The following is a 69,763-nucleotide window of genomic DNA, read 5'->3' on the forward strand; positions in this document are numbered from 1 at the left end:
GCATGTGGGATGCTGCCTCAGCGTGGCTCGATGAGCAGTGCCATGTCTGCGCCCAGGATTCGCAAACCGACGAAACACTGGGCCACCTGCAGCGGAGCGCGCGAACTTAACCACTCGGCCACGGGCCGGCCCCTGAAGTCAGGGATTTTAATGCCCCCAGGACATTCTTCCCTCTCTGGGATTTTTTTTTCTCCCTGCGTGTTGGCTTTATTCTTTCTGTCTAGCTTTCTCCTCAGAGAGGGGATCATAGCTTCTGGTAGCTCTTGTGTCTCACGGATCATAACTTTATCTTTAGAGAAGGCGTGGTCTCTTCTCTCAATTCCAATTTCAGAAATCCTGGAGCAGAAGTCTGATTGGTCTGGCTTCCCTCAAGTGTCTGGTCACAGACCAATCAACTGTGATAAGGGGCGGGGTTGGGGGGGTTGTCAAGCGGTGGAGACAAAACCATTCCCAGAGATTGGGAAATTCACTGAGTCAGGCAGCTAACCCACCCATGCAGTTACTTCACCTCTCTGAGCCTCAGTTTTCTCCTGTGTAAAATGGGACTAATAATACCGTCCAATGCCACAACGAGGTATACAACCCTCACATTTTGACACCTTCATCTAGCCTTTAGATTTAGCTAGTACTGGGGGCTAAAAAATAATGAGACAAACCAGAAAAACTTTAATGTATTAGTACAAAGAAATTTGGTGACCTGCAATACCTACTTCCACATACCAAACGTGTGTAAAGCAGTTACTTTTAAACCTAAATTATTTCCTAGGCAAGACTTAAATTCTGGAATTCAGTGTCTAATTAAATAATACCTTTAAAAATGTTAAATGAAACTGTGAATATTAAAAAAAGCAAACTGATCTGAAGGCTATTATTACAGAACTGACAAAAAGACAAAAAACACTAGTGTAGGCATAAAAGAACGTAATTGAATGTGAAACCTTTCTGTTTTATGTAAGCCAGCTTTAAAACCAGCAGAGAGAAAGGTAAAATTTAGAAAATTATAAGGAATAGATTTTTTTATAAATCAGAAATTTAAAACTGTAATAAAAATACGTTAATAATATGTCATTTTGTGCGCAATTTATAACACCAAGAGCATGTGCAATACATCAGTCTTTCTTTTATATTTACTGAAATAACTGAATGACACCCAAAGAGCATGTTCCCTTGTGCTCTGGAGGAAGAAAGCTTTCCTCGTGAGCAGGAGTGATAATAACCTGAGCACCTTCTCCTACATGGCCAAAGGGACAGTTTCTTGATCACAGACCCAGCTGGAATTCACAGGCAGCTGTGAGTGACTAACCCGGTCAAGACAGTTGGGTGCTACGTGGCACTCAGAAAGAGTCGGAGGCTTAAACCAACCCTGCTCAGATTGGCTTCTGAAAAGCAATCAAAACTGGAGGCTCCATCATTTGAGGCCTGGCCAAATGGCCTTTCTGCCTGTCTCCCTCCTTCCTCGTATCTTGCAGTTCCTCCCTGCCTCCTAGGGTTGCGATGATAATGACTCAAGTATCCAGCCCCGTGCCTAAGTAGGTGCCCAATAAACACTGACTCTCTTTCTTTTTCCTGTGGCTCAAAAATCTTTAAAAAAACATGGCCATATAAATAGGTTGGCTGAAGACATTTAATTGTTCTTACAGAACAAGAGCGGGCCACATGGCTCAGATACTGACCTTGGTACCCTCTGATTTGTTTAAAACAGTCCCAGAGGATCCCACAGTGATTTTCAATTTGAAAAATCTCTCCGTATTCTAAATGCTTCCTGGCCAATAAGGAACCAGGCATGCTGGCACAGGTTTGGAAGATTCACATCTAGTCCCCAAAAATACAGAAATTGCTTACGTTTTATCTTGTATTACACAGACGCATGAAAATAATTACAGTGCATGATGTGCCAAAGGCTCAGAATAGCAGGACACTTATTTAAATTGCAGTTTAGATTTTCTCAAATCACTACCTTTTCCTAAGAAGCCCACGTCCTCGTGACCTTGTCAGCCCAATAAGAAAAGCAGGAAACGTAGGTTATCATCTGAATGTGCAATCTCCATCACATAGCAGAACATTTCTAACTAGTCATGTGGCTTTGGGCAAGCAATTTGATCTCTTCAATTTGAAAAACATTTTCATGACTACCACGTGCGAGGCTTTGGGATGGACTTCTGTGGGATGGCTCAGACATGTCTTTAAGGAGAAGGGCATGCTGGGTAGAGGTAAGTAGAGAATCTGCAATAGTTCCAGAAGCATAGGGCATATTTAGGACTAGGGACTAGCAAGTGGCTTAGTTTGGTTGAAGTGCGTGGGACCTGTAGAGGAGAAGGGGGAGCTCAGGTTGTTGGGGAGCTAGTCACTGGATATAGGGGTCATCAGGGCAGCCAGCGTCTCAGATCTGGAGCCTGGGTGACTTGGAGAAGGGGATGTCTCTTCAGCAGTATTAGGGAAAATAGCGGGGAGAGTAGCGTGGGAAAAAGAAAGATAATTACTTAGTGTGAGGAAAAGAATGATGGTTTTGGTTTTAAATATACTAAGTTTATGATCCTAGTTGGATACGCGGCGGGAGCTTCTAATACACAACTGAAATGTAAGATTAGAGCTTGGGAGAATTGTCGGGGCTGGAGATAGAGGTCTGAGAGCAGCCAGAAGTGATAGTTGAATTTGATTGGATCTGTATTGATTAGGATGTAGGTTCAGCTGATATAATAATGACACCCAAATAATGGTAGTTTAAACCACACAGATGTGTATTTCTTTCTTTCTCACACAATAATTCAAGAGTAAGCAGTCTAGGGCTGGTATGGTGGCCCTGAGAGATCAGACTTTGACTCCTATCTTTTTGCTTCACAAACCCATGGACCTTGTTCATAGGGTCCAAGATGACAACACTACCCCGTCTGCACTTCCAGCCACTGGGAAGGGGGGAAAATGGGAAAAAGACATGACCTGAAAGTACCATAGGACCAGAACCCCAGTCTTACCTACACACATGACTGCCCACATTAAAGGTTACATTTCTCATTCTCCCTTGCAGAAAAGCGGCCAATAGGAGGCGAGCAGAAGGCATTGAGCAACTTCTAGGTCCGCTCTATAAACATGTTTTGAATATCAATACATCCTTGCCTACTGAGTCAGAGAGTGCCGTGCTGTGAAAGCTGAATTAAGGAGAGTCTTCTGAAGGAGGGGTTTCACAATGCTACCTACAGGTCAAGGAGGATGAGAGCTGAAGACTGAGGGAGTGGCCCTCTGCCAGGCCGATTTTGTTCCCCCAGGAACTTTTGGCAATCTCTGGAGATATTTTTCACATGTGTGACAACTGGAGGGAGGGGATGCTATTGGCATCCAGTAGGTAGAGGTCAGGGATGCTGCTAAACACCCCACAATGCACAGGAAAACCCCCAACAACAAAGAATGATGGTGGCCCAAGTGTCAGCGGTGCTGAGTTTGAGAAAGCCTGTCTTAGGGGATCAGGGCAATGCTTCCCAAGCTCTGCTACACGTGAGAATCACCTGTGAAGCTTTTAAAAACTGATGCCCAGGTCACACCCCGACCAATTGACTCATAATATCTTGGAGTGAATTTGATTATGTTACCTCTTAAATCCCTTCTAACTCTAAAACTTTATGAGAAATGGGAGTGATTGAATACTGCATTTAAATCCAGATTTCCGAGCAGCTGAGAGAGTGACCCCAATCAATGCTTGTTACATGTGAAGTCCCGTTAGGTCTAAGTCCATGGGGATAAGCAGAATGTGGATTTCCACCTGTGCTCAGTGGCGAGGACGAACAAGCAATGTTTCATCTCTTTTTCAAAAATTTTTGTATAAATTCTACTCACACCAATGTTTGAGATTGGGCTGTGGGAGTTAGGGAAGATCAGAGTCTTTCTGGGTCATGTAACAGCAAATATATGACTAAGAAGAAAAATATCTTTGCCTCACACATCCCCATGTGATGGAGGCCCATCCTCACTTCCCCCTTCCCTCCCTCAGCCAATTTGCAATAAAAGAGGGTAAAATGCTGCCCTGGAACAAACGACCTCCTTTGAAAGGTGAAACCACTTGCTGGTGTTTGTGGGAGGGAGCACTGTTGAGAGGCAGAGGGGATGCTCGTTAGGAATTGTGATCGTTACTGAACCAGGCGGGGGACCCCGGGCCTCTGAACTGTCTCTTTCTGCTGGGCTCTGAAATTGGGAGCTTGGCTCCCTAATTGCCCCCTATGCTGGTTTTATCTGGTGGCTCAGCTGGGTGGAGTGAACTCTAGGAAGAGATGCGTTCATTTTTAGTTACCTCACCAGATTGCTGATTTTCACTCTGGAGGCATAAATCACCATAATCACTGTAATCCCAAAACGGAGAGGCAGCTCTTCTGGCACCAGAGCAGCAGCTGTTGCTGCCACCAAAACTCTCCCACCTGAGGTTCGGGGCCGGGGGAGCTGGGGGAGGGGCCCCACGAGGCTTGCTCTGCCAGGCGCTTCAGATTTGGGATGGAGGGCATGCTGGAATCTCATCCTCCTTCACTTGGGGAAGAAATGGAGTTTCCCGAGGAGCAGTTTCTTTGGAGTTAGTGGCAAGAGTGTGCAGATTAAGGAGACCTTTGGCCCGGGGGAACTGGACAGCTGTTTACATACTTGCAAAAAGAACGTCAGCCCCTCTCTTCTCTGATATCTTCACTTCTTGATTCAGCTTGTTTTTTGCATCTGTCCTAATGCAAAAATTAAAAATTCCTAAAGAATTACCTCAAACAGAAACCAGAAGCTACAAAAATACCCCCCCCCCCAGAGGTGGGGGCTAAATATCACTACAGAAAAAAGAAGCCCAATGTAACTTGTCACTTTGTCACCTACACTTATAATATTGATTTGAAAATACTTCTTTTTAAAGAAAACCAACCTAAGCTAAGTCTAAGAAATACTAGATCCTGAAGCAAGGTCCCTTAAAGGATGATTAACTCGTTAATAAATATGTGAAAATTCCTTACCATCCTACAAAAGGTGAGGAGGTGGAAATGGGAGAATACATTTTCTTAAGTTCATTTCATAAGGGTGTCTGGTTTTTCCCTTTTTCCTGACATTTTTAAGACAGCCCTTAAAGTGAGAGAGAAAGGAGGAAGCTTGACTGTGACAAAAAAGAAGCAGCCTTTTGAGGAGGATCGTTTTTTTTGCCTAATACTAGAAAGCTTTGGAGAATTTAGAGCCCAAAGATTCATTATTGCTGAGGGCGGGTGGATGGCATAAGAAGAGAGGGAATTTTAGGTCAGGGACATTTTGGGCAAAATTGAGGCTGTGCTTGGGGGTTAGAAGATAAGGCAGACAAACAGTGGATCGCAAGCAGAGGAGCGGCCCTGTGGGATGGCCCTGGCCCCGTCTGCCCCCTTGCAGAAATGGTTTCTCAGACGACAGGGAGCAGCCCTGCTTTGTTCTTTGTCTTCCAATCACCTGCCCTCATGTTTAGGCAGCAGAGAGAGCCAAGTTATAAACAAAGCCCTGCCACCACCCACGGCGGCGGCATTTAGAGTATTCCAGTTCTTCCTTGATGGTTTTCCACTTTCAGACCCTTGATGATCCTTTCCAGAACCTACCACAGGGCCTGGCACAAAGTAGATGTTCAATACATGTTTGATGAATTGACTCATATTTGGAGATAAATTTGGGGGAAAAGTTAAGAGTGAAGAATGACTTCACTTTCTCTGGGGTCCCGTCCCTGTCCTCGAAGTCCTCAGATGAAAGGGCTCAGGCCCTTCTCATCAATGTCTTTAGGTTGGTTCACAGGCTCTCGGGTTGCGTCAGGGCCCCAGTAGAGCAGTGAAGAAGGTGCCATTTTTTCTGAAGTCTCCCTGAGTGAATAACAGTAACAGTTGAGTGGCGGTTATGTGCTTAGAAGCAAATAGTCCTGATTTTGCCTTCCAGAGCAGAGGTGTTTCCCCTAAAAGCCCCATATACCCCAGCAGAAAAAGCCAGGCTTTCTTGGTTTCAGTGACATCATTTTGTTTTGGTGACTGTGATTTTTCTCACCAACTTCCCTGAGAATGTCACCTTTCAGTTACACACACAGATGATTGCTGCCCTCCCCCATCCAAGCTAGGGTTGCTAAGAGTTCCAATACTTTCTTCTCTGCTTTCTTTTTTTTTTTAAAGATTTTATTTCTCCTTTTTCTCCCAAAGCCCCCTGGTACATAGTCATGTATTTTTAGTTGTGGGTCCTTCTAGTTGTGGCATGTAGGATGCCACCTCAGAGTGGCTTGATGAGCGGTGCCATGTCTGCCATGTCTGCGGCCAGGATCCAAACCAGCAAAACCCTGGGCCACTGAAGCAGAGCTCGAGAACTTAACCACTTGGCCACGGGCTGGCCCCTCTTCTCTGCTTTCTACCTTCCTCCAACCCCTACGTTCTTAACCAGATGCCACTGTTGGGACAGAGTAGAAATGATGTGGGAATTGTGTTTGGAGATGGACACATATATCAGTCTAGGAATAGGCATAAAAGCAAAGCCTTGTTGCTACACGGAGGGTGGTGAGAAATAATTTTTTATCCATCATGAGTGGTACTATGAGTAGTGACTAAGCATAGGCTATTTGTTTCCTTTTTTTTTTTGAGGAAGATTAGCCCTGAGCTAACTGCTGCCAATCCTCCTCTTTTTGCTAAGGAAGACTGGCCCTGAGCTAACATCTGTGCCCATCTTCCTCTGCTTTACATATGGGACACCACCACAGCATGGCATGCCAGGTGGTGCCATGTCTACACTGGGGATCTGAACCTGTGAACCCTGGGCCACTGAAGCAGAACATGCACACTTAACCACTGCGCCATAGGCCGGCCCCCCAATAGAGCTTTTATTTATTTATTTTTTTTGAGGAAGACTAGCCCTGAGCTAACTACTGCCAGTCCTCCTCTTTTTGCCAAGGAAGCCTGGCCCTGAGCTAACATCCGTGCCCATCTTCCTCTACTTTATATGTGGGACGCCTACCACAGCATGGCGTGCCAAGCAGTGCCATGTCTGCACCCGGGATCTGAACCAGCAATCCCCAGGCCGCTGAGAAGCGGAACGTGCGAACTTAACCGCTGCACCACCGGGCTGGCCCCCCAATAGAGCTTTTAAAACAAAACAAACTTCATGTTTTTTCCCCTCTTCCAGTTAAATATTGGAGGATAGCAGAATGTAAGCACAAAGAAAGGAAGTCAAATGGAATTAGTCCCTTATTTCCTAACTCCAAGCTGGCAAGTTGAGCACGTCTAATCAAGCAAAGGATTTTTCATTCCATTCATGGGGAAAAGTGGGAAGAACTCAGAGGGTACAGTACCAATTCCTCAGGAACCTGGAAACACGTAGCTCTTGGAGGCAGCGAGAACTACTGCCCTGGGATTTTGTCCGTCTGCCATTCTTTGGTCCATAGCGAGATGTTGGAGGAATAGAGTCCAAAGGTGCAGCAGTGTAATATTGCCTGAAGCTAAAAGCAAAAGGGTCTGAGTTCCTCCCTTGTGATCAGTTGGAGGGCCACTCACTGTGGGGGGCCTGGGTATCCTTCTTCATCACACAGAGCAGTGTGGTGTGGGAAAATCCTCACCTCACCATAGGGTTGCCACAAAGGAGACGGGGACCTGGAGTACAAGTTGGGAGACTTGAGCTTATGACCTTGGGTTCACAGCACAGCTGATATTTGGGGGAAGAAATTCTGAGAGGACTTAGGGTATTGTCATAGAGAAAATCGGGGGTTGAGAAATAGTTTTCACAAGAGAGGAACCTGGCGGCTCTCAGATTGAAGGGATCTGTGCTCCACAGACTTTACCGTGACTGTTTGCTGGGCCTTGGGATTATAGTTAACTGCCATTTGTAGTGTGTTTACTAGGTGTCAGGCTTTTTGAACAGTTATCTCATTTAAGTCATCACCTAAACCCAGTTAGAGCCACATTATCCCAGTTTACAGATGAGAAAATTAAGGCCCCAGGGATTAATTTGCTCAAGGTCATTCAGCTAGATAGTGGAAGGGTCAGTTTCCTCATTTGTAAAATGAGCTCATAACAGAACTGGACTCTGCTCGCCTGCTCGTTTGTTACAGAGTCGCTTGAGATAGTCACGAACCACGAAGAGGCAGAGCCCCGGAAGTATACGGATCTGGTGTAAAGCGAGTTTTGCCTCCTCCAGACTTGTATTCGGATTCCCTTCTCTAGGCTCCTAAAGCGCCTGCGCGGGCGCTGGCGGGTCCTGACTCTTCCCCGCGCCCCTAGCGCAGGCCACGCGCGCCCTCTGCCGACGTAGGGTGGGAGCACGCCGAGAGTGAACGCTTCCGGGCCTGAGAGCCGGCCAGGAAGCTCGCTGGCCTGTAGAGGGCGCCTGCCGGTGGGCCGAGTAACCTACTCGGCCGTCCCTTCCTTAAGCACTTCCTGTCTGATCTCTCTGATTCATCCGGTTACGCCACGAGACGCTCCTGGAGATTTCAATTTACCGTAAACAAAAGGGAGGTGCGCCGACCCGGAAGTGGAGACTGGAGCTAGGCCGGAGTTGCTCCGAAGGCTGGCAGTGGGGAGGCGGGGGGAAGCCGTAGCCATGGCGGTGGCTGTGGCCGTGGCCGGAGCCGTGAACGGGACGGATCTGGGCCCCGCGGAAGAACTCGCCAAACTCGAGTACTTGTCTTTAGTGTCGAAGGTTTGCACCGAGCTGGACAATCACTTGGGGATCAACGACAAGGATCTGGGTGAGCCCCGGGAGTTCCCTGCGGCCTCTAGGTTTGGGGCTGAGGGAAGCGGAAGGAGAAATGGGGTTGATGGGCTGAGTGTGTGTCCCTGTCTATGTCCCGGCGACTTGGGCCCAGGGAACCTGTGGCCGTAGCCTCCGCTTGAGAGCCCTCCAGGCCGAGCTGTTAGAAACCATTTCCCGGAGCTGTCAGTGGAACCCGGAGCGGCCATCGCTGCTTGCTTTTTTTTTTTTTTTTTTCTCTCAGCCCCAGATACTTAAACAGCATTAACAACAACGAAAGCAGCAGTCACATGGTGATGATGATAATAATGGCAGACATTTATTGGGTTCTCACTACATGCCAGATATTATGCTCAGTGTTACTTTGATTGTCTTACTTAGTTTTCACACCACCCTGTGAGATAGTATTATCTGTTTCTAGATTAAGAAAACAAGGGTCTGAATTATTAAGTAACACCCTTCAAGATCCCATATCAAATACGAGCCTGGTCTAGAATGCAAGTCTTTGAAGTCTGTGCCTTTAGTTGTGCTCTTAACCATTCATCCTATACTGTCTCTCAAACACCAGTTATTAGACGTTTTGGGGCAAACTGTACACGTGGAGAACCCAAACTGAGGAACTGGAAAAGGCTAGAGTCCTAGAGCTCAGGCCACAGGCAGGTGGAATCCTTATGCAGGCCAAGGGGTGGATGAGATCAAGGGCGTGAGTGGAGGGGCTGACCTTTGATAGGTACAGGGATGCTTCGTCCATTTTAACAGAAAGGAGGACAGAGAATGTGGTTGCAGATGCAAATAGGTTTAGGGGTTGGTGGAAGGAAGATGAGGGAGAGAGGTCCATTTGACTGTTCTGTTTTCTAAATTAAGATGAAGTGAAGTTATCAACTGGAGAGATGGAAGGGAAGGGGCATATGACAAGAGAGGTCAGGGACCTTAGATGTGTGGCCTTGGGTAAGGTACTTAGTTTCTCTGCAGCTGTTTTTCTCATCTGTGGATTGGGGATGATAATGACCCTTCACAGGCTTTCCATGTAACACCTAGGAAGATGCCCTGCACCTTGTATATTTTAGTTCACTTTTCTCTTGCCTCCCAGTCAGGATGTGCCTGTCCTGTATTATCTTTCCTCAGTCTCCTCTTTTAGATGATAATGAGGTGACATTCTTGTCCATTTGCTATTTATCTGGGTAATATGTTCCTTCATTCAGCAAATATTTATTGAACTAGGGGATTAGGAATACAATAAGGAACAAGATAGATTCCTGCTGACATGGAGCTTACATTTCTTTCTCTTTTTGAACTACTAGTGCCTTGACCCCTTTTATTTCATTTTAGTTAGTTATTTTGGTGAGGGAGATTGGTCCTGAGCTAACATCTGTTGCCAATCTTCCTCTTTTATTTTTTTTTTGAGGAAGATTAGCCCTGAACTAACTGCTGCCGCCAATCCTCCTCTTTTTGCTGAGGAAGACTGGCCCTGAGCTAACATCCGTGCCCATCTTCCTCTATTTTATATGTGGGACACCTACCCCAGCATGGCTTGCCAAGCGGTGCCATGTCCACACCCGGGATCCAAACTGATGAACCCCGGGCCACCAAAGTGGAACGTGCGCACTTAACCACTGCGCCACCAGGCTGGCCCCACATCTTTTTTTTTTTTTAAGATTTTATTTTTCCTTCTCCCCAAAGCCCCCCCCATACATATTTGTATGTTTTTAGTTGTGAGTCCTTCTAGTTGTGGCATGTGGGATGCCACCTCAGCGTGGCTTGATGAGCCATGCTAGGTCCATGCCCACGATCTGAACTCGTGAAACCCTGGGCCACCAAAGCAGAGCGTTCAAACTTAACCACTCGGCCACGGGGCCGGCCCCACTTCCTCTGTTTTGTATGTTGGATGCCACCACAGCATGGCTTGAAGAGCAGTGTGTAGGTCTGCTGCCAGGATCTGAACCTGCAAACCCCGGGCTGCCGAAGCAGAGTGTGCAAACTTAACCACTATGGCACCAGGCTGGCCCTTTGACCACTTTTAGAGAAAACCAAAAGATATTGAGACCTTCCAGTGTTAAGTTGTTTTGATGTTAACCTCACTACATACAAAAAATGAGGTATAAACTTCATAATTTTCTAGCTTATATATAATTAAAGACCCTAAAAGACCCTATTTAATTTACAAGTAAACCACAAATATGCTTTTTCTGTTTCCAATTCTGACACGAATTATGATGTGTGTTTTTTCCAATACTACCAAGTAATTCTAGACACCAGCTGGGTGTCCTACAATTGAACTCAATTCTGACACTATCTACTTGGAAATAGCATCATATCCCACAGGTTAAGGGCTCAGGCCCACAAGACTGCCCTGCTCCCAACTTCAGATGCCAGTCGCAAGTCCAAGTTGTTGCCTGTGCTTCTGACCGGGCAGCTCTAGATCAGAGGTTCCAACAGCCCTCCTCCTTGGGTTCAATTAATTTGCTAGAGCGGCTCACAGAACTCAGAGAAACATTTTACTTACTAGATTACTGGTTTATTATAAAAATATATAACTCAGGAACAGCCAGATGGGAGATATAGGGCAATATATATGTGAAGGAGAGAGGAGCTTCCATGCTCTCTGAGTTCCCTACTGTCCCTGAATCGCCACGTGTTCACCAGCCCAGAAGCTCTCCAAGCCCGTCCTTTTTGGTGTTTATGGAGGCTTCGTTACGTAGGCATAATTGATTAAATCACTGGCCATTGGTGGCTGAACTCAATCTCCAGCCCCTCTCCCCTCCCCCAGAGGTCAGGGGTGGGGCTGAAACTTCCAACCTCTAACCACCTGGTTGGCTCCCCTGACAACCAGCCCCCAACCCGGTGTTACCTAGGGGCTTTCCTAAAGTCACCTTATTAACATAACAAAAGACACTTTCCTCACTCTCTACTCTTAGGAAATTCCAAGAGTTTTAGGAGCTCTGTGCCAGGAACTGGGATGAAGACCAATATATATTTCTTATAAATCACAATATCATACTGTTAAACACAGAATTACATAACCAATAACTTTAAAAATACTAACATTGGAAAGATGTGATAGTATTGTTTTGTTGAAACTAAATTCCCAGAGTTGGGTTTGATAACAAAAGGTATATATTTACTTCTTTTATGTTTTATTTGTTGACTTGATTCTTTTGCTTTTGACCTTGATGTACTGTTATTTACGTCAGTGTCATTATTTTTCCTGTTTTCAGTAATGGACTTGTTTTTAACTACCAGTCCATTTTTCATAGTTCGGTTAATTTAATGATGCCCCTGGTAGAATTCTGAAAATTAAAAACCATCCCTGATTCATGGTGGCTGCAGTATGAATATGCTGCTGGCTGCTTTGGGATAGTCTCTTTTGAGCATTGCCTGCCTATCACCGTGTGACTTAGTTCTCTCTCCACGTTTCTCTCAAGAATGTGGGCTCTGAAGTCAGATTGCCTGGGTTCCAGTGCTGGCTGCACCAATTATTACTGGGTAGGTCTCAAACTCTCAGCCCCCTCGTCTGTAAAACAGGGACAATAATGGTACCTACCTACCCGGGTTGTTGTGAGAGTCATGGGGATAACCCGTGTGAAGCACGGAGCATAGTGCCCGGTAGGTAGTAGATGGTCAACAAGTCTTAAACGGGGCCGGCCCGGTGGCGTAATAGTTAACTTCATGCGCTCCACTTCAGCAGCCAGGGGTTTATGGGTTCAGATCCCAGGCGTGGGCCTACACAGGGCTTACCCAACTATGCTGTGACGGCATCCCGTATACAAAATAGAGGAAGATTGGCACGGATGTTAGCTCAGGGCCAATCTTCCTTACAAAAACAAACAGCAAGTCTTAACCATTAGTGTTGTTGTTGTTAACTCGTTATGCCGAAGCTCTCTCCATGTCGTCTGATGGCATTTGGCTTTCACTTAATGTCATCAAAAAGGTAAAGGCAAATTCCACCATGGAAGCGGTATGGACTACTAGTTCATATTCAGTTAGCCACCTTTCCATGTTGTTGTTATTTTTTAGGATTAAAATCCAAATGAAATTGTTAAAGTTTTCGTGTGGGACTTGCAGTATGAGGCTTATTATCTCAGCCTGTCACAAAATGCACTTCTCTCTTGAGTCTCTTAATTAGTAAATAGCTCTAATATTAGAAATTTCAAGAATTAGGCAGGTTTGTAGAGAAAAATTTGGGGGGCAAGTGAGTCTTTCGTTAACTTGGAGATTGTGCCATCTGGCAGCTGCCTGGGCCTCATATGTAGATTGGATCTGTCCTTCTGGAAACTGTAGAGTGAGCTATTTTGTAGTAATATCTTCTTTTCCTTTATAAAAATTAACTAGAACACGCATGGATAATCTCGGTAGTCTGAATTCTCTTTCTTTACCCTTCCTGGATGGTGGTGTTTGGTTGGATAGCCTGATTGGTTTGGTTTTAATGTACTTGAAACTGATTTCTTGCTCAAGTCTTCACTCTTCTTGTTTTAATCTCTTTTCTCATTTGTAGCTGAATTTGTGATCAGTCTTGCTGAGAAAAATACCACCTTTGATACTTTTAAGGCTTCTCTGGTCAAAAATGGTGCAGAATTCACGGTACGTGTATCTGGAGACCCCTCTTTTGCTTTACTGTCACTATCAAATTTAAATTTTGATAGGATTTAGTATGGGATTTTGCTAAAGAAAGGAGATAATGTGTACATATCAATCAAATAAACCATTAAGTGAGTAACGTTTTCATGCCACTAAGCAGTGGTGAGGGAGCCGGATTTCCTGTGACACCTCTCTATGAAAATGGGACAGGATTTCCATTCAGTCTTTATGGGTGTTTACATTCTTGTTCTATGAATCAGGAAGTTAAAAACAAGAGTCTAGGATTTGGAGATAGTTCTAAACTATGGAAAATAAAACAGTTGCAGGGAACTAAATTACTTTTCCCCGCAAAGAGTCCTAAATATCAGCTTTCTCTGAAGCCATTTTACTAGGTTTATGCCATATCAAGTTGACACTCTGCTTCATTTGTTCCAGTTAGCTAAATTCAGGTGTGTGACCACCCTTCTCTAAAGGACATCCCTTTTCTTAGTGTTTTTAAGCATTGATCTAGGCACTGACAATTTTTGTTCTGTTTCTTTTCAAAGGATTCTCTTATTAGTAACTTGCTGCGTCTCATACAAACCATGCGACCTCCAGCGAAGCCTTCTACTAGCAAAGGTGAGCGGAGCTTGTAGATGAGCTCAGCCTCCGGAATGGTTTAGATTGTGAGCATCCTGTAAATTGCCTTGGTTTCCCTTAATGCAGCTACTGAGCAAGTAAATGTTCTAGTAAAAATTTTCAAGTAAAATTTTGACTTAAGACAAAATTAAAATTATAAGATATAATCAATCAAGTTAATACTGGTCCACCCCCCTGCCACATACCCAGATAGTTTGTTGAGGGTTTTGTAATCAGTGTTTTTTAAATAAAATCACGTTTGTAGTAATGTATATGAGTAATATTTAAAAAAATGCCCTGTTGTTAGTTTGTTGCTAATCTAATGTTGAAGTTCTTTTGTTAACCATTAAGAATATTAAATGGATTTTTTTTTTTTTTTTTTTTACCCACTCACGCTCTTCACTGAAACAAGATCCAATTGTTAAACCCAAAACTGAAAAAGAAAAGCTGAAGGAACTCTTCCCAGTGCTTTGCCAACCAGACAACCCTTCCGTTCGGGTACTGATACCATTGTGAGAACGTCTGCTATAACTGCCTTTCCCCTTCTCCCGCCCGCTTGTCTCATTAGTTATTAATTTTAAGTTTGCCTTCGTTGTAACATATTTTTCAAAGTGAAAGTGTTTGATCCCTTCCTGAGCGTATACTAAGAATAGAGTAGTGTTAAAGAGTTCAGAGAACAATGTTCGAGGGAAATGAGGTTGGCAATAGTGGGAAGCAGAGATCAGGGATATGAAATAGGTATGAAATAACTTAAGGTTCTGGAACAGATGCCTAATGTATGACATTAGATTGTTTGCTCCGTTACATGTTAGAAGGGCTAATTTTGGAAGAGTTTTGATTTTTTAATTTCATTTTAGCAAGTATTTATAGAGTACCTACTGTGTACCCAGCACTGTTGTAAGTATCAGGGATACAGCAGTGAGCAAAACAGACTGGAGCATCTGCCCTCTTGGAGATGATGTCCTAGTACTGGGGTGGGGGCAGGAAATAAACATGTAAACTCTAGTGGGGAGGAGACAGCAATAAACAAGTAAATAAGTGTATAATATAGCCGATAGTGATAAGAACTGTGGAAAAAAATAAAGCAGGGGAAGGGAGTGCAGAGGGGGAGTTGCTTTTTAAAAATTTTAACATCTGTTTTCTATTTGTAATCATTACTTGCATGCTTTCACAGGAGGGGTGATATCTTCTGTAGGCTTTATTAAGGACAAAGGGGATTTGCCAAATGTAGAAATAACTTCTGAGAGCCTTCACCCATTCCTTCTGCCTCTATCTCAAATTGTATTGGACATCTCCCCCCCTTTCTGCTTCCTTCACCTAGGTGGTCAGTGATAAGGGGCTGTCAGATCTGTAGATGGACCTGAAGTCCAGATTCTTGAGTGATTTTTTTTCCCCTCTCCTCCTAACTTTGCTGGCCTCTGCCCCTGTAGACCATGCTGGACGAGGATGATGTGAAAGTCGCTGTGGATGTCCTGAAGGAACTGGAGGCCTTAATGCCCAGCGCGGCAGCCCAGGAGAAGCAAAGAGACGTTGAGCACCGGTTTGTCCTTAGTGTCCTTTCCCTTGGAAGTTTAGGATACTGTGATAGGTGAATTTTGTGGGCCAGCCAAGGCAAGTTTTGGGCAAGTTTACACAATCCAGACTGGCCATGTACCATATTGTTGGATCCATTTTCATTGCTCACTGTCGAAAGTTTTTATGCAGCAGATGCTAAGATGTTCAGAGGATGGAAACCTGGGTTGAAAAAGGCTGAATATGTTTGTGACCTCGTTCTTTATTGGCCTGCAGGGATGTCGTAGTTGTTTACACTTATTTAGTTCGACACTTGGTAGGCACCTACCATGTGCATGGCACTGTGCTGGGTGCTTGGGGATGCAGAGGTGAAATTGGGCTGGTTTTTTTTTTCAAACAGGTGCTTTTTGATTTGTTAGGGACAAGACAAAGAAAAAGAAGCGGAGCCGGAGCCGAGAGCGAGACCGCGACCGCGATCGAGATCGAGACAGAGAGCGAGATCGAGACCGAGACCGCGATAGGGACCACAAGCGGAGACACCGGTCCCGCTCTCGGTCACATTCCAGGACCCGGGAGAGGAATAAAGGGAAGTCTAGATATCGGTCCAGGAGCAGAAGTCAGAGTCCCCCCAAAGACCGGAAGGACCGAGACAAGTATGGGGAGAGGAATCTGGACAGATGGCGGGATAAGCATGTGGACCGCCCTCCCCCGGAAGAGCCTGCCATCGGGGACATTTACAATGGCAAAGTTACCAGCATCATGCAGTTTGGATGCTTTGTGCAGCTGGAGGGACTAAGGTAATGGCTGGTGCTCTTTCACACCAGTGATGGGCAGAATTTCTTTCATCACTGGGGATTTTCACATTCTAAAAAGTTACTGTGGTTAATGACACTTTAATCAAATCAGCCATAGGAGATTGTTAGAAATTGACTTTTTATTGGAAATGTAATAGAATTTGACTTTTTCTTGGAAATATCCTTCGTTTGCCTTCAGGAAATCTGCCCTTTTGCTGGTTTTTTTTTTTTTTTTTGAGGAAGATCAGCCCTGAGATAACTACTGCCAATCCTCCTCTTTTTGCTGAGGAAGACTGGCCCTGAGCTAATATCCGTGCCCATCCTCCTCTACTTTATATGTGGGACGCCTGCCACAGCATGGCTTGCCAAGTAGTGCCATGTCCGTGCCCGGGATCCGAACCAGCGAACCCCGGGCCGCCGAGAAGGGGAACGTGTGCACTTAAGTGCTGCGCCACCGGGCCGGCCCCTGCCCTTTTGCTGGTTTAGACAGATGAGAATTTGTGTCAGCCTCCCCCCGCCCACAGTATGTTTTCTTTGGGAGGGTGGTGATACTATTTTATTGTTTGACCACCTGTTTGGTACTTTGTTCTTGAGTTTAAGACCATTTCCTTTTGTTCACTTCTAACAAGGGTGGAAGTTGGTTGGGGAAGAGGTATTCTAGGCATGCCCCAGATATGTCTGCCTCTCCTTCAGGAAGCGGTGGGAAGGCCTGGTGCACATCTCTGAGCTCCGGCGGGAAGGCCGTGTGGCCAATGTGGCTGATGTGGTGAGCAAAGGCCAGAGGGTCAAGGTCAAAGTGCTGTCCTTCACTGGGACCAAGACCAGCCTGAGCATGAAGGTAGGTAAGATAGCCAGCGTGTTTCCACATCTGATGGCCAGGGAAACATAGACGACAGCAGGTGAGCTGACTCCCTTGTTTTTGTAGGATGTAGATCAAGAGACTGGAGAAGATCTAAACCCAAATCGGCGACGAAATCTTGTCGGGGAGACCAATGAGGAGACGTCAATGAGGAATCCGGACAGACCCACTCACCTCTCCCTCGTCAGCGCCCCTGAAGTAGAGGATGACTCGCTGGAGCGCAAGCGCCTCACCCGCATCTCTGACCCAGAGAAGTGGGAGATCAAACAGGTTGGGGCCGTTTGCTTTTATGGCCACATGGGCATTCAGCACGTAGCAAGTGGTTGGGAGTGTGGGCCCCTGAGCACGAAGGCCCAGGCTGACTTCTGGCCACTTACCAGCTGTGTGAGCCTGAGCCAAGTTACTCTATCTCTTTGTGCCTCCGTGCCCTCTTCTGTAAGATAGGGCCGATGGTAGCACTGTGGGCTTCAGTGAGCTAATAGAAGTGAAGCTGTTAGGTTGGCGCCCACATCTGGTGAGTGCTATGTAGTGTTTGTTCTTACTTTCCATCATTCATCGGTGAACATCAGAACCACAGTGTGTCAGGCACCGTGTAGATGCCAGGGCTACAGAGTTCCTACCCTTGAGGAACTCAAAGTCCGGTGGGGGAGACAGATAGAAACAAGTAATTACATGTTAAGGAATGTGCAGAGTGCTGTGGAAACAAGGGAAGGAGCAGATAAATCTTCCTCGGGGTGAGACCCTTGGGCCATGCTGTTGGGCACCATGTAGTTGTGCCTCCTAGGGATGGGATATGTGATGTGTGAGGCCCTGCAGTCCTGAGTCAGAGGAGGAAAAAAACCTTGCTTTCCTGTGTGAAACCTCTGTATTAACTCTCCTACAAAAGAAAAGTTTTGATCCCAGTGTGTTACAAGTGCTGCCTCTGTCCTTTGGCCAGATGATCGCTGCCAATGTCCTTTCCAAAGAGGAGTTTCCAGACTTTGACGAGGAGACCGGCATTCTCCCTAAGGTGGATGATGAAGAAGGTAATTGGCCACTGGACCAAGCAGGGTCGTGGATCAGGAGCCCAGCTGGCAAGTTGAGAGCCACTGGATGAGGTGGTTTGTTTGTAGTTTAACCCCAGTGGTTGAATTCATTTGTTCCTGGGTCTCACCGCTCATCTCTCGAAGAACGAGGGCCCCTCCATGATGGAAGCAAAAAAACTCATTTTTCAGACAAACGTTTACATATTGTTACAGTTGTTGCTTATAATATGTTTCGGGATATAAAAAGTTCGAGTTATATTTTGGGGAGTAAATTTGATCTCATATTCTTACTTAAGTGTTCTGAAAACCCTGGATCCACCTAGATTACCTCTGAGTTGCCCTGGAAACAACTTTTAGCTCCACCCATTAACAATTTTTAAAAATTAAGAAATAACTCCTATATTGGGAGCATATGTAATTTATATAACAATAGTAAATGAACACGTACCTACATCCTGGCTTCCGCGGAACTTTGCCAGCGTTGAAGCCCTTACATGCCCCTCTGAATAGATCTTCTTCCTTCCCTGGATAACCACCATTCTAAATTTTGTGTTAATCATTTCCTTGCTTTTCTGTAGCATTTTACCATCTATATATCTATCCCTAAACATTATATCTTTTTGTTAGTCTGTTTTTGAATTTAATTCTTTTTTTTGGATTCATCATTATTCTTTTGATATTTATCTATGTTGATTTTTATAGTTGTATTTCATTCATTTTCACTGCTTAGAGTGTTTCTGTATATGTTTACTATAAATTATCCATTTTACTTTTTATGGGTATATGGGCTATTTCTGGTTTTTTGTTAACCTTTATGAAAAATACTGCTGTGCAATTCCTGTATTTGTCTCTTAATGCACATATGCAAGACCCTCTCTTTTCCCTAAATATGTAGGAGAATTATGGGTAGTAGGAAGTGTGCATGTTCAACTTTACCAGGCAGTCCAAATTGTTTTCTAGAGTTTTTGTACCAATTTACACTTCTCCCATAAGTGAGTTTCTGTTGCTCCACATTCTTGCCAACATTTGGTATTGTCCTGTCGTCCAACTTAATTTTTTTTTGCCAACCTATTATGGGTTGAGAGTTATTCCATAATGAAATTGGATGGTGAATGCCTTAGTACCAGTTTAGAATGTCAGATAGCATTTTTCCACAGGTTTTACTTCTTTTGAAAGGAGCTCTGATCCATTCTTGGGCTGGAGCACAAATGCCCTGGAAATGGCTGGGGTGGGCAGCAGCCACCTGCATTAGAGTTTCACTTGCATTGCTCTCCTTTTGACCTTCGGAGCTGTCTTTGATAGATTGCTGGGACCTGTGGAAATTAATTGTTTTGCTGAAATTATTGGTCATTTCTCTCTTTTGTTTTTGGCTAATTCTTCTTTTGGGGGGAACTTTTAGATGAGGACCTTGAGATCGAACTGGTTGAAGAAGAGCCTCCATTCCTGAGAGGACACACCAAGCAAAGCATGGACATGAGCCCTATTAAGATCGTTAAGGTGAGAAAAGCTGGGACTCCAACCTGCACGTGTCAAGTGAATTTCTTCAAGTTACAGTTCAGTTTTCAGAGCAGGTTATTAGGTCTGTGTAAGCAGAACTCAGGCGGCAGGAGGTGGTGTTGACTGTTGGTCCAGGTCTAGATTATTTTTGTTTTAAAGGGACATGGACTTGGCTTTGTTGCCTTTGCATTTTTAATGCTTTCGCTCTCAGTGTAGTCTGTTTTGGGAGGAAGCAGAGATAAATATGAGTGCTGGATCTGTCATCACTAGCTTTCCCCAGGCCTTAGGGCTTGAATCATTCATTACCTTCCAGATTCAAAGGCAGTTTTGAAAGATTCTCTTAACCTTGGGCTGGCCCCTAGCAGGAAACTATAGCACTTGGGTGTTGTGGAGGGCAGAGCTGTGAGGGGAAGAATTCATGGAAGAGTTATGATAAAATTTTAGGTTTGGAAAAGGGGATCTTATAAAGGTCTCCCAGTCCAGACACCTACATTGCTTGGAATCCACCCCCGTATCCCTCTGCAGCGTTCCTCCCACGTAGCCTTCTGACGTCTGCTTGACATTGTTGGTGATGGGATTCACCAGCCCTTAAGGAGACCCATTCCATCTTCAGATGGATCTGGTCTTTAGTTCTTCTTTAGGCAGAACTGAAATCTGTCTTACCGAAATGTCTGCATTGGTTTTCATTTTAGTTCTTGGGACCATACAGAGGAATTCTTATCCCTTTCTTATATGTCCTATCTCTCTTGGAGTTCTCATCTTCAAACCAAACATCCCCAGTTCTTTCGATCATTTGTCATTGTCCTCATTTACTTTCTCTGAATATGTTACAATTTGTCTGTTTTTTTCATGTAATCTGTACATTGATAAGAACTTTTTTCCAGGTGGGTCTCATTTTTTCGATTCGTGGCTTAACGTCGACATTTTATTTCCCGGATGTTTAATGCGTGCTGAGATCCCCTTCTGAGATTGCTTTGTCCTCTGTTGCACTAGAACCCTGATGGCTCCCTCTCCCAAGCAGCGATGATGCAGAGCGCTTTGGCCAAAGAAAGGCGGGAACTCAAGCAGGCCCAGCGGGAAGCCGAGATGGATTCTATTCCCATGGGACTCAACAAACACTGGGTTGATCCTCTGCCTGATGGTAGGACCTTGGGAGGCGGGTGTGGACTTTTCAAAAAAAATTCTGAGCCTTTGAGTACACAGGGAGGGGGCATTGCCAGCACATACATTTAGCCTTGGCTGAAACCCACAGCCGTTAGCCATGGCTTTGGTGATTTGGTTTTTCCCTTCGGTTAAAGCATGTTTTTGTTTGTTTTGTTTTTGAAACAAATGTTTATAACCAATGATGTTTTAGTAACCCTGGTCAAATCATTAAACTGGCTGAATTTTTCTTCTGAATGACTTAAAAATTTTTATTCTGAAGATAGTACAGCTTTGAAACTTCCCTTTTCATATAATTCTTTATGCAGTAAATATTAACTAACTACTGGACACAGTCAAGACGAGTACTTGTTAATTTGTATTAGGCAACTGGGAATACAGCTATGAGGTAAATAGACATAATTCCTGCTCTTGTGAGGCTTACCATGTAGTGGGGAAGATGACATTAATCAAATATTTACTAAATAACTAATTAATTAAATCATGACCAGTGCCCTATGAAGTGGTGTCGTGGGCTATGGTGGGTCACTTCCCTGGGAAAATTGAGACCCGAAGGATACATAAGACACAGTCTATGAAAGGGGATGGGGCTTGGGTAGTGTGTTCCAGGCTGAGCAATGGCCTGTACTGGGCCTATGAGCTGGGAAAGACGGCCTGTATGGCTGGAGTACAGAGAGTGGTGGACGAATGGTAGGGGATGAGGTGCGACAGGCCAGGACTTTGTAGATGGCATTAGGAATTGGGACTCAGTTCTAAAGTTCTCTGGGAAATGTTGCAAGGTTCCAAGCAGGGGAGTGGCATGATCAGAGGATTGTTGAGGGTGTCCTGCAGACTGGGTTGGATGCGGCAAGAGTAGACGCATGAGATGAATTAGGAGGCTTACATGATAGTTCAGAGGAGAGAGGATGGTGGCTGGAACACGGAGGTAGCGGAGAGGAGGGATGGACTGGAGAAATGTGATGTGTTGAACGTTGGGGAGGGGGCAGTGAGGTAGCCTGAGGATAATACTAAGCTGCCTGTTTTCCTTTACAGCGGAAGGCAGGCAGATTGCTGCCAACATGAGGGGTATTGGGATGATGCCCAATGACATTCCCGAGTGGAAGAAACATGCATTTGGGGGCAATAAAGCTTCTTATGGAAAAAAGACACAGATGTCAATCATTGAGCAGAGAGAGAGCCTGCCCATCTACAAACTGAAGGAGCAGCTGGTCCAGGTCAGAAGCCCCTTTATGATGTACTGGTGAGGGAGTGGGGATGTTTTCTGGAAGAAGGATGACATGTTTTAATGGAAATTAGCTGGACATCTATGTGCACATTTGAAATGGCTTTTCCAAGGGGATAGGAAAAAAGCAGAACATTTCCAGGTTCTTTTTAAAAATACATATATCAGTCTACACGTTTATTTTTTCCCATGTGGAAGTAAATCTGTTTGAATTGGGGGACCCTAGAGCAGTTCCAGTGGGGAGAGTGTGGTGTTGCACAGACCAACGGCTCCCGTCAATAAGAAAAATGGGGCTGCTTGGCCAGTGATCCCATTATACAAGGAAGTACAAATGTATATGTATACACACAGACATTATATGTTTATGGCTACTGTTTGTGTTTCTAGATGGCAACATATTATATACACTGTTCTGCATCTTGCTTTTTCCCCTTAATGATATAGCTCAGAGATTGTTCCTTATTTTTTTTAGTGCTGTGTTATGTGGATGTGCTCTAGCGTATTTAATTACTCCTGTATTAATGGACATAGAGGTTGATGGCAATCCTTTGCTGTTATAAACAGTATAGAAATAAGATGACTTTTGGGGATAAGATACTGGAGATTTGGGAGTGGCAGTAGAAAGGAACACTTTATATACCTTTTTATTTTTGTGTTTTTGTGGAAGATTAGCCCTGAGCTAACTACTGCCAATCCTTCTCTTTTTGCTGAGGAAGACTGGCCCTGAGCTAACATCCGTACCCATCTTCCTCTACTTTATACGTGGGATGCCTACCACAGCATGGCGTTTGCCAAGTGGTGCCATGTCCACACCTGGGATCCGAACCGGTGAACCCCAGGCGGCTGAGAAGCGGAATGTGCTCACTTAACAGCTGCGCCATCAGGCCGGCCCCTATACCTTTTTTATTTACTGTTGAATTCTTTCATCACGTGCATGTAATACTTAAAATATATATATATTGAAAAATCAGGGATATCTGGGTGATAGTTTGTGCTTTTAGCAGCATCTTTATGTTTTTAGGAATTTAACAAAGCTAATAAATTAAAAAAATAAGTGATTGGGGCCACCCGGTGGCACAGCAGTTAAGTGTGCACGTTCCGCTTTGGCGGCCTGGGGTTTGCCGGTTCGGATCCTGGGTGGACATGGCACCGCGTGGGAAGCCATGCTGTGGTAGGCATCCCATGTATAAAGTAGAGGAAGATGGGCACGGATGTTAGCTCAGGGCCAGGCTTCCTCAGCAAAAGAGGAGGATTGGCAGCAGTTAGCTCAGGGCTAATCTTCCTCAAAAAAATATAAATAAAAAAATAAATGAGTCAATTAAAAAAAGAATACCCATAAAATTTGAAGTTTGTAATTTAAGTTGTACATGCATTTAAAATAAGAAAGAGCATCGGGCTGGCCCCGTGGCCGAGTGGTTAAGTTTGAGTGCTCTGCATCGGTGGCCCGGGGTTTCACTGGTTCAAATCCTGGGTGTGGACATGGCACCGCTCATCAGGCCTTGCTGAGGTGGCATCCCACACGCCACAGCTAGGGGGACCCACAGTTAAAAATACACAACTATGTACCAGGGGGCTTTGGGGAGAAAAAGGAAAAATGAAATCTTTAAAAGAAAAAAGAAAGAGCATCACCCATGGAAAATCAGCATTAATTTTTTTTCTATGCATGATTAAAAGTAATTTAAACCCTGGTTGTAATCTTAACATATATACTGTTTTGTCCCCTTTTTCTTCTTTAGTTGTAGAACGTAAACATTAATTATTTCACTCCAGAGTACTATTTGGTAAACTGTAATGAGCGTATTTATGTTCTGTTGCTTTCAGGCTGTCCATGACAATCAAATCCTGATTGTTATCGGAGAGACAGGATCTGGGAAGACAACGCAGATCACTCAGTACCTGGCGGAGGCGGGCTACACTTCCAGGGGCAAGATCGGATGTACCCAGCCGAGAAGAGTGGCAGCCATGTCAGTGGCCAAGAGAGTGTCAGAGGAATTTGGTTGTTGCTTAGGCCAGGAGGTAAGTGGGTAGTGAAGCTGTTCTGGAAATGTCTGAAGAAAGTGTAAAGGCCCAGATCTCTATCTATAAAATGGGTATGATAATACCTTTTTTCAAGTTTCTCTTGAGGAAGAGAGGGTTCTTGTCATCATTGATCTGTTCAGGATCAAGTCTAAGGCAGATTTTACTGTGAGGAAATTACTGTACCTTTGGTCATATTCTTTTTTTTTTTGCTGAGGAAGATTCATCCTAAGCTAACATCTGTTGCCAATCTTCCTATTTTTGCTTGCGGGAGATTTGCTCTGTGCCAATCTTCCTCTTTTGTATGTGGGTCTCCACCACAGCATGGCCGCTGATGAGTGGTGTAGATGCACGCTCGGGAACTGAACCCCAGCCACCGACTGAAGTGGAGCACGCTGAACTTAACCGCTAGGCCACAGGGCCAGGCCCCTGCTCAAAATTCTTAGCTATTAAGATTATGGATACCAATCTGGGCAGAAATCTTGCCTGGTTAATGGCAAAAAGGAGAAGTTTGTGTCTGAGGTTTTCAGCTTCTTTTCTGCTTTAGGTGGGCTACACCATTCGATTTGAGGACTGCACCAGCCCGGAAACAGTCATCAAGTACATGACAGATGGGATGTTGCTCCGAGAGTGCCTGATTGACCCCGATCTCACTCAGTACGCGATCATCATGTTGGATGAGGCGCATGAGAGAACAATTCACACTGACGTGCTCTTTGGGTTGTTGAAAAAGGTACCTAGGTATTCTTTGGTGACCCTTCGCCTGTTGGGAACTGAATGCGGAGATTTGGCTTTGAGTCCTTGTGCCGCTTGGGTAGTCCTTTAGTAAGCCACGTCACATTTCCCTTTAGACCGTTCAGAAACGGCAGGACATGAAGCTGATTGTCACCTCAGCCACCTTGGATGCAGTGAAGTTTTCTCAGTACTTCTACGAGGCTCCCATCTTCACCATCCCAGGTCGAACATATCCGGTGGAAATCTTGTACACAAAGGAGCCTGAGACAGACTATCTGGACGCCAGCTTGATCACGGTCATGCAGATCCATTTAACAGAACCGCCAGGTATTTTTCCCTCTTAGGCCGGAAGTCCTAACGTTGGTTTCTTTTTTGTTCCTCTTCTTAAAAATGCCATTTAAATGTTGATCTTTTTATAAGTCTCAAGTTTGCATGATTGAAATGGTGGTAAAAATGTAAACTGATGTGTGCGTTTAAATGCCTCTTTTAAACATAGGCATGAATTACAAATAAATAAAACAAACATTTTTTAAAACAATAAACATGGACAGATGAAAACCTCTTGATTTATTGGAGGTCAGAATTTGAGTGTGTTTTCTGTCATTTGGAGTTTGGTTAATGTCACCGTGGCCTTTGTATAGAACACACACAGAAAGTAAATTAATGCTCCTCTTCTCTTCTCAGGTGATATCCTGGTCTTCCTGACTGGGCAGGAAGAGATCGATACTGCTTGTGAGATCTTGTATGAAAGAATGAAATCCCTGGGACCTGATGTTCCTGAGCTGATTATCCTCCCAGTGTACTCTGCTCTTCCCAGTGAGATGCAGACCCGAATCTTTGACCCAGCCCCACCTGGCAGCAGAAAGGTAACACTGGGCAGAAATGAAGCTCCCTTGTGTTCTGAAACCATGTTGTGGATGCAGCGGGCCCTAATGGGGTTTGCTTAAGGTGCATGCACGTCTTGTTGATTATGTTTTAGAGAATAGTCCAACCAGTTTAACGAATGAGGGTCCTGTATGTGACCCTGCTCCTCTTCCTCTCCTTTCCGCCGTTCGACAAATATATTTTGAGCATATCCTTTGGGGTTGATGCCAGGGCTGCGGTCTGAGGACAGGCCTCCACCTGCTGTGGGGCATCCACTGGCAGACAGGCCGTTAACATGTAGTGTGAGAGTGCTGCTGGTGCTCTGGATCCCCGGGAGGAGGACACCCAACCCAGGACGCCTAAAGAAAGCAAGGATCTGAGGTAGTCCTCAGGAACACATGGAAGTTCATCTAGGCGAGTAGGGCAGGAGGGCACGTGTTCTGAGTAGGCGGGACAGCCTGTGGTAGCCTACAGGCAGGAGAGTGTGGCCGGTTCAGCGAGCTGCGCAGTTATAGTAGCTGGAACTGAGTTTCTGAGTATGTGTATGAGACAATGGGAAGGGAGACAGGTGAATTTTTTAAAATAACACCTTTATTAAGATATAATGTAGATACCATATAATCCACCCTTTTAAAGTGTATAGTTCATTGGTTGTTTAGTATATTCACAGAATTGTGCAACCATTAATTATCATGATTAATGGTGATTAATCCATTAAACACCACAATTAATTTTAGAACGATTTCATTACCCTCCAAAAAAACTGTACCGTTTAGCAGTCACCCTCCCATTCACCCCTCTGCTCGGCCCCTGGAAACCACTAATCGACTTTCTATCTCTATGACTTTGCCTAATCTGGACATTTCATATAAATAGAATCATATCATATGTGGTCCTAGGTGACGAGCTTCTTTCACTTAGCATGTTTTCAAGGTTCATCCATGTTGTAGCATGTATAAATACTTTATTTCTTTTTATTGCTGAATAATATTCTATTGTAGAATATCATTCTATATCCAAAACGTGGATGTACCACATTTTGTTTATCCATTCATCCGTTGATGGACATTTGGGTTGTTTCTGCATTTTAACTCTTATGAATAATGCTGCTATGGATATTTGTTTACAAGTTTTAATGTGGACATGTTTTTATTTCTTTAGAGTATATACTTAGGAGTGGAAGACAGATGAATTTGAATAACATTAAAGAGTTAGAACGGACAAGACATAGTGGGTGCCCAGAGGTGGAGGGGAGAAGTCAGGAATGACTCCCAGGTTTCTGGCTTGGGCAGCTGGATGGGAGATGGCGCTGAGGAGGGAAACATGGAGGAGAAGCAGGCATTGGGGGAAAGATGGTGATTCCTCCTCTGTTCTGCTCCTGATAATTGGACTGCTTTCTAAGCAGGGCTTCTGCAGCTCTGTGGCACATAGAAGCCTTCCAGGGCCAGTAAGATGCTGGCATGATGCGAGATGTTCTGGTGTCTCCTAGCAATGATTTTTCCAAGCAATTGTATTTTATTAGCTGAGCCTCTGGGTGGGAGAACAGTGGCAGTGCCAAACTGAGACCAATAATCTTCTAGACCACATATACCACTGCATACACACAAACCACGAAAATTCCTCTGCTGCCTCGTGGTTCATTTTATGATCAGAAAAAAAAAAAAATCTCCGTCTTATTCCACCTACGCAAACAGCCCATTTTGTAGTCCAGATGTCCCTGTGGGGGAAGAAGAATCTCATTTTGCACCGGCATATGTGATGCCAGGAAATCTCTGCTTTCCCAGCATGCTGGAAAATTAAAATTGTAGTAATCAACATTGGATCTAGAGAATGAGATATGTGGCTATTTGCGCCAAATGACATTGGGTTTGATTGGCCTTCGCTTTTTCCTATTCCACTTCTCTGTTTAGGTACCACCCCCTCCCAAACCTAACCTTTAAGATGAAGGCACCTCCCCTTCCACACATTTGAGGCCAGAATGAGATTAAGTGCTCTCTAACTGTCTAGGGAGGGAGATACCTGCACACTCGTTTGGAAGATACCTGAGTTCAGAAGTCCCGTTGCACAGCTGGGAGCTGAGCCTGGGCAGCTCAGTCCAGCTGTGTCTTTCTCACCTGCAGGTCGTGATTGCCACCAACATTGCTGAGACATCGCTGACTATTGACGGCATTTACTATGTGGTGGACCCTGGATTCGTGAAGCAGAAAGTGTATAATTCCAAGACAGGGATTGACCAGCTCGTGGTGACCCCTATTTCTCAGGTATGGTGGCTTCTACCAACAGCTTTCCTGAAAATCCTGGTTAGGGGTTTCTGAAATTTTTATGGTTTTGTATTTTGAACTTTATTGTTTTCAAAGATGGATTTTTAAGATACTTGGTGCTTTCATGAGATAAGGGAGATTTTTGTGTTGTTTGTCCTTAATTTTGAGAGTAGTGTTTAACATTAAATAACCTCATAAAACTTAAAAAAAAAGTTTGAATTTTAGCACCCTAGATGATCTAATTCAAGTCATAAGAACATATTTTTAAAGGACTGTACTTAGCCACAAATATCTAGTAATAATTTATAAGATAATTATGGAATAATTTTCTGCTTAAATTATATTAAAAAATGAATAACCTGATCATCCTTTTTGAAGGCAGTTTGGCCACAGTGTGTGCAAAATTTAAAATTTCAGTCTGACCGGGCAAGGGAAACAGTAGAAAAAATAAACAAATGGGACTATATCAAACTAAAAAGCTTCTGCACACAATGGAAACCATCGTTAAAACCAAAAGATAACCTAACAACTAGGAGAATATATTTGCAAACCACATATCTGATAAAGGGTTTATATCCAAAATGTGTAAAGAACTCATACATCTCAAGAACAAAAAAACCAACAACCCATTTAAAAAATGGGCACAAAACCTGAGCAGACATTTCTCCAAAGGAGATTTACAGATGGCCAATAGGCACATGAAAAAATGTTCAAATCACTAACTCTCAGGGAAATGCAAATCAAAACTACAGGGAGATAGCTCCTCACTCCGGTCAGAATGGCTGTAATTAACAAGACAGGAAATAAGTATTGGAGAGGATGTGGAGAAAAGGGAACTCTTGTACTCTGCTGGTGGGAGTGCAAACTGATGCAGCCACTATGAAAAACTATGGAGATTACTCAAAAAGTTAAGAGTAGACCTACCTTATGGTCTAGCTATTCCACCGTTGGGTTTTATCCAAAGAACATAAAAACACGAATGTGTAAAGATACATGCACCCCTGAGTTCATCACAGCATTATTCACAATAGCCAAGACTTGGAAGCAACCTAGGTGTCCATCAAGGGACACATGGATAAGGAAGATGTGGTATATATACACAATGAAATACTACTCAGCCATAAAAAATGATGAGATCTGGCCATTTGTGACAACATGGATGGGCCTTGTGGGTATTATGCCAAGCGAAATAAGTCAGAGGGAGAAAGTCAAATACCATATGATCTTGCTCATAAATAGAAGGTAAAAACAACAACAAATAATCACATAGAGACAGAGATTGGATTGGTGGTTACCATGGGGAAGCAGGGAGGGAGGAGGGTGAAAGGGGCGATTAGGCACATGAGTGTGGTGACGGATGGTAACTAGTCTCTGGGTGGGGAACGTGTGTAAACTATGCAGAAATTGATGTACACTTGAAAACAAAAAAAAGCTAACAAAATAAAAGTTCATTTCTTTAACCTAACAATCCCACTTCTAGAACTATATCTGAAAGTTAGAATTGATTGAACACATATCCAAAGGTAATAGAAGAGAATGTTCACTGAAGCATTGTTTGTATTAGAGGAAACCTGGAAAAATTCTAAATACACTCCAAAAGGGAAGTAGTTTAATAAAATACGGTATATCCATGCATAGAATTTTACGTGCCAGTAACATGGTGGTGCTTATCTATATTTAATGATGTAAGTGTATAACTGGTATATTATTTGAAAAAAACTTCTACATAGCGTGAATAATATAATCTAATTTTTGTTTAAAAACAAATGGTGTGTGCATGTGCATGATGTGTGTGAGTGTGCCTGAAGCTGAAAGCCTGTGGTCAAAATGTCAGCCAAGATTATCTCTCTATGATACTGCTGGTTACTGTGCTGATGGGCCAAGGACATTTTTTCTTTACACTTTTATATATTGTCTTAGAATTTTACAAGAGACGTATTATTTCATTTTCTATGAAAACCATAAGAAGCCATATAGAAAATTGTTTCTATGAAAATCATTTTCATTTGAAACTTAAGTAATAATAGCTAACACTTGGCAGGGTACTTACTAAGTGCCAGACGCTGTCCTGGGTACCTGCAAATACACAAACTCGTTACGTTCTCGCATTGATCCTTTATAGTAGGTAGTATTGTTATCCTCATTTCACAGATGAGACTGAGGCACAGAGGGGTTAAGTGACTTGCCTAAGGTCTCACAACTAGTGGAGCCAGGATTTGAACCTGGGCAGTCTGGCCCCAGTGTATGTGCTCTGTACCTCCTCTCGGGGTAGTACATGCAACTCAGTAATCAAGAAATGAGTTAGGCTTCCTGTCTCCGATTTGAAGAGAGACCTCTGTAGAATGCTGTGGAATCTGCCACAGTGTGTGGTTGATGTCTGCTTCTGTGTGGTTAGTGACCTTTCGTACTCCGTCCTTTGGTTTGGAGCTGGCACAGGAATTTATAAATCCTGATACTATTTGTAAGATAGATGGTTTTGTCAGAAAATAGCCCTCTTTGGATTGCTAATCACTGTTTCCCAGAAGCCTATGTCTAAACTACATATTTTTTTAATTTCAAAAATCAGTGCCCCTCTGTCCTAAGTACAGAATAAATATTATGTTATTTTTGGGAAATAGGAGGAAAAAAATTAAATTACCCATAATCCTACCACCACCACTGTCATCACTTTGATGACATCTTGCCTGTCTTTTTTCATGTTTGTTTCCTTCCTGGTTGCAATTCTAGTAGCTAGAAAGTATGCAGTTTTGTATACTTTTTAAGTATTTAATTTTCCTGATTATTAAGGTAATACAATGTTCAATATTGGGTATTTGATAAAGTAAAGAAATAAAATTTCTCTGCAAACCTACCCTCAGAGTTAGCCACAGTTAACATTTTTAGAGTATTTTTCCCTGGCTTTTTTCTTTCTGGTAGTTTGTGTATATGCATAAAGATTTTTTTTTTACTAAATTAGTATTCTATTGTTTTATAACTTGCTTTTTCACCTCTGTGAGTGAACATTTCCTTCTGTCATTGAGTGTCTCAAACCTTTTTTTTTTAAATTGCTTTTTTTCCCCAAATCCCCCCAGTACATAGTTGTATATATTAGTTGCGGGTCCTTCTAGTTGTGGCATGTGAGATGCCGCCTCAGCGTGGCCCATTGAGCGGTGCCATGTCCGTGCCCAGGATCCAAACCGGCGAAACCCTGGGCCGCTGAAGCGGAGCACGTGAACTTAACCACTCAGCCACGGAGCCGGCCCCAAACCTATTTTTAAAATGGCTGCAGAGTCGTCACTGGTATAATGTTAATCAGACATTTATTTAGTTCACTTACATTTTTGGCCATAACTATGGAGTGTTTTGCCATCTTGTTTTATGTTTTCTCTTTTATGTTGTGCCACACTATTTTGAAGGTATAGTTCTGTGACCTTTACAATATTTCTTCTATTCACCTTGCTTGTATTTGCCTCATTTGTGCAAACTTTCCTGAATGCTGAGTGTTGGAGGATGGTAAGAGCATTGGTAGTATTGGAAATGATCCTTAAGGAAGTGAAATAGACCCCATTTAAGATTTGCCAGTTGCTGAGTGCCCCCTTTTAACAGATTTCCTGGGTAAAGCTGTTAAGCAATATTTGACAGATAATGTTACTTTTATGTGCCCATCCTCTAGGCTCAGGCAAAGCAACGAGCTGGCAGAGCTGGGAGAACAGGCCCGGGGAAGTGTTACCGGCTGTACACAGAACGTGCCTACCGAGATGAAATGCTGACCACCAATGTGCCGGAAATCCAGAGAACCAACTTAGCCAGCACTGTGCTCTCGCTCAAGGTAGCAATCACTGTCATGTTAGAATGGGTTGGTGGAACGGTCCAATCATATGGCCTTAGTAAATGCATCTCAGTTTTATGAACCTTGTTAAATACTTTAGTAACCTGGAGCCAGTCCCTTTGAATGAAATGCAAATGGCTGTGATAACAGCTTCTCCACCGCGGGTCTGGGGCTAAGTTGGCATGTCTGCTGTGAACACACATTTTTTTCTTACTATAATAACCAGCAGGATATTTGGTTATGAAGAATTTTAGTTAGGAGCATTTTCTGAAAGGATATTAGAAAAATCTAATCACTGCCACACTGTGGACAAATACACTTCCGTCAACCCTTTAGCTTTCAGATCCCATTCTGTTCTTTTAGAACGGAAGCAAAACTCCCAATCCAAAAACTTTGCAAGGGAGCCATCAGTACAGGTTTCCGACTGGCCCCCTGGGGGCTTGGTTTTCATTCTGAATCATTGCTCTTCCTCTCTCAGTCCCCAGTGAGGACCTTCATCCTCTTTTGGCAGGGGAGCTGCATGAGTAATTTCCCAGATGATGACATCCCCGCCCCCTGACACTGATGCTACCCTGGAGCCCTGGCACTTTACTAGTACAGAGTGCTCTGTGGTAATTTATTATTCATTCACTGTAAGAGAAGCTAAAACAGAGCTTCACAAAAACCCTGCTCCAGTCTCCGGAGTGAAGACTGAGAGGCATCTGTGGCTCACACTTCTGCTCCAAGCTGTGTGTCCTTGGCAAATTTATCTGCTCAGCCCTTTACTCTGTATTCTTCTCTCAAAAGCGGGGGTGTTAATCACATCTCTTTGAAGATAAATGAGAGAATGCAGGTAAAGGCACTTGGCACACTGCTTATTGATTGCTAACATAATTCCTGGTAGTTATTATTCATACCATAAGCATTTGTTGAACACCTGCTGTGTTTATGGTCACGGTCACTTTATGGGAAAGAGACAGAAAGCTTACGTTCTGCCACATTGTCTTTTATACACACTTGGATAGTACAACATTCGTTTCTTCGTCAAATTAGCTAACAAATGTGTTGAACGCCTACTCTGTGCCAGGGATCCAGATTGCAGTGAGTTTTGTGGTTTTGTGTCCATGTGTCTCACCTTTGTGGACTTCTTGAGAGCAGGGCCCGTATCTTAGTCACCTTCATGTCCCTACCACCTAACACGGTATGAGGCACCTCCTGGACGCACAGTGGAAATTATGCATGTAAGAGATAGGACAAGCTGGTGTATTATCCTTTTTGTAAATTATGGTAAAATACACATTACCTGTAACCTTTTTAAAATGTACAATTCAGTGGCGTTAAGTACGTTCACAATGTTGTGTAGCCATCACCGCTATCCATTTCCAGAACTTTTTCATCATCCCAAACAGAAACTCTGCACCCATTAAACTAACTGGCCCTTCTCCCCTCCCTCTGGCCCTTGGTGACCATTATTCTCCTTTCTTTTCTCTGTGAATTTGCCTATTCTAGGTACTTCATGTAAGTGGAATCATACAGTATTTGTCCTTTTGTATCTGGCTTATTTTACTTAGCATAATGTTTCAAGGTTCATCATGTTGTAGCATGTGCTAGAATTTCATTCCTTTTTAAGGCTGAATAATATTCTCTTAGATGTATATACCATGTTTCGTTTATCCACTCAGCTGTCAATGGACGTTTGGGTGGTTTCTCCCTGTTGGCTCTTGTGAATACTGCTGCTGTGAACGTTAGTGCACAAGTAGTCAGTCCCTGCTTGCCCTTTCTGGGGGATATATCTAGAGGTGGAACTGTTAGGTCATGTGGTGACTCTCTGTCTAACTTACTGAGGAGTCACCAAATTGCTCTCCACCGTGGCTGCACCATTTTACATTCCCACCGGCAGTGTATGAGGATTCCTATTTCTCCATATCCTTGCCAACACTTAGTTCCTTTTTTTTTATTATAGTTATCGTAGTCGGTATGAAGTGGTATCTCATGGTGGTTTTGATTTGCATTTCCCTAATTACTAGTTATTAGGATAGCTGTGTTAAGTATCTTTTCATGTGCTTCTTGAACATTTTTATATCTTTTTTTGGAGAAATGTCTACTCAAGTTCTTTGCCCATTTTTTAATTGTCTTTTTGTTGCGTTGTATGCACTGTTGTTTTTTTTTTCCCTTCTTCTCTCCAAAGTCCCCCAGTACATATTTGTATATTTTAGTTGTGGGTCTTCCTAGTTGTGGCATGTGGGACGCCACCTCAGCATGGCTTGATGAGTGTGCTAGGTACATGCCTAGGATCCGAACTGGTGAAACCCTGGGCTGCCAAAGTGGAGTGCATGAACTTAACTACTCAGCCATGGGGCTGGCCCCTGTACTGTCATTTTGAGGGAGTGTCTTTGAAAGTTTCCTGAGAAAGTATATGCTTTCTACTAGTCTGAGTTTTGTGTGGTCCAGCCCTGGAGGTTACTGGTAATCTTTCTTGTCGCTTCCTAATTGCAGTTGAGGAAACAAGAGACAAAGTCACAAATAGAACCAGTCCTGATGGCATGCTCCACTTCAGCGGCCCAGGTTCCGTTCCTGGGTGTGAAACCACACCACTCATCTGTCAGTGGCCATGCTGTGGTGGCAGCTCACATGGAAGAGCCAGAAGGACTTAAACTAGAATATACAACTGTGTACTGGGCGTTTGGGGTGGAAAAAAAGAGGAAGATTGGCAACAGATGTTAGCTCGGGGTGAATCTTTCCCAGTAAAAAAAAAACCAGAAACTGACAAGGAGTCTCTATGTTAACACTGGTGAGGCTGGCCCTTCCATCACATACTGTCTTCCTTTCTGTTGTAGGCCATGGGCATCAATGACCTGCTGTCCTTTGACTTCATGGATGCCCCACCAATGGAAACCTTGATCACAGCCATGGAGCAGCTGTACACGCTGGGGGCCCTGGACGACGAGGGCCTGCTTACTCGCCTGGGCCGCAGGGTAGGGGATGGGCTTAACTTCCAATGCTTTTGAGATGCTGCCCCGGCTAGTCTTCCATACTCTGTTCTGTGTTCTCTTGATTGCAAAATCAAGCTCTGAGGCTCTCGAGAGGCTTTGAGTTGAATTCTAGATGCCTGTTTTTAACCTGGATTTTCCACTATCACTTAAAACAGTTTCTTTTTATAGAAAAAAGAGTTCTGTCCACTGTCATTTTACCTCAGCATTTATTATTCAGTCTAGCCTTAATTTTAAAAGATATCTGCAGAATTCCCACCTATCCCAACAGTAGTTATGTTCTTGGTTGCATACATTGTGTTGAGATTTATTTGGGAAATAAAAAACAACAGCATTCTTCTGATAGAGCCAGGCATCCCACGTCGTCATGCTTGGGTAAACCTCCTGTGGTCTGTTGCCTGCTCTCACCAGTGTCTCACACTGGCAAGTCCAGATGGGTCTTCCCCAGGGAAGCAATTGTAGTTTCTTCTTCTCCCTCTAGATGGCAGAATTCCCCCTGGAGCCAATGCTGTGCAAGATGCTGATCATGTCTGTGCATCTGGGCTGCAGTGAGGAAATGCTGACCATCGTGTCCATGCTGTCTGTGCAGAATGTCTTCTACAGGCCCAAGGTAAGGAGTTCAGACCCACGTTCAGATAGGGGTGCGGTGAAGTTGGGTGAAATCAGCCTATGGCCCTGCAGTGCTTAATGTGGACGCTTGACAGGGCCATGTAGGGCTCCCTGGAACTGCTGGATGTTCACTTAGTAGCTGTTGGGCGGAAAATGATCCTCTGTCCCACCGCTTGGCAGGATAAACAAGCCCTTGCAGATCAGAAGAAGGCCAAATTCCACCAGACCGAAGGGGACCACCTCACCCTGCTGGCCGTGTACAATTCCTGGAAGAACAACAAGTTCTCCAACCCATGGTGCTATGAGAACTTTATCCAGGCTCGTTCCCTGCGCCGGGCCCAGGACATTCGCAAGCAGATGTTAGGCATAATGGACAGGTAACAGCTGGTGACTTTTCCCCATGTTTGAGTTGAACCTCCTTGACTGTCACGTCTCTTCGTCTCTGTATGTACCTGGGAAGCTAAAGGCTCCTCACATAACCCTTTTCCTCCAGCTTTTCCATCTTTGTTATACTCTTCCCCAGGCAAGTGTGCTGCTGGGAATCATTCCAGAAAGTTCCTAAGAGGAGGATGATTTATTTGTTGTTGAAAAATGCTTTGTTTACAATTGTCTGGAACATTATTAGTTGAGTTGAATTAAGTCCCTGGCTCTCACTGCGTCCGTCTTGCCCACTCTGTAGAGCTGCCCCTGTAGAACACTTAGGACTCGAAGGAGGGTCCTGGGGCCCCTCTGGGGACCCAAAATGGGGGTTTTGGGTGCTATCATTCTGGAAGATCGAACCTCTGAAAGCAGAGTAGTCTCACATCTTTGTCCTCTCTTGATTTCTTCTCCTGATAGACACAAGCTGGATGTGGTCTCCTGTGGAAAGTCCACAGTCCGAGTGCAGAAGGCCATCTGCAGTGGATTCTTCCGAAATGCTGCCAAGAAAGACCCGCAGGAGGGCTACCGGACACTGATAGACCAGCAGGTGGTCTACATCCATCCTTCCAGCGCGCTCTTCAACAGGCAGCCGGAATGGTAGGTGGGCAGGCCCTGGGTCTGGGGGCTTCTGGGAAGAGAGAACCTGTAAATCTACTGGCACTTTGTGTCTTCACCCCCCGCATAGCACTTCTTATTCTAACGTTGCTTACGTTTCTAGAGCAGCAGAAGCCTGAATTTGGCATAATATCAGGTCCTTTTGAGAGAAATAAAATTATAGGGGTGAGAGCTAAGAAAGATGTTAGAGATCATCTATGGGGTGGTTTAAAAAATTTTTTTTCAAGTAGTGTTTTTAAAAAACTGAGATCTTACTCACCCTAATATAAAACCGATTTAAAAGCGCTGTGGCACCATGGTAGAAGAAGGGTTGGAGATGTAGAGCCTTGGCTGCCTCCATCCCCTCGTGCCAACCCCTGAGGCTCCTTTTCAGGGCCCTAGAGTTCTGTGGAGACAGCCTGAAAAACCACCCTCCCATTTCACAGAGCAGGAAACTGAGGCCCAGAGAAGGGATGTGATTGGCTCCATGTCACTTAACTAGTTAGAGCCAGAGCCAGGACTGGAATACATTATCCTGACAGCTTTCTTGTGGTTAGAGGTGTGCAGGCTCCTCAGTCCTGGGGTTTGGCTGTCGTAAACAGACTGTCATTGCCTGAGGGTCAGGCAGGAGAGAGAAGAGGGTAAAATGCAAGCTGACCTGAGGCCTGCCAGGGCCCAGGGTGACTGGAGTGGAGCCTGTACCCGAGGCTTGAGCCCTGTCTCTGTCCCCCTCAGGGTGGTGTACCACGAGCTGGTGCTGACCACGAAGGAGTACATGCGCGAGGTCACCACCATCGACCCCCGCTGGCTCGTGGAGTTTGCTCCCGCCTTTTTCAAGGTCTCCGACCCGACCAAGCTAAGCAAGCAGAAAAAGCAGCAGCGCCTTGAACCCTTGTACAACCGTTATGAGGAGCCCAACGCCTGGAGAATATCCCGGGCCTTCCGGCGGCGCTGAAAAAGCAAGACTCGCCTGTTCACCTCTCCTGCAGTGGTGGCTCAGGGCTTGGACTCACTCTTACTGATGAAGAGCTGGTCCTGTGGATACAGCTGTCCAGTGACTGAATATCTTAACTGGGCATTTTCTAAACTTGACTCTCATTTCTTCCCTGGTGGTAAAATAGAAACAGGGATTTAGGCCTGGTTTGACCCAGAACCTCCAGTCCACACCACTCCAAGTCACCGGGCCGGCTCGGGCTCCCAGCCAGCACAGTGCACACTGCGTCATCTCCAAAAAAGAGCCAACTCATGCCGCCCTAGGATGGGAAAGGGGAGTCGCAAGCGTCTGACGCCTACCTGGTGAGGGCCTTGATGCTCCAGCTGGTTGTCTCTGGAGGAGGGAGCCTCGAAGCTCATTGACAGTGTTGACTCCACTTCCTGCCCCTGTCCAGCCCCTGTACTTTCACTTAACCTCCAGGAAATATTTATTTTCTTAAGGAAACAAAAATGGTTTTCCGTGGCTGCTTCTTTTAGCTGAAAGGTTAGGATATTGGCCTGGACTCAGGGTGAGGAGGTTTAGTATCTGTGGCTTCGGTGCACATGGTGGAGAGTCCCCTGAAACCAGAGCCCGGGGCCTCTCGGGGCTGGGAAGTGACGCACAGCCCAGACCTCCAGCCTTATCTCTCAACACCCGTGCTAGCCTGGCTCTGTGGCGGATCACCCCGTGAGTAACCACATCCACGGCACAGGCGCTCCAGTCTGGGTGCCTGAGTGGTTACAGATGCCACATACTGAATACAGAAGGCTCTCCCTGGCTCCCTCTCCCGCCTACCACACTCACAATGAGCAACGTGTCCTATTTCCTTTTGAAACATGCAAATAACGACACAGCTTTTACTTTGTTTTTATTTGTTTCCCCTAAGGTTCTTGATGGGCTTTTAACAAAGGATTTTTATGGTCAAAGTCTCTCCTCCCCCACCCCAAACCGAAAACCAACCTGACACCTCTCGGAGCTGGTTTGTGCTGCCCAGCATCTGTGCTCCGGGCCTCATGCTTAGGTTTTCCCCTAGCCTTCGGTTGGGGACTGGTCACCTCCTACTGCCCTCTCACGGTTTCTGAGGAGGCTCTTGATGTGGCAGAACATCAGGCAGATGCTGCCAGACCAGGCTGTGGAACCTCTGGCCCGGATGTGGGGACGCCCCTGGAGGATGGGGCACATCGTATGTTCTGGCCCGCGCTGCCTCCCCATCCCCATTCTAGTAAAATGATACAAATATTAGAACTACCATAGAATTACTTTCCAGATACTAAGAGACCGTGTGCCATTCTCAGATGTGAAGGAAGGTAGGCTGTCATTAGACAGCAGACAAACCACCCTGAAGACAATTCAGAGAGAAGCCAGTGGAGAGGAGTGCAGGCCAGGAGTCTGCTCACTGAGGTCCCTGCCCCATCGTGGAGCTGAGTGGGCACCGCTGGAAGCCCAGGCCAGTAACTAATGGCGGGGGGTCTTTGTGTGCTAACCTCTAAGGTCTCCTGGGGAGAGACAGTGCAGGGGCCGACAGAGGAACCCAAAGGAAAGCGGGCTTGGCGCCCAGCTCCCCAATCCTAATTCCAGCCCAGGTCTCTCCAGTTCAGGAACAAACGCTGGGCTTGGCAGCCTGCCTGTCCCAGCTGAGTGACCAGCACTGACGGCATGGGCACCGCTGAGATCATTACCTCCAGGGAGGGAGGTTTGGGATTTAAGCTGAGGTTGAGAAGAGGATGTTTAACAGGCCAAGGTGATTGACACCAGGGCTGGTCAACTTCTGGGTTAGGTGAGCAAAAAAGACCCCAGCTTTGTGTGTTCCTTGAACATCTCCCTCGAGAGCTGGGGTCACCTCTGCTATGACAGCGTGGCTGGAGTCTAACCTTCTGACTGTCCATCAGGAAATGGCATGTGGGCAGCATCGTTGAGCCTGCTCAGAGGGAGAACGGGGCTCCCAGCCAGATTCGGAAGGAGGCCGGCCTGCTGCTCCCACACAATGGGGCCCTTGTTTCTCTTCCTTGAACCAATATTTCCTGAGATTGAGTGACAGCTCAGGAGAGGATGTGGCTCCCGTGCAGGGAGCTGGAATCTTCTCGGCCCTTAAAGTATACTGTTCACCCTACCTCTTTGGGAGCCTGGCTCGGGAGTTTCCTGCCCCTGCCCATGTGCTGGATCTGTGCTTGTTTGTGTGGGGAACCATCCCCATGGGGCGTGCGGAGGCTCTACTGCTGGGTCAGGCTCCTGGGTCCAGGGTCCACCTTAATGCAGTTTGGAGTTTATTTGGTTTGGGCTGTTTCTCCTTCAGCCCAAAGAATTTGCTCTGGCGGTTGCTGTAGCTCTCTCCTGGGAGCAGTGCCCCTCCAAGTTTAAGGATTTGAACAAAGAGCTGTGAGGAGTGGCTTTCAGAGGGCAAAGGTCACGTCTCAGCCTGTGGAGACCTCTTCCAGAAGGCTGCTTTCTCGTGTGCTTGTACTCAGGCCCTCGGGGTTTCCACTCAACTTTTACACCTTCTTCCCACGGTAATAGCCTGGCTTTCATGTGGAATTAAATTTTTTTTTTTTAAAGATTGGCACCTGAGCTAACAACTGTTGCCAATCTTTTTTTTTTCTGCTTTATCTCCCCAAATCTCCCGGTACATAGTTCTATATTTTAGTTGTGCGTCCTTCTGGTTGTGGCATGTAGGATGCCGCCTCAACATGGCCTGATGAGTGGTGCCATCTCTGCGCCCAGGACTTGAACCGGAGAAACCCTGGGCCGCCGAAGCCGAGCGCGTGAACTTAACCACTCGGCCACGGGGCCGGCCCCTAAATCATGTTTTTTTAAACTTCTATTTTAAAATCTTCTGTTCCTTGCTTGTAGAAGTCAGTACATTGATGTTTTGTTTCTAGGAAAAAAATGAATATTGCTTTTTGATTTGTGGGTTGTGAGGCATCTGTTCCTGTGAGCGCTGCACGGTCTTGGTGTTAGTACCAGGCCTGGGCTGCAGGGCCAAGCCCTCCAGGCATTGATGAGGGTCGTGCCGGCCCCACCTCAACCCCGCCGCGGTTCCGATTTAACTAGAGAGCACCATTTTACCGGAGCCTGGCTCCCGGAAGCTGTTTACACAGTGGCTGTTCTTCAAGGGCTCATTCCGCCCCTCCCACCTCCTCAGCTACCCCTCTGTCACATCTGCTCAGTCACACACTCCCTCTCCAGGTGTCGCCACTTTATCAGCCATGCCTCTGCCCCACCCCCTCAGGAAACTCGGCCCCAGGGTTCTGGCCTCCCCCAAATTTGGGCAAGGCGAATCTATGCTGTTTCCCACTCCCCTCACCCCTGAAGATCTAGGGTCCTTCCTTCACTGGCCATGGCTTGCTCCAGCCTCTTCCTGCACCCTCTTCCTGGGGGCCTTTCATCTTTTCCCATTCTCCAGACCCTCTCCATACAAACCCATCCCAAACTTCCGCAAAACAGCAGCGTGGAACCATGGCAGGAGCGGGGACACCAGTTGGGGTACACATGTGTAGCATGGTCTTGGGAGCAACTATGATCATAGAAACCACAGGCCAAACCCTGCCTGAGGAAGCCCCAGGAGGCCCTCGAAGCTCAGAGCCTTACCTGCGCCCCCAAGCAGGGAGATGTCTGCAGGAGCCATGCTGCAGGTGGCCAAGGGGCAGCAGGCCACATTACAAAGTACCTTTCATCCATTATTTGGTGATCGTCACAAAATAATCCCGGGACTGGGAGAGAGCAGGCATTGTTGAGCCCATTTTTCAGGGGAAAAGTCAGAGGTGAACTGTCTTTTCCCAAACCCATAGGGGAAGTTAAGTGTCAGAGTCAGGCCCCAAAACTCCAGTCATCTGCCCCAAGGCCAAGCTCTTTCCAACCCCAGGTCCTTCTCTCATGGCGGCAAAGAGTACACGGGAGCACTAACAGGAGAAGCAGGGGCCTTTATTAGGGTCTGGCAGACGTGGAGGCGGAGGTGAAATGCCAGGCCTGGGCCTAGGAAACTACAGAGGAGAGACGAGGGGCCCTTGGAGCAGGAGCCCAGCCCTCCCCGCCTCCACCCAGCAACCCCCACCCCAGCCCAGGTTCCCTCCTCCAGGCTTCCCCTGCCTCTGGGAACACAGAGCACCAAGAACTGACAAGCAGGACCCTCCAGGGCCACAGCTTGGAGCGGAGTGCAGGATCCAGGCTTCTGTCTCCCTGTAGTGGGAGATCTGGGGAGCTCAATGCACCCCTCCCCGCCAGGATAAAGTGGGGAAGCTCCTTCTCTGTCCCCCAGAACAGAACAAACTTGTTCTCTGTGATGGGGGAGAGGGAGTGGAGCTTGGGCTTGTAAGTAGGACCTAAGAGGAGACCGGAGGCGAAACCCCCACGAGTCTCCGGGACTCCACCTTTTCTTCCCATGCGCTCTGGTGGGCAGCTCAGAGTCTGTGCCAGGACAACTGAGGGGCCAGTGGGGAGCTGCCCCAGAGACACCTATGGGTTTCAGAGTGAGAGTTTCCCCAACACCAAATTCATCTATATGTACACAGGACAGCACCCACCGGTGGCAGGGGAGCAGCTGCTGGGGGCTAGTAAGAGTAGCCACCCTTGGGGCCAAAGGGCTGGGCAGGGCCAGCCAGCTCTGGGAGGTAGGCGGGGCTCTCGTCCAAGTGGGACAAAGGGACTGTGTCCTCCTCACTGACTGGCCGGTCAAACTCAGCCTTGAGAGCTGGACGCTGATTGTCCGGGAAGGCCAGAGAGAAGAGGGCCTCAGGCTCGCACACGAACTTGTACACGTAACGCTCGCCAGCCACCTGTGGGAAGAGAGGGGCCGGGTCAGCCTGGCTCTGCCTCCAGGTCAGTGTAGCGATGGGGAATGCAGACTTCTCCAAGTCCAGGCAGGTGCATGGGGCACATTTCTCTCCCCTGCTGGTTGCTCTAAGAAGCCGATTCCCTTCACAGTTCTTGTTCACCTCTAATCTCAAGCTCTTTATGCTTTGGGCTTCTCAGTTACTGTTTAGCACTTTTTTGGGAGAGGGAAATCTTGGGATTGTCCATAGCTTCTAGTCTCCTCTGACTCAGATTCATTATCTGCTCCTACAAACGTGATGAGAAATGCTTTCCTGACCCCTGCCCCCATCACCGTCCCACAGCCGCTGCCCTGCCTCTTGCCCCGGACCCTTAGCCCCTGACCTTCTGCATGATGCCTTTCTCATAATAGTATCGGAGTGAGCGGCTCAGTTTGTCGTAGTTCATGGCTGGCCGGTTCTTCTGGATGCCCCAGAGCCTGGCAACCTGGGAACAGGAGACAGAATTTTGGGATGGCAGTGCTAGCTCAGCAGAGGGAAAATGGGGGGCAGGTCAGAAAGAGCACTTGAGATTCTTGGTGGAAAATGCTAAGCTGGCCCTGCAACTAAGCACCAGCCCACAGACCCAGGTTTGGCAAGAATTCAGGTTAGGTAATGATGATGGTCAAGGTACGTGCCACCAGTTCCCCAGTTCTCGTCTCTGGGCCCCAAAGCTGTTAGAGGGAGAGGTAGGGACATCTGAGAGGCCCACCTCCTCAGGCTCAATTAGTTTGAACTCCATCCCCCGGCCGGTCCAGGCAATGAAGTGGGCATTTGTTGGGTCATCCAGCAGGGCCACCAGAAACTGCCACAGCTGCAAGGCACCCCGGCGCTGGTAGGGCGGTCCCTCCCGGAATGCTCCAACCCCTTCCTGCTTGATGTCTCCTGGGGAACACGGGGGACAGGAGGTGTAGGTCTTGTGCCTTTTAGTCCCCCCAGCAACCCCCTCCTTTTCCCCCAGGAGTCTCTCCAGGCCCTGTCTCATGAAACAGTGTGATTCCTGAGTGGGCATAGTCAGAGGACATGGGTAAGACCCCAACCCTCTCATGAACAGTCACTTCTCCAACCTTCAAACTTCTCAGGGACGATGCAGACATCATCTGGGAATGGTCGCAGAGGTTTCTCATAGCCATAACCTTGAGGAAGAAGTTGGGGGTCACTCAGATCTGGGGGTTCACTGATGAGACCCCAGAGAGACTCCTGGCCAGGACTCCCTCCTCCGACTTGGAGGGCTTCGCAGGGAGAAGGGGGCTGCCTTACCCATGGTCCCATCACCTGGAGAGGGCCCAGAGAAACCCTCTGTGTGAAGGTACATTGACGCACACCCAGGGACGTCTGCCAGGGGAGAAAGAAGAAAGAGTGATGTTACAGGTGGCTGGGGTTGGGTGGAGGCAGCAGTCCCACACACGTTCAAGATCGTCTTCCTGCCAGCCTGCCTGCTGGTTCTCTTTCCAGCTGCCTGCCCACCACCAAATCCCAGGGGAAGTTTGCCCTGAGGGAGTGCCAGGCCTGAACTCCTCAGCTCCAGGGCACGGATGGCAGCAGCTGGGACTGGGCAACGCTTTCCACAAGGCACAAGATTCCAGGGAGCAGCTGTTTCCTGTGAGTTTAGGGGGAGGAGGGGGGGTGGGGATGAACCTCCGGGGAAAGGGTACAGTGTCCATGCCTAAGACTCCCTTGGAATGGTGCACGTCCGGTCAGCAGGTCAGGTTCCCAGCCCAGTGCGTGAGGGAGAGGGGAGAGGGAGGAGAGGGGTTGGTGAGGGGACCGAGAGAGGGACTGCGTGTGTCTCTATCTGGGGAAGAGGCAGTGAGCACTGGGCCGGGTTTTTTCAGGTCTGTCAGTAAAGCACATTCCATTCCATAGGATTGAAACCTCCCCACTCCACCTGGAGGCGGTCGTGTGAAGCCACCCATTCAAGTTCCAGCCCCTTCTCGCCCTACCCCCGCCCCTCCCACCGATGAAGGAGGAGACGGTGAAACCCGACACCTCCGGGAGGAGGCGGGGAGGGTGGGCTCATTCATGCCTCCATTTTGTGAATGGAATTCCTGACTCCATTCAGAGGAAGCTGAAGGGGGAGGGGCAGGAGTTCAAGGGCATGTAACAGGATCCCCTCCGGTCTACATCCTTTGAAGGTCAGCGGCAAGAGCGTCTCCCTCCTCCTTCCTCCATCTCACTGCCAGGCAGGCTGAGGCTTTTGCCTGGGGTTTGAGGAGAGACGCACCCTTCTGGTTCTCTCTCGGGCAGTCTGGGGGTTTGTGATTCACTCCCCCTGCCGCTGAAAGACTGGGTCCCAGGAACAGGGAAATTCGAAAGCTCTAGCTAGCTCGAATCTCTGAATTTATTTTTCTCATGCAAGTTTGCAGTTAAACTCAAGTTTGGGGATGGTAACAACGTAACAGAAGCCAAGGTTTTCTGGGCACTTCCTAAATGAGAATGGCCCTCCCTCAAACCTTGAGGCTTTGACCCAAAGCTCTTTACAAATATGCTGAGTGCATCTCATTGCTGTCAACAGTCAGGTGAAACTAGAATTGAAAGAAGCCCCTACTTCTGGTACCCAGGTCTGGCTGGGATGGTGCGCCATCCCTCAACCTGGAGGCTTGACAGGATGTGGAAACACATATTAACCCCGTGTTCCAATTGGGAACTATGAGCCCGGCTAGTTTCAAGTTCATGTTTCTCTTCATTCAAATCCTGCTGTATTTTTGATTTTCTGTGGAGACAGGAATGAATGACACATCCTCATGTTCCTGGCACAGTCCTTTGGTCTCAGTAGTTAATTAAAACCCCATACACTTGCTAAATAGAAATAGAAATGCCTTAACTTTCCTGCTAAGTCACAAGCTACCTGAGGGCAAGGACCTACAACCAACTTATCTTTTTTTTCTGAATATAAGTTTACCGATTGAAAAATGACATTTGTTTTGAATCTGTGAAAAAAAAGGTGAACGAGTGGTTTGGACATATGAACTGGTAAACGGATGGGAAGGTAAAAAAACTTGTGGGAAGACATTCTGGGTTTGGTCACATGCCATGCCACCCGGCAATCCCACCCAAACTCCTCCACCCACTCCCGGGAGCATCTCTTACCTGAGTCGTAGGCGAAGTCCGTCTGCTCCTGTTTGATCACCACCCCCGCCCCTGGGTACCTGTGACCATTGACCCCACCCTGGCCCACTGCCGGCTGGCCCGCCTGTTCGTACAGCGGGTCAAGGTATTCCTGCTTGAAGCTCTGCGGGGGATAGGGTGGACAGGGCTCCGATAGCTGGTGTTGGTAGGGGGCTGGGAGGGATTCCCGGCCCCCTCCCTGAGAAGATGTGAACGAGTGGCAAATATCCAAGGGCTGCTGGAAGACGGAGCTGCATGTGGTTGGATGGAGAAGAGAAGAAATTATTAAATTAAGCCCTGCTTTGTGCCTGCCACCCCCTGAGCTGGCAGAGTGGGCTCTAGCATGGAGGTCTCTGTCAATATCCCTTCCTCCCTACCTCCCCCTACGCCAGTTCTCTTAAGGGCAGATGGAGAACACTCCAGGATTGAGGAAAAACCGGTGGGCGCTGGGCCCACAGGTTCTGTGGGTCTCCTTACCTCTGCTCCCCGAGGTACCCATGGCCAGGGTGGGGCTGGGAGGTGCCAGAGGATCTCAGGAAACTCCGTTGTTCTGCCCGGGAAAAGGGCTGCAGGGGCGACTGTCCAGGGGCCCCGGGGGCGGGGGACTTGATGGCGATTTGTCTAGGGGGGTCATAGGCACTGGAGTTGAGGGGAGACAGGGGTGAGGAGGCAGAGAAGCTGGGCGAGCATCTCTGAACCCTTCATCCCCAGGGAAGTGAGGTCACAGGGATTAGGGGAGAAGGAAGAGTCGAGGGCCGGGAAAGGAATGCATAAGCTGGACTCAGCCCCAAGCAAACTCTTTTTCTCCTTTCATCAATCCTGAAGCTGGGTGTAATCTTGAGAACGCCTCTCCCCAGTCCAGAGCAACTGGGCTGGGTTAGACAGTGGCTTCTCCAGTGGAAACAGACTGCCCCAGCCTTACACACGTCCTTTGAGCCCTCTGCTGTGTTTTTGATTCTGACTACTCACAGGAAATCCTGAGCTGTATCGCTCCTTTCCTCACTTACAGCTCGGAAATCCTCTCTGTCGTCTAACTTGCACCTCAACTGCCACCTCTGCTCATGGTGCCTCCCTCCTCCTGACACCCTCCTGACGTCCTACCCTTTGCCAGGACCGGGCTGGGGCTCACCTGGAATAAAGGCACTGCTCGCCATGGTGGTAGGGGAGTGGCGGCTTCCTGCTACAGGACAGGGCCGGGTCTGTGCGGGGACTCTGGGGCTCCTTCTTGATCCTGGTGGTGGGGCTGTGGAAAGCTACTGCGGGGGTAGGGGGAGGCAGAGCAAGGCCAGAGAGCGAGCGTCACAGAAGTGGCAGGAAGAGGTCCCGACACCTTCCGCTCTTGGAGGACCAGCTGTAACCCGTGCAGCCTCATCCCCTCTCTGGGTCTCAGCTTTCAGAGAATTTAGTCAGACACTTTTTAAGAGCAGTTTGGCTATTTACATTATGTCAGGTGAATGTCCATTTTTTTGGGGGAAGATTAGCCCTGAGTTACTGCTGCCAATCCTCCTCTTTTTGCTGAGGAAGACTGGCCCTGAGCTAATATTCCATGCCCATTTCCTCTACTTTATATATGGGATGCCTACCACAGCCTGGCTTGCTAAGCGGTGCCATGTTCGCACCCGGGATCTGAACCAGTGAACCCCGGGCTGCGGAAGGAGAACATGCGCACTTAACTGTTGCGCCACCGGGCCAGTCCCATGAATGCCCAATTTTAACCAAAGAAACTGTCTAAAGTTCAACATTTAATGCAACCCCAAACCCAAAAAAGACCTTTGTAGGAGAGAGAATCTCCAAGCTAGGGCCTGTGGTTTTCCTGAGTGCCCTAGGAAATTCCAAGGGAGAGCAATATTTTCTTATTTGGGGCTATAAAGAATCTTTCTTTTTCTGGTTAAGGCTGTACATTAGCCCAATTGCATTTCAGCTGACTAACATTATACATATGCTCCTAATTATCTGTAAAGAACGTTGGCCTTTCCTGTGGCCCCTGCTGGGTCCACAAAACTCCAGCCACCAGGCTGAGCAGCAAAGAGTTGGTTCTAAGTTGGGCGAGTGTGAGATTCTGTCAGACTGTAGTTGAGTCAAATGCCTGCAATCAACTGTTCTGTTATAGGCTGTTTTCGATTGTTTGTGTCCTGTTTCATTTCATTGGTGAAGACTGTTGAGAGCAAAGTCTCTGACACTGAAGCAGAGTTCCTCAACAGTAGCACTACTGACATTTGGGCCAGATAACTCTTTGTTGTCGGGGCTGTCCTGAGCATTGTAGGATGTTTAGCAGCATCCCTGGCCTCTACTCACTAGAAGCGAGTAGCACCCCACCCTCAGTTGTGACAAACAAAAATGTCTACAGACATTGCCACATGTCTCCTGGGAGGCAAAACTGCCCCCAGTTGCAGGAAAGTAATTTAGAATGGGAGAACTGGACTCTGCTAACTGCTTCAAGCCTCTCGTTTCAGAAATAAGGAAATGGAGGAACAGAGAGATGAAGTGTCTGCTCCAAGGTCACACAGGTAGGACGGAGTTTGAACCAAGGTCTTCATCTTCCAGTTACTGCCTTGGTCTTTGAGTCCAAACCCGATAACGGGGAGCCCTGCCTTCACTCTTTTCTTTAGGAGAGAACAAGTTGATCTTTGGTGGTTCTCCATCCCCATGACTCATTTCCTACCCTCCCCCACTTCCCATTCCCTCTACCCAGGGCCCTCTACTCACAGTTTTCTGAATGGAAATCAGGAACAAACTGCTCATCACTGTCTGGTACCTGAGCTGCAGAGAGAGAGAGAGAGGTCAGAGGTAAGTCTGGGGTGGGAGCCCAGTGGCAGCCCCTGGGAGACACCAGTATTGCAGCCCTGCAGATTAGCACCAGCCCGAGGGGAAACCAGCCTTCCTAGGACTGAAGGCAACTCCACCCCAGGTCCTAGTGCCCTCCATCTCTGGGCTCCATTAAGACCCTGGAGGGAAGGCTCAAGTTCCCAGAACCTGTCAGAGCAGATTCCAGTCTTTTCCTAGATGCTTTGTCTTTATTCTCTCCATTTTCCTGAAGGGAAGACAGCCCTGCCCCTCAGAGTTTGCAAAACACCCTCAAAGCCACAGCAGTCATCCAGGATGGGCAGGCATTACGAGGAGTGAGATCCTGTGGACTCAGAATCACAGGGGGAGATTCTGCATCTGGCCTGGGCCCAGGAATCTGCATTTTATACAACTCCCAGGTGAAATCTAGAAATCTAGAGCCTGGGAAAGGAGACGGAATGGAGTTAAGAGGGTAGTTCAAGAGAGGCTAGGGGCCGGCCCTGTGCCCGAGTGGTTAAGTTTGCGTGCTCTGCCTCAGTGGCCCAGGGTTTCGCTGGTTTGGCTCCTGGGAGCAGACGTGGCACCGCTCATCAAGCCATGCTGAGGCGGCATCCCACATGCCACAACCAGAAGGACCTACAACTAGAATATACAACTATGTACTGGGGGGATTTGGAGAGAAGAAGAAGGGAGAGAAGGAAAAAAAAAGATTGGCAACAGATGTTATCTCAGGTGCCAATCTTTAAAAAAAAAAAGAGGCTAAATGAGGATGGCAAAAAAGTATGGCAATGGGAGAGGAGGAGGCTGGGGACAGTGGCAGGCCAAGATGCCTCATTCCTTTGATGTGCAGCTAGGAGAGAGGAGGGCTTCCCAAGCTTGGAGGTCTGAGGAGCACTCCCAGGGTGCCAGTGTGGGCGGAGTGGGGTTTGGGAATTACGCAGCAAAACTAAAATAGAACATCAGCTCATCTGTGACCTTCAACCTGGATATCCGGGCTTCGATTCCTAGTTCTTATCCTGGCCATACCAACTTCAGGTGAGTACACGACTGAGTACTTCCCCTGACCCCAGAGCCTTTGCCCACTTTTGCCCCTCTCTTGGGAATAAAGAGATCACAGCAGGAAGGGCAAGGGTAGACACCAAGAGGAACTTCCTGATCGTCCAGGAAGAGAATGGCTCTAAGGTGAGGCGAAGGAACCCCAGGAGAGGGGTCTCTTTTCCCTGGAGACTGCTGTCAGATTGGACAGTGGGGAAACTGATGGATGAAATGACCAGAGAGTGGAGGAGGGCTGGTAAGCGGGAAGGATACGAGGAGACTGCTGGAGAACACCTCCGCTCCTCTTAGCCGATACAGGTGCACACCCATCTCTACTGCTTCCCTCCCAGGCTGAGGCTCCAGAGTTTCTGCCTTGGATTTCAGCCACAGACTCTTGTCAGAACTGCCTCCTTCCATGGTCACCTGCCCTCGGTCGTTCTCCACACAGCTGGCAGAGAGATCTTTGTACAACAGAAATCGAATAGCTTCTCTCCCTTGCTTCCAGCATGAACCCCAAACTCTTCCCCTCGGCCTCCAAGGCCCCACATGGTCTGGAAACGCTCACCTCTCTGACCTGCCTCTTCTTGCCCCTTATTTTCCAGAGCTCTGGTCTCCTTTCGAATCCTCAAACACGATCGACTTGATCCCTCTTCCCCCAATCCTTGCCTGCCTGTTTTTTCCAGCCATTGAAGTCTTAGCTCCCTTTGTCACCTCCTCGGAGGCCTCCTCTGAGCACCCAAAACAAAGCAGTCCCTCCCGGCTCTCTACGGCATCTGTTTTATTTTTTCCCTAGCACATGTGGCTACCTGAACTTATCTTATGAATTTATGTCTACATGTTTTTGTCCATCTTCTGGACCAGGAAGTTGAGCTCCTTGAGGGCAGAGGTTTTATCTGTTTTGTTCATCTGATCTCCCAGTACCCAGAAGAGGGTCTGGCTCAGACACTTGATGCATTATTTGTTGACTATGTGAATAAACATACAAAGACCCCTGTCCTCAGGCTGGTGGGAGCCAGCATTGTGGGTCTGGGAGCAAGAACTGAAGAGATCCTCACCAACCAGCTCCCCCACCTCCCCCACCAGTGCCCCCCTCCTGGAGCCAGGTACCATCAGAGGCAGGGCCTCTGGAGAAGGCACGCCTCACAAGGGACACTTTTGACTGTGATCAATTGCTTTCAACTTGCTTTAAATATCAGAGGTGCCAAGTGCTTTTAAATAGATGTTTACAGATAGATGATTCTTGACAGAGGATTGGGCTGAAGGGTTTTAAGAATCAGGAGCCCCAGCAGCTAAAGAACTTATGAAAAGTCAGCATAAAACAATCCTAAAGTGATCAAATAAATCAGTAGGACCTGAAATCCCTTGGCAAAAACAAACACACACACAGGCAGCACACATCTTTTCAGGAGCACAAGGGACAAAGGCAGCCATTCCTCTGGGGCATTGTGAAAAGTACCCAGCCCCCTCCCCTGAGAGTCCCATTCCATAGGCCTTGGGTGGGGCCCAGGAGTCTGTATTTTTAACCAGTGCCTCTAGTGGTGCTTAGGAATAGGCGGGTTTGGGAAACACTGGATAAAGAGAAGGAAGCAAAACCTGCTCAGCTGCCCAGGGGCCAAGCCCCAGGCTCATGCTGGTGTGGTTTCTGGCCACACCACAGGTGACACCCCCAAAGGTGGCAGGATGAGGGTGGCGGGAACAGGATGAACAACATTTCCCTCCCTGCTGCCTAGGCACGGAAGGTCCCGAGGGTAGAGGGGTGCAGAACACGGGGGAGGGTGACGCAGGCTGGGCCCCCTCTGGGGCTTCATTAATCACCAGTTTTCACTGAGGTAATGGGCTGGGGGCATCTCCTGCTGGCGTCACAGGCCAGTTCACATGATGCTGGAGAGCCCTAGGGGTCCTCTTGCCTTTCCTCCCGCCTCAGGCCTGAAGGTTTGACCAGAACCCTTCCTCCCCAGCAGTCCCAGGGGTGGCCACCCCCAGCACACAGATCACGCCCCAAAAGAGGTGGTGCCATCCTGTTCCTAGGGCCAAGAGAGATCAGCAAAAGCAAAAATGGGCTATGGTGTGAATCTGAGTCCTGCTTGGCCCCTCCCCAGAACACTGGCTTCTCCCAAAAGGGCAGGACAACGCCTCAGTCGCTCAGAGACTGTCAGAAAGGATAGAAATAGGAACAGTGACACTGAGCCTTGTGTTCCTGGAGAGCAGGAGAATTTCTAATTACCAAGTTTGGTCTTGAGTGTACGCCACTCTATTTGTTTGTTGACTTGGCTGAGTTTTGGCTGCCAAGCCAGTGTGTCAGGGTCTGCCCCCAAATCTATCCTGGCAGTAAGGTGAAGTTTATCTCCCTGGGGACATGGCGGATGATTAAGGAGGGGATGGGAAAAGTGCCAAACCAGCATAATCCCTAGAGAGAGAGAATTTTAAGGAACATCCCTCCAACAGGGGAGTCAGCAGAAGAGGAGGGACTTGGGGGCCCTCCAAGCTGGGCTCCAGGAGAACTGGGAGGTTCAAACAGCCAAGCAGCTAGGCCCACCTCAGGTTAGCCGCCCACCTACACCATATATGCCCCATCGCCTTGTCCCCTTCCTAGGATCCAATCACAGGGTAAGGGGCCTCTTAAAAAGTCCTAGTGGAGATAGGGAGAGAGGGAAGGCATTCTCCGGAGCTTCTGCTCCATTGTGTCACCACTGGGCTCAGCGCTCACCCTTACCCAGCCCCCACCCTGGCAGCCTCTGTACTGGAAGGAACCAGTTCTCTATCTATGGAGGGGACATTCGTCCCCAAGAGCCTTCTGGAAGGGGAGGAGACAGAAAGATGTAGAAGGAGGCATTGTAGCTAAGAAAGACTGGGGGAGGGAATTAACCTCATCCCTTCCCACAGATGTGCTGAGGCACCAGTGTGCATACACATGAATTCACACACACGTTAATTGCTTTTAATTTCACGGCAGCACACGAGTGAAACACAGCCTCCATGCACACCCTTCACACACGGGGTCCCTTTTCGGACTTATAAATATCATGGGGGAAAATCAAAGGGCAAGGGGACTGGAAACCTTGGATGGGGATTTGGGAGCAGTGATTCTTATGAAAAGGGGAGCACAGACACACCCCTTTGAGAATCTCATAAAAGCTATGGATCATTCTCCTCCTAGAAAAATCTGTATTCCTTTGTGGATGGTGCACCCCCAACAATTTTATACACGATATCAGAGGACTCAGGGACCCCTGCAACCTATCTAGAGCTGCTAGCAATCCACAGACCCCAGGTTATGGACTCCAGCCTCACACAAAGGACATACATGGCGCAGAGTCAATGTTCCTTTCTACAAAATAGACCAAAGTCATTGTCCCCGAACGTTCCTGGGGGCTCCCAGCAAGCCGGGAAAAGAACCCGCGCCCAGAAGCAGCACATCTTTTACCAAAAGCAGGCACAGCATGGGTTCTGTCTGCCTGAACCTGGGTTTCCCTCCCGTAGCCTGATCCTCTGTTCAGTAACTCAACGGATCCCGGGCACCCCCAAATCAGACATGCTCTCTCGGCCTCACTTCATCCCCCCAACTCTGTCTAGAAAAACCCCAACCCCAAAGATGTCTAAGTTGCCTTTACACAGCACCACTCACACTCACCCCCAGTGATGCCCAGGACACCGGACTCTGAACCCACAACGGCAACCACATCTGCCCGGATCCAACTTGGGCATCCCCCGAATTCTTCACAGCCCCACCCACACTACAAGGATCCGCTGCTTCTCTCCAAATTGGGGCTTTAGGAAGAAATCAAGCTGAGGGAGGAGGTTGGGCTCCGACCCCCATTCCGACTGACGCACCCCACCACTGGCAAGTTTCCAAAGGAGCTAGTCCCTCCCTGCCACCCCAAAGCTCCCCCTAGGCTGCAGGGGTCACTGACCTGGTGGGAAGAGGCAGGAGAGGAGGCTGGGGTGGTGCTGGGATGGTGCAGGGGGACAGGGCCCCGGCAGCTGCATCTGTCTCCGCAGAGAGAGTGAGAAGGAGCGAGCGGCCTCAGCATCCCCCCCTCAGGCCTGGCCATCCATCGCCAGCCGGGAACCTGAGCTGCTCCCTCAGAAGGAAGGAGAGGGAACCAAGGAGATCCCAGGCACCCCCCTCTGCCTTGCGATCCCCACCCCCACCTCCCCACCCACTGGATTTAAATGTACAGGGGCTCCCAGGGCAGCAGCATGAAACACATACACACACACACACACACTCTCTCACTGTCACACCGACACATGCAGATAGACACACATACAATCTCTAGCCCCCCACTGCCAAGGGGTGGGGCTTCCAAGGTTGAGAGAGGAGAACGTTTTCCTCCCCTTCCCATTCCAAACCCAGGCACAAATGGACCAGCTGCTGCCAAAACGCCAGCCTCTGAGCCTACCCCTAGATCACAGCCCCACGAACTGCCCGATGTCGGGAGCGCAGGGACCCTCAGCTGACAGACAAGGAGCTTGGCGAGAGCCAGAAGGAAATCAGGCGTTGGGAAAGGAAGTCTTTGAGAGACCCTGGAAACTGACACCTCTGCGTTCTTCAGCTCCAGCCCAGCTCCGGAACCTCAGGAGGAGGATGGGCAGACTGGGCATAGCTCTGCTTGTAACTCAGAGCTGGGCACGCAGGGCTTGCAGAGTTGGGGAAGATGTGCAAAATACCCAGAACCCCGAGACCTCTCCAGCGCCCATGCAGCTGTCCAGCCATGAATTCCACAAAATGTCTCAAGTGCCTGCTCTATGCTACATAGTCGTCCTGTTAACATACATATTTTTGGGATACCACAGTGGTCAAGATGGACCTAGTTCCACTCCAAGGACCTAGTCAGGGGTGTTTCCCTTCTACCCCAAGCTTTTATAGAGGGTTCCAGAGGAGCTGGGTTTGAGCTTAAAAAAATCACCAAAGATACCCAGGTGGAGGGATGGGGAGATCCTAAGGAAGAGAAAAAGCCCTCAGAAAGGTGTTCCTAATATTGTGGTTTCTTGGTTTTCAGAGTGTTAAAATAAATAAAGGGTCTGTAAGATGGGGGTGTTAACCCTTCCCTCTCAGAGACTGTCTAAACACCATTGGCCTCCTACCTGCAGCCCCGCCAGCGACACCCTCAGGCCCCACCAAAACAGGCAATGAATCCCACCAGGAGATGCCCAGAACACACTCCCCAGCCAGCCAAGGTCCAGCTACTAACCCCACCCCACCCCAGCCAGCTTGCAGCTAACCTCCCAGCACCCAGGAGGAGGAATTTGCCCGGGGCCGAGGAATTCAGGAGGAAAGAAGGAGGGAGGACCAGTTGCCGTCAGAACTACAATCAAGGCTACTTGGGGGGGAAGCCCTGGGCCCTCTTTGCCAAAGTGTTGCAAAAGGAAATTATTTAAACTTTTATTGTTCTTTTGGCTCAGACAGTAAATTGTTTGGTGCTGGGAGTTGGAAAGAAGAGAAACCAAGGGAGAAAAAACCAATGTTTTGGCAACTCTGTAAGATAGGTAACAAATTAACTGCTCCTTCTCCTCATCCTCCTGTCCCTCAACTCCCCCCCCCAGACCCCAACACACACCTCCGCACCGCTGCCAAACAAACTTTGCAAGTGAAAATTTCAACCAGGAAAACGGGCCTGGGGCCAAGTTCCATTCAAATAAGCAAATACCCCACACAATGGTCTGATTCATCCCCAGGCCTAGTCACACCAGCCTAGCTCAGGGCAGAGAAAATAAATATCAATATAAGTGTCCACTCTGGGCGCTGGGGAGAGCCGAGAGGCAGAGGACTTAGGGAGGGGGCCTTGGAGAGCTCCTAGAGGCCAGGGAGAGAGGAAGTGGGCTAAGTTGTAACACCGGGTCAGAGAGCACCCCCATCCCGATAGGAGAAACGGTCACAAAACTACTCACCTTCAGTGAGCCACGTCTCCTGGAAGTGACTTAGATTCTGGAAGAGATCTGAGGGGTGAATAATGGAATTGGAGAAGGTGAGGTGGAGGTGATGGTGAGAGAGAGGGAGCCCTAGTGAGCCCGGTGACCCCCGCCTTGGGGGTTAGGCGCGGAGAATGATCGGAGTCCCTTGGAGGGCAAGCCATTTTGGGAAAGGGTGAGGGCTCCAGGATCGGCTCTCGGGTTGTGCGTGGTGGGGAGGAGGGTCGCAGTTTGTCTCTCCGGCTCTTTACCTTCAGAGTCGGGGGGTGGCAGGGAGCCTGGGTCCATGAGCTTCCCCTGCGGGACCATCAGCGCTTCGCGCAAGCTCCCATTTCCGGACGATTTCTGCCGGGCAGGGGAAGAATGCCCCCGAGTCACCCTGAGGCCGCCAGGTCCGGGGGGCGGGGCTGGGGTCCCGGGGTGACTCAGGGGCCGGGCAGCTCTGGACCCCTCTGGGGCCGCGGGTACGGGGCTGTGGGGCGGGGAGGAGCGGGATGAGGGCGGGGGCGGGCGTGGAGGCCGGCGCGCCGCTCACGCTGCAGAAGGTGTAGGGCACTTGCTGGTCCAAGTATCCGCCTTTCATCCTCCGCTCCATCCGGCCGCTCCCTCCGGCCGCACGGCCCGGGCCCCGCGCGGGGGCAGAGACCTGGGGGTGGGGGGGGGGTGGGGCTGCGTTCGCAGACTGTCTTGGGAAGGCAGCGGGGTGGGGGCGGGTAAGGGCGGCAGGGAGAGGGCAGTCCAGAGGCAATGGGTCCGACGGCAAAACTTCTCCGACTCACTCGGCGATGGGGAGATTTCCGCCTGCGGAGCTGAGCGCCGCCGCCACTCCCCTCCCGCCAAAGGAGGTCCCACCTGCTTCTGGGAACCGGACTTGCCGTTTCGGCTGCTTTCTGCAGCCCTGCTATGACCAGGCTCGGTTACATAAGACGTGTGTGTGTGTGTGTGTGTGTGTGTGTGTGTGTGTGTGTGTGTGCATGCGCGAGCGCGCTCGCGTGCTCGCGCGCGGAGGAGCAGGCGAGGCGCGCACCATTCGCACGCCCACAATCCTGCGCCCCCTCCAACCCTGAATCCCAGCGCCTCCCACCCCCACCCTGGAATCTGCGGAGGCGGCGGTGAGAGTGTGGTGTTTGTTGGGGGCGTGAGGGGAATCACGGACACTCTCCCTCCCTCCCCCTCCCGCAGCCTCACCTGAGGCCGGGGCGTCTGTGCTGGAGTCGCGGGGGCTCCCGAGCATACTCCGGGGCCGCACCGAGGACCGCGGGGCTAGGGTGGAGAGAGGCGGCCCCGGCCCCGGGTTCCCCGCTCACCGGCTTGTTTTCCCGGCGTCGCCGACAGTTGTGAGCCCGGGGGAGCCGCTGATTGGTGCATTTCCTTAGCCTCGGCCTCGGCTCTCTCTCCCTCCCATCCCTTTCCCTTTGTTTCATTGACTTTTGTGAATGAAACCCCAGGGCCGGCACGCCCGCCAATCCGGAGACTCGCCCGGCTGAGCCGGGGGGCGGAGTTTCCCAGCCACGAGGGCCAATCAGAACGCAGGGGCTGGCTCCCGGCTTCATTCACGGTCTGCGCTCCCATTCATAAAAAAATAAACTCGCGGCCGGAGTTCATTCATAAGAGCTGAGAGAAAAGGAGCGAAGCCGGGGACCCGACGGCTTCTCTGCGGGGCTTGGAGGTGGCCCGGGGTCTGAGGCTCGGCGAGCTCCTCCAGCTGGCGTCTGCACACGTCTCTGCTTCTGCTCGTACATGGGAGTGTGAACATGTCTGTGTGTGCGCCCTGGGGGAAGGCGAGCGGACTTGGGTGCCCAGAGGAACAATTATAACTAGCATTTATGAAGCGCTCTGCTTCCACGTGCTCATTTCATTCCCATAACCTGGCGAAGTGGTTCTATTGTTTCCATTTTACAGAGATCGAAAATGAAAACTCAGAGAGGGGCGGTGACTCTGCTGAGGTCACAGTCAGCACGGTGAGGCTTACAGCCCCCAACCCTCCGCATTCTCCTGTACAGCCTTTTGAGGCCACAATTAAATGAATTAAAGCTGTGTGACAATTGATACACAGTAGGTACACAATAGATGTAAGTTGGCACGGAATCAAGGCTTTTCCTCAAGGGTCTGTGCTCTGTAGAGCTGTTCTGTGACCCACTTTCTGTTGATTGCAGCAGAAACCAGAGGCCCCAGCGTAGACCTCTGAAAGCATAGCTCCCTCTCAGCCATCTTTCCTCTTATCCTGAGAGCACATATAGTGTATTAGGGAGCAAAACCTTCAAGGGATCTGATGATCTGGGGGCAGGACTGGTTTCAGTTCTAGCCAAAAAGCTGTCATAGTCTCTGTCACCTCATTCGTTCACTTTATTCAATAAACATTTATTGTGCCAGATACAATGCTGGGTGCCAGGCAGGCAGCTGTGGCTAAGACAAGCACTTGACGGGAGCTGGTCTGCTTCGGCTGCAGCCATGGGGACACACAGGACATAAAATCCCCCAGGCCTTTTTTCTGAGACAATTCTCTGGGTCTACAGTCTATGCGATCTTTGAGGACAGCCTGATTTTGCTTCCTGTTTGTGATAAATACAAGAGACTGGACAAACCCCAGGCCAGTAGGGGCTGCTTTCAAAATCACTCTACAGATGAGGCAGCAGGGGTTCAGAGAAGATGATACCCGTAAGTTCTTTCAGCTGGTCAATCAGAACTGGGACTAGAACACCTGTTTAGGGCTCATTCCATGCGATCATCTTGGGTAAATGAAAATAAATTTCCCTTTCCTCTCTGCTGAAATAGTCTTTAAGTCTCGTATTTAATGCCCATCTCCTCCTGGAAGCCTTCCAGACAGCCTGAATCAGTTCCTTAACGGCCCCACAACATTCTTGCCTATATCTCTGGTGCATATGTCTTCAATTCTGCCTCATGGTATAATCATCCCTATGTACAGAGAGCTCTCCAGGGCCCGGAGGAGGTCTCATTTGCTTCTGTAAGTCCTCTTCCAGCCTGCTTCAATCTTGTGAGTATCCTGCAAAATACTTGTTCAGTGAATAGGTACAATAAAGACCAAACTAATCGAGCTTAGCAGGAACCCTGCCCATGGAAGGCGAGACAAGCCCAAGCAAATCCCAGCTTAGGGCTGGATGGAAGCAATTTAGGGAGGAGCTTGTGTCTCAGGGCCAAGAGAAGTCGGGGAGGAGGACAGAGGTTCTTCCAGGGAAGGCAGCTGTGATGTGGTCTCCCTGACAATGAAGAAGAGTCCGGTGGGTCCCGAGTGAGCACTCCAGTTGTGGCTCTCTCGGGGTGCCCTACTGGTTCTGAGTTCTTTCATTTCTCTGGAAGGGCCCTTGGCTCCCTAGAGAGTAAGCACTCCTCCCCATTCCCCATCCAGGGTCGTGGCTGGGGAGCCCTCCTCCTCCAGCTACGGCTCAGCATGCAGGCTGAGTGAGAGAAGATACTTCAGCTGCCGACACTGCTGTTACCTGGCCTCTAATCAACCTGCAGGCTCAGCGCAGTAACATCTCTGGGGGGAACATTCGAGCCTCTTCCAGGGCCCCAGGTAGTTGGGGAGAGGAGAGGAGGGGCTGGAGGTTTCTGTGGAAATCACATGACAATAACCATCACTTAGTGAGCGCGTGCACTTGCCACACGCTGCTGCCAGTGCCTGACCTGCGTTAACTCATGCGGCCTTCACAGCAGTCCTGTGAGGCGGCGTCCTCACTTTACAAATGAGGAAACCGAGACCTCAAAGACACACATCTACCCCAAGGGTCCACTCAAAAGACTGAGGACACCCCAAATGGACTCATAGGCACAAACACTACCCTTTGAGGGAACATACAACAGGGCAGATGGGGGACAAGCCTGAGCCCGAGAGTACACATAGGTACACCAGATTAAGGGCGCTCACAGTCCCCTCCTGGACACACAGCTTCATGGAGAGCACACACAACATACTCCTTCACCCCTCAACACATCTTTGGTAGGGGTCGCACAGGTAAATACTTCCTTTCCTCTAGTCTATTGGGGCTGGACTCTGACCTGTTTCCCAGGAGTCTAAGTTATAAAATGTAAATGTGGATTTTAGGTATGCAAATATTCATTCAAAGGCAGCCTGGGGCTTGCTCAGAGAGCTGGAAGGTTGGAGCACTGGGATGAGAAGGGAGAGGAAGCTATTTGACGCACCTGGAGCAGACCAAGAGGCCCAGGAGCCGTCAGAGATGCTGGCTCTTTCCAGCGGCCTCCAGAGAGTGTAGTGGTGGGGGGCTGGGTGACCTGTGCAGCCGGACTGTGAGGGGAAGACAGAAATGTCTTCAAGGGCCCGGCTTCCTTTGACTCATCCTTGACTCTGGAAGAGCTGAGAGTCTCAGAGGCTTAAAGGGGGGAACTCAGAGGGCACCCTAGGGAGACAGCTCGGAAGGACAGAGAGATGAAATAACAGGGTTAAGTGGTATCTTATGTCCCTTTACTGTCTCCCAGACTGGAGCTGTCACCAGGGGGAATGAACCAGAGAGCAGGGTCAGGCACTAGGGGTCGGGGAACATGGGTCTTCCCCATGGGCTGGTGGGTCAGGACCACCAAAACAGAAGTGCCACGCTTGGATTTCCTTTTGTCCGTGTCTCACAGCCCCACTTTCACACTGCTTCCTCTAAACAGCAGGGGTTCTGAACCTGGGGTCCATGGGTGTGCAAGCCCCTGAGACCCACTGCCTGCACTGGTGTGTGCGTGTGTGTGTGCATTTTGCTGAGGAGAGGGTCCATAGCTTTTATCAAGGTCATCACAGAGCAGATGTGTGAAGCCCCCTCCCTGGGTTAAGAACCACTGTGCTAATGTCTTTTTTCATGGATGGCTTTACAAGATCATAAATCTTGTCAATAGATCTTACCTTAAAAATGGTTGGAAAGGGGCTGGCCCCGTGGCCGAGCGGTTGGGCTCGTGTGCTCCACTTCGGCGGCCCAGGGTTTCGCTGGTTCAGATCTTGGGCGCAGACACAGCACTGCTTGTCGGGCCATACTGGGGCGGCGTCCCACATGCCACAACTAGAAGGACCCAATACACAACTATGTACCAGGGGGCTTTGGGGAGAAAAAAGGAAAAATAAAATCTTTAACAAAAATGGTTGGAAAGGCACCACTTTTGGAGAATGTGGTTGGAAGAGGGCAGAGCAACTGCTTCCCTTGTTCCTCTCTGCCTTCCACTTAGCCCAAGACCTCTCTTGAGATCCCACAGAAAAGGAAGCCCTCCAGGAGCTCCAGCAAGCTGGCTGGGAGCAGCTGGGGCTGCAGACGGAAGGTACAGGTAAAGCTGGTGTCTTGCTCAACTCCAGAGGTGCTCCGGTGGAGGAGAGCTGTCTCATTAGAAAAGTCCTAAAAATGAGGGCTTGGGTGGGGACCGAGCCTCTCTTTCCCCTGAGTGTGGTAGGGTTGGGATGTCCTCAAAAACCTTGGGAGAACAAGGAGGAGAGGGTCACCCCAGCCCCACCCCCTCGGGCTCTCCTACTGTGGGTAGAGCCGGCAGTCAGGAGGAGCTGAGGTGGGAGCTTCTGGTTCCCCAGAGACCCTCATCTGGGCGTGACAGCTAGGAAATTCTCAGGAGCAGCGGGCTGGACACAGTGACCTCTGTGGGACCAAGCCAATCCCGGGAGGGGATGATTTTGGAATTCCTCCTGGGGAGTCACCTTTTGGGGAACTGTAATAGGAACTTGTCAGAACCCAGTGAAGAGCATTTTAATATTCTAAACAGGCCTGAATAAATGCGCCCTCCTTTCATCTGGAACATTGTCCAGGAGGAGGGGTTGAGCCTAAGGCTGGGAAAAGAATCTGTCTGGGAGGCCAAAGAGAGACCATGGGCAGCCCAAGGAAAGTAATTCTTTTTAGAAGGTGCTGGTAACTTCAGCTTGTCCTATTTGCTGCCTGCAGCCGCTCAGGGCTCCCCCCAAATGCAGAGCCTTCCTTGTCCTGTTCTGTCTCTTCGCCTGTTCATTTAGACTTCAACCCTCTGTTTTGAGACGAAGCACCCCAGCTCAAGGACAGGACCTCGCTGAAAGCTGTGGCATATAACATCTTATTTTTCCTTTTGAATTTTTTCCCTTTCTGTCAAAGAGAGACAAACGGACAAATGTCAGCAGCCTGAAGGATTAGAATGGAATCAGTGCCAGTTGGGCAGAGTCCAGGATGCTCCCCTTTTTAATTAAGTGTGGACTTGAATTATGAGGGGCCACAGCTCCCACTGGGCGGGGCTCTGCCCAGGGAAGGCGGTTGCTCTTTTTAAAGATTAAACGCTGCCATTTATTCCACTTAGTCTCTCCTGAGTTCTCTGAGAGTGCCTATATTTGCTCTTGTCATCACGAATAATGGGCAGCCGAGTGGAGGCCCCAGCTCACTAAGACAGTGTCAGGAAATCCCACAGCTGGCAGAAGCCTGAGGACTTGATTCATCCTGGACTCTTTCTGGGGGAAATGGTGGTGAGGCTGGGGATTCCTGGTTTCATTTCTGAGTGTTCTTTCCTCTAACGGAAAGTCTTTCCCCCTTCTGTTGTCACCCACCCGACCCCACCCCTCCACCCCTCTGTCCCTGAGGCTTCTAGGGCTTCCTTGGGACTCAAGGAGCTGCTGCTGTAGATTTATTTCTCCTGTTGATTCTCATCTATTCTGCTGGCGACCCCAGCCCAGATTTATCTCGTAATTTACAGCCTCACTTGTTAATTTACGAGTTGGGGCCATGGTGCCCAGAGCCCAGGAAATGACGCTCCTCCTGGGTGAAGGCGCTGCTTTCTTCTGGCTTCTGTGGGGACCCAGCGCCTGGGTGGGCAAGAGCATGGCACAAAGGAAGGATGTTAGGTGGATGCATGCTGGGAGGACACAATGCCTAACCACATGGGGACCAGGCGCTCTGGATCCCAATTTAAGTTTCCAAAATACGGTGTTTGACGTCTGCTTTGTACTTCATTGTTTTCCTAAGCCTGTGCAGATATGTTATCTTATTACATTTTCCCAGCGTTCCTCCAAGTAGGTATTGTTAGTTCCATTTTATAGTTGAGCACTCTAAAGTTCAGAGAGCAATTTGCCTTATGTCACCCCTGGGGTGGGGTGGGGGTGTGTGAAGGGGGGTGGCAAAGGGACCAAACTCCCAGCTCCTGAGTCCCTGTCCGCGCTCCGCGCACTTGCTTCTGAGAGCCCAGTGGTGACAAAAGCAGGTTGTTCTCACCAGCCCGATCCCCAGTCCTCTGATATCCTGACCCCACCTGACCTGACCCTCCCTGACATTTCCTTTTTATGTTCTTTTTTCCCCCCTACAAGTCCCACTTTCCTGTTAAGAAATACCTGTTAGGGTCTTGTTAATTGTGTGTCTTCTTAGGGGGTGGTTCGGCATTTTCTTAAATTGCACATCAGACATGAACGGCTCCCACAAAGGGAAAACTGATGGCGGGGGGAGCATTTTGCTCCCTAGAAATTGAGCATGTAAAGTATATTTAATTAAAATGATAAATCTGATTTTCAGTTTTGTTTTTACTACTGCTAAAACTAATCTAGTTTATGCACGTTTGCAGAAGGCTGCAGCCATCAAATCAGAGAATATTAGAGCTGCGAGGCACCTGGAGATCTTTCTGGGCCAAACCCTTCATTTTATAGACAAAGAAACTGAGTCTCAGATTGGGGAAGGGACCCCTGAAGTTCCAGTGATGTGCGAGGGGCTGGTTCCTCCCGGCTCCACCTTCCATCCCTACTTCAACTTACTGGTACCACAAGGGCAGGCATCCCCTGCCTCTGCTCCTCTCCCTTTAAATGTCTCCCTTCCCCCTAGTCCCCAGTGTGCACTCAGCCGGGAGGGGATTGGCTCCTGGAGCCCCTTCCCCCTACCTCCCTAGTTGGTACCCATGCTTCTCTAACCCGTTCCCTCCTGCTGGCTTTCCTGGCTTCCCAGGCGGGATCTTCATTCTGCGTGAATCTCATTTGGTGAGATTTTAAATTGTATTTGGTTCTCTGTATTTTCCTCTCTACCTTACGACGAGGTAGTAACCAGACTTTTGTTTTTCTTGTCCCAGCTGTATCTGCAGAGTTGAAAACAGAAGCTATTTTATGTCACTTTTGTTTAAAACAAAGTTGTAAATGTTGTAAAACACATATTTATTTATTTGAGTAGGTAGGACGTTCACAAAGTACAAAATTCAAAAGCCATGTAATGCTCTCCGGTGAAATTTTGTCATCTCTCCCTTGGTAAACCATTTTGCCTTCCTAGAGGCAGGCAAGATGTTCAATTTCTGGTGCATTCTTGGTGACACAGACCATGCGTATGTATACAACAAATACAGGCCTCACACACATTCATTAATCCCCTCTCCTTGTTCACAAAAATAGTGTAGAACTGTGAGCACTTTGGTACGAATGGATCCAGAGGCAAAGAAAGTCCATCCCGACAGAGCCTGGCATGAGCAGAGCGCAAGGTGCAATTCAGGCTGGACTAGAGTTTCTAGAGGTTGTTCCATGTACTGTTAGGACCATCATGCTCACTCCCCACCTCCCACAAAATAAAAATAACAATATAAACCACAGAATAAGTTAGAGGAAGTCCAGACAAGGTTTGTTTTTATCCTAACTCCCAATACCAAAATACTTCCGTGAAAAAGAGAATTTTGGTGCCTCCGCTTTGCTGGAGCCCTAAACACAATCTTAGTCTGATTACCTGGCATGGGTTTTGAAACAGGCAAATCCTGGTTGTGCCTCTGACTGGCTTTGTGATCTGGGTGAGTCGATCTCTCTGAGCCTCAGTTTCTTCATCTGTCCAGTGGGGATAACATGCTCTACCTTGGCTCTTGATTTCAATTACTTTGCAGGAGTGAGGAGACTAGAGATAAACGTGTTGTAAATGCCAAGTTAACAGGAATGAGCCTCCTTTAATCGCTCGGTATATGCGTGCACCCACAGAAATGTGCAAGGTCTCTGTGGCTGCCCCCTTCCCCTTGCACACCCTCTCTTCACTGCCTCCTCCACTTTAGGCCTCTTCTGCTCCCAGTGTACAGGCTGACGTTTGGATGGGATGGCAGATCTTGGGGGCAGTGCTGGGGTAGCTATGGGTCAAAGGCATCCATCGGGGAGGGGCTGAGTCCTCTATCCTGAGAACTCCTCTCAGGGAGATCTGTCAGGCACGGCACCAGGGTGAGAAGGAGAAAGCAGGTAGGGTGCTGCCTGAGGGGGCTCTTTTCAGCCTGTCCTCGCTATTCCCCTGCCCCCACTTCTCCTGCATGCTGCCGTCTTGGGGAGGCATCAACAACTGCTTGGCCATGGTTCTGGTGTGCCAGCTTAGAGGCAGTGGCCTCTCATTTACTGGGTTTGCTGGCTAGGCTCATCTGGATAGGTGAGGTGGCTTCGGGGCCCCGAGGGCCCAGTCTGCAGGGGCTCTTGGGCTGTCTATGCTTCTAGGCACAAGGGGCTCCACTTTCTTTGGCAGAGAAGTGGGGGGTCCAGTTAAGCCACAGGATGTGGCTGTTGGGGGAGGGAGGATTGTGGATCTGTGTGTGTGTGTGTGTGTGCACGTACAAAGGTTATAACAGTGACTGCTTCACTCCCATTTCTTTTTCTTTTATTTTTCGCTTGAGGAAGATTCGCCCTGAGCTAACATCTGTGCCAGTCTTCCTCTACTTTGTATGTGGGTCACCGCCACAGCATGGCCACCGATGAGTGGTGTAGGTCTGTGCCCAGGAAGCGAACCCGGGCCGTCAAAGCAAAGTGGGTCAAACTTAACCACTAGGCCACAGGGCCAGCCCCTTCGCTCTCATTTCCAAGAAGTCAGAAGGCTGCAGTAATTTCTTCAGCATGAGGAGTCCCCTCTAAGAGACACTAAGGTTACCCCCAAGACAGCTGGCACCTTCTGTGGGAAAGGTCTTCCTGAGGCCTGGGGAGCTGCATAAAATAGAGGGAACAACCCAATCTATTTGGTCCAATTTCCATCAGAAATCTTCTTTGTCCTCCTTGCCCCTAACCCCAACCTCAGTTCAGTCTCAGCCAGCTTTTACCAAAATATACTTTGTGCAAAAACATGTTCTTGGGGGGCCGGCCCCATGGCCAAGTGGTTAAGTTCGCACGCCCTGCTTTGGCGGCCCAGGGTTTCGCCGGTTTGGATCCTGGGCGCGGACATGACACCACTCATCAGGCCACGCTTAGGCAGCGTCCCACATGCCACAGCTGGAGGGACCCACAGCTAAGAATGTACAACTGTGTACCGAGGGGCTTTGGGGAGAAAAAGGAAAAATAAAAAATCTTTAAAAAAAAAAGCCATGTTCTTGGGGTCCAGAGGCTCAGAACTGAGTCAGGCCCCTACCCCTGCCCCAAGGAGCCCATCCTCTGGTGATGGCATTATGGGAGGTGGGGGTGGGGAGTAACTATGCTCTAACAATACTGTATGTCAGTGTTTTTGGGCAAAAGCCAGAGGGCCCCCTTTCCCTGGAGGAAGAGACTAGGGGTGATAGTGTCAGTCCTGGAGCTCTATTCCTTCAAGTCTGCCTCTAAAGCCATTTCCTCCATAGAATCTTTCCTGGTACGTTTAATCTCCCAGGGAGCCACTTACTCTCTTTGACCTTCCCAATCCAAGTTGCGGAGAACTTACCTATTCAGTGGACAAGGTAAGGTCTCTCTCGTGATACAATCTTCCTTGACCTTGTATTAGAATCCTCCTCTGTCTTGTCTCGCATCCCTCATTGGATTAGAAGTTTCCTGAGGGCAGGCTGGGTGCCTCACTCCTTTTTTTTTTGCTGAGGAAGATTAACCCTGAGCTAACATCTCTTGCCAATCCTCCTCTTTGTTTGCTTGAGGAAGATTAGCTCCGAGCTAACATCTGTGCTAATCTTCCTCCACTTTATATGTGGGTTGCTGCCACAGCATGGCTAACGAGTGGTATAGGACTGTGCTGGGGATCTGAACGTAGGCTGCTGAAGAGCATGCCAAACTTAACTACTATGCCATGGGGACGGCCCCCTCTCTCCTTTTCTGTACTCCGTTGTGGTGCCCAGCCCAGCCCCTGGAATAGTCAGGGTTTTGCAAACTGCCTGCTAAGGCTGAATTGAAGATGCTGCTTTCTGCAGCCCCCAGAACTGAGTTTTCCACCAGGGGATGGTCTCTGGAGAGGCTTGGAAGGACTAGAACCTCGAAAGCAAGGCTTGGAAAACTATGGCCTGTGAGCCAAGTCAGGCTCAGTGCTTATTTTTGTAGGGCCTGTAAGCTACAAAGGGTTCTTACCTTTTTCAATGATTGGAAAATATAAAAAGAAAAATAATATTTTATGACATATGAAAAATATAAGAAATTCACATGTTAGCATCCATTACTAGTTTTCTTGGACACAGTAAATAGAGGCCTAACGTAAGGATGCTTATCTGTTTACCTATTGCCTGTGGTTGCTTCTGTGCTACCGCGGCAGGTTGAGTAGTTGCGGGAGAGATGGTACGGCCTGCAAAGCCTACAATATTCACTCTCTGGCCCTTTACGGGGGAAAAGTTCGCGGAGCCTTGCTCTAAAGTGCAGATGGAGGACCTGATGCATAGATAGTGGGAGTCCATGCTGAAGGGGGGCCGCTCAGGGGAGGGGCCGAGTGTCTCTGGGTGAGTTAGGGGCAAAGGCAGCCCGAGATGCATCTTCCCAGCACGACCCTGCCGGTGGGGAGTCTGGGTTGAGAAGGACGTTAGGAGGTGCGTCCTCCCGGGTCAGGAGAGCCAGGGGTGGAGGGTGGAGAGTTAGGTGACAAAGAGGCAGGGGCTTTCGGGTTTGCTTCCATGTGGTATGTCCGTCTGGCTCCAGTTCCCTGCTTCTTCCCAGAGCCCTCTGGGGTGTAGGAATGGGGGACCCGCACAAGGGAAAGAAGGGGCTCCAAATACACCGGGTTCTTTCTTTCCTGAAGCCTGACTTTTTCAGAACGAGATGGAGAAGCAGATTGCGAATCCTCAGGGAAGAGCCCTGCCCGTCACCATGGACTCTAGACCCGAGTCCACAGGGTGACAAGGCTCAGCCACTGCACCACTGGGGTCAGCCCCAGCTCGCCCTCCGCCACCTGTGAAAAAGGGATTCAAGTAGCGTGCTTGGTGCTCCCCACTTCCCTCCTGCACCTGTGTGGTGGAGGCCGGGCAGCCAGAGACACTTGGGAACCTGCCTTGAAGAACAGTCAGGAGTCAGAGAGGTGAGCAGAGGACCCTGAGCCTGGGTGGCCTTTCCTTGGGACCAAAGGGGGAAAGGTCACCTTTGGGATCAACCCCAGGACACCATCTTGAGCAGCACTGACAGCAACTCTTTTGAAAGCTCACACCTGCAGTGCTGGCCCTGTCCCTCCTCATTTGTTCATTCATTCAACACACAGTCTTGGGGTTCCTTCTGTGGGTTGAGCTCCTCTCTGGTAGAGAAGATTGACATTCTCTGCCATGGGGAGAGTGTGGTAAGTAAAATAGAAATGGCTAACGTTGATTGAGGGCTTCCTAGGTGCCAGGCACTATTCTAAGCCTGTATGAAATCATTTAATCCTCTCAAAAGCGCTATGCAGGAGGGGATTGTCATTATCCCCTTATTATACATGGGAACACACGGGCTCAACGAGAAGAGGGAACTTGTCTGAGGTCACCCAGCTGGGAAGGGGCAGAGCCGGCCCATGAATACAGGCCTGTCTGACCTCAGAAGCCAAAGTCCTAACCACAGCCTGAACTTGGGTGTTCAAAGGAGAGAGACTCTCCTCACTGGGAGGATCAGGGAAGACTTCTTGGAGGAGGTGGCACTGGAGCTGGCATTGAGGTGGGTAGGATTTGGGTGTGGGGCTGGTGGGGAGGGTATTCCAGACTTAGAGGATGTCAGGACCAAAGGCAGGAGTCTCGGAAGCACAGGCTGGATTAGGGGAAGATTCCAGGGTTGGTGTGGAAGGGAGTTGCGGGAAGTAGGGAGACTGAAAAATCCTGAGATATTTGTCTTGGAATTTTCTCTTTGGAATCTGTGGCCCCAGGCCTGATGTCTGCGCTGGCTGTCCACAAAGCTGAGTGAGAAATTCCAGGCTGATGTGAGTGAAAGAGAGGCTCCAGTTGGCCCTGACCTTGCCCTGGCCTGCGCACCCCAGTGGCGTCGGACGCCTTTCCCAGGGCTCAGGCCTGGTGTGGGTGGCAGGGATTCCCCTGAATGGAGCCTGGGCTTGCTCCCCCGCTGAGATTCCAGATCCTGCCTGTGACTTTTCCATGGGCCATCACACCCCGGTGCTGCAGGAAGGAGGACAGAGGGAATTGGTTTCCTCTGAGCATGCGGCTTCTCCTTACCGGCCTGGACCCACTGCCCCCTCTGGGATGAAGTGGGGAAATTTTACCTTTGGGAACCTGCGAGAGCAAACTTTGGCGATTTAGCAGCTGACACCCCAAAAGAATGAACCTTAGGCGTCCAACCTCGGTCCCTGGCGCCTACATCAGTACTCAATAAATCCTTGTGAATGACGGAAGGAGTGATTGGGTGCTCGGGGAGGGGTTGTCCACGGAGGTGTAAAACAGGCCTCTACCTGCCAGAGGTTTCCTGTCTAGTCGGGGAGGTGAGTGGGGGAGTCGCAGTGTGATTTATAATAATAACACTTTTCATAACTCAAGTTTGAGGCACCAAAGCCCATCTGAGGGAGGTATGTGTCAACGTGACGGTGGGGGAGCCTCTTCCGGAGGAGGCTTCCCCAATTCTGGTCTGACGAGGCCCTGAGCTCCCGCTCTGCTCAGCAGCAGCTTTTCCTGGAGATCCTTCTGTGCTGGGCCCCTCCCACTCACAGTTGGGGTGTCAGGCCCTCCTTTGGGCTCTGCTGCTCTCTGCCGAGGATGGAGACTCCAGAACCACACTGATATGTGTACCTCCTCCTTGGGGAGGCGGGAGGGGGCCTCGCTGACTTCGCCCCTACCCCCTCCCATGCCTGACCTCCTCCAGGAGTCGCAAAGCTTACTTTCTCTGCTCAGACAGTGCTGGGGAGCGAGTTGTGCTTTTTGCTCAAAACCAGTTTCAGCAACTGCACGTGAAGGGGGAGGATGGCAGCCCCCAGTCACACTCATGGTGCCTTGTTCCATGGGTCCCCCTGGTAGGAGGGTGTCTGCCCTTGTCCTCCAAGTCACCCACCTTTCTATGGCCAGGGTAGTGGTGGTGGCTCTGTATCCCACCCCTCTGTCCTAGTCCCCCCAGGACCTCACACTCTGGAGATCCCAAGGCACTTGCTGTTGATTCCCGGTGCCTCCCCACCACTCAGTCTCCCAGTGCAGGCACCTGTAGCAGGGAAGGGGGACCATCAGAATAATCTTTGTATGGCTTCACGTTGTTGAGTCTCACCCATCTCTACATTATACCACACCCTGGGCCTTCAGAGAGGTTCAGTGACTTGCACAAGGTCACACAGCCAAGAATGGCAGTTGGAACCTGAACCCCTCTGATTCTCTGTCTAGTGCTCTTTCCACTGTATTGGTGGACTCAGGAGACTAAGAACAGGTGATATGAAGTTTGTCCCAGACACCCCCATCCCAAGGAGCAGGGCAAGGAGGCAGAGAGTCCCAACTGAGGCCTCCTGGTTCCAGCTGATAGAGATTGTGACTAAAGCCAGAGAATGGAAAGTGGAAAGGAAAGGAACTGTGGATGGCGGAGCTCTGGATTCTCCACATCTGGAGGCATTCCAGACAAGGGTCCAGGCCTGGTGGTTGCAGGTTCAGGATGCCCTCTGCCGCCCCAGCTCTGGGTTGGAGTGGGGGTGGGGACAAGGTGCTAATTTATGTGGAACCCTTGGGGCCCTGCCTTCCAGTGGAAATACCAGGCTAACAGAAAGAGCAAATAGATGCTACATCTGGATCCCCAAACTTGAAGAAACAGCAGCATTTCTGGGGCTGGGGTGGGGGAGATGGTGGAAGGGAATTAATTAATTAGTTATCTTATGCATTTTATTCATTTACTGAGCAACTACTACATGCCAGGTACTGTCCTA

The 69,763-nt window shown here is 48.6% G+C and overlaps 2 protein-coding genes across 7 annotated transcripts; one reads left to right on the forward strand and one right to left on the reverse strand.

Moving 5' to 3' along the window:
* Positions 1 to 8,466: 8,466 nt before the first annotated feature.
* Positions 8,467 to 38,054, forward strand: DHX8 (DEAH-box helicase 8). 2 transcript variants are annotated; one of them, XM_046675562.1, is made up of 24 exons: positions 8,545 to 8,680; positions 12,105 to 12,165; positions 13,175 to 13,260; positions 13,803 to 13,875; positions 14,288 to 14,373; positions 15,306 to 15,415; positions 15,807 to 16,184; positions 16,875 to 17,019; positions 17,107 to 17,310; positions 17,978 to 18,065; positions 19,465 to 19,562; positions 20,556 to 20,703; positions 21,756 to 21,937; positions 23,767 to 23,961; positions 24,509 to 24,694; positions 24,813 to 25,023; positions 25,381 to 25,562; positions 27,681 to 27,821; positions 31,474 to 31,629; positions 34,446 to 34,583; positions 35,080 to 35,208; positions 35,388 to 35,584; positions 36,045 to 36,224; positions 36,957 to 38,054. In XM_046675562.1, exons 4-24 carry the CDS (start codon positions 13,842 to 13,844, stop codon positions 37,174 to 37,176), a joined length of 3,408 nt encoding a protein of 1,135 aa, XP_046531518.1. In that variant the 5' UTR covers positions 8,545 to 8,680; positions 12,105 to 12,165; positions 13,175 to 13,260; positions 13,803 to 13,841; the 3' UTR covers positions 37,177 to 38,054. The 2 variants fall into 2 exon arrangements, with proteins under 2 accessions (XP_046531517.1, XP_046531518.1); XM_046675561.1 differs by lacking the exon at positions 12,105 to 12,165 and having other exon boundaries at positions 8,467 to 8,680.
* A 3,071-nt stretch (positions 38,055 to 41,125) lies between these two features.
* On the reverse strand, positions 41,126 to 56,153 carry ETV4 (ETS variant transcription factor 4). 5 transcript variants are annotated; one of them, XM_046675564.1, is made up of 13 exons: positions 56,025 to 56,153; positions 55,372 to 55,482; positions 55,088 to 55,181; positions 54,816 to 54,863; positions 47,811 to 47,864; positions 46,234 to 46,357; positions 45,582 to 45,743; positions 45,087 to 45,355; positions 43,257 to 43,331; positions 43,064 to 43,132; positions 42,709 to 42,881; positions 42,343 to 42,444; positions 41,126 to 41,963 (listed from the first exon to the last, which is right to left on the reverse strand). In XM_046675564.1, exons 2-13 carry the CDS (start codon positions 55,429 to 55,431, stop codon positions 41,739 to 41,741), a joined length of 1,455 nt encoding a protein of 484 aa, XP_046531520.1. In that variant the 5' UTR covers positions 55,432 to 55,482; positions 56,025 to 56,153; the 3' UTR covers positions 41,126 to 41,738. The 5 variants fall into 5 exon arrangements, with proteins under 5 accessions (XP_046531520.1, XP_046531524.1, XP_046531521.1 ...); XM_046675565.1 differs by having other exon boundaries at positions 41,127 to 41,963; positions 45,582 to 45,725; positions 46,234 to 46,360; XM_046675563.1 differs by having other exon boundaries at positions 41,127 to 41,963; positions 46,234 to 46,360.
* Positions 56,154 to 69,763: the final 13,610 nt, after the last annotated feature.

This window comes from Equus quagga, chromosome 11, assembly GCF_021613505.1.
Source record: "Equus quagga isolate Etosha38 chromosome 11, UCLA_HA_Equagga_1.0, whole genome shotgun sequence".
In the NCBI taxonomy this organism is placed as follows: domain Eukaryota; kingdom Metazoa; phylum Chordata; class Mammalia; order Perissodactyla; family Equidae; genus Equus; species Equus quagga.

Bases quoted from the DNA above. Each gene is read 5' to 3' on its own strand.
- ETV4 (XM_046675563.1), bottom strand. From the start codon at position 55,431: ATGGAGCGGAGGATGAAAGGCGGATACTTGGACCAGCAAGTGCCCTAC. The intron at 45,744-46,233 runs GTGAGCCCCAGC...CCTCAACTCCAG, and splicing joins GAGCAGTGCCTTTATTCCAG to TGCCTATGACCCCCCTAGAC. The intron at 41,964-42,342 runs GTCAGGGGCTAA...CTCTTCCCACAG, and splicing joins AGAAAGGCATCATGCAGAAG to GTGGCTGGCGAGCGTTACGT.
- DHX8 (XM_046675561.1), top strand. From the start codon at position 8,533: ATGGCGGTGGCTGTGGCCGTGGCCGGAGCCGTGAACGGGACGGATCTG. The intron at 15,416-15,806 runs GTTTGTCCTTAG...TTGATTTGTTAG, and splicing joins CAAAGAGACGTTGAGCACCG to GGACAAGACAAAGAAAAAGA. The intron at 18,066-19,464 runs GTAATTGGCCAC...GGGAACTTTTAG, and splicing joins TAAGGTGGATGATGAAGAAG to ATGAGGACCTTGAGATCGAA.